We start from the raw sequence: 72,089 nt of genomic DNA on the forward strand, positions 1-72,089 counted from the left end.
AGCGGGGGGACTGTGAGCGAGTAAATAACAAGCAGCGGGACTGTGAGCGTGTAAATAACAAGCAGCGGTACTGTGAGCGTGTAAATAAAAAGCAGGGGGACTGAGCATGTAAATAACAAGCAGCGGTACGGTGGGTGTGTAAATAAAAAGCAGCGGTACTGTGGGTTTAAATAACAAGCAGCGGTACCGTGGGTGTGTAAATAACAAGCAGCGGTGCTGTGGGTGTGTAAATAACAAGCAGCGGGACTGTGCGAGTGTAAATAACAAGCAGCGGGACTGTGAGCGTGTAAATAAAAAGCAGCGGGACTGTGCGAGTGTAAATAACATGCAGCGGGACTGTGCGAGTGTAAATAACAAGCAGCGGTACGGTGGGTGTGTAAATAAAAAGCAGCGGTACTGTGGGTTTAAATAACAAGCAGCGGTACCGTGGGTGTGTAAATAACAAGCAGCGGTGCTGTGGGTGTGTAAATAACAAGCAGCGGGACTGTGCGAGTGTAAATAACAAGCAGCGGGACTGTGAGCGTGTAAATAAAAAGCAGCGGTACGGTGGGTGTGTAAATAAAAAGCAGCGGGGGTGTGAGCGTGTAAATAACAAGCAGCGGTACTGTGGGCGTGTTAATAACAAACAGCGGTACTGTGGGTGTGTTAATAACAAGCAGCGGTACTGTGAGCGTGTAAATAAAAAGCAGGGGGACTGAGCATGTAAATAACAAGCAGCGGTACGGTGGGTGTGTAAATAAAAAGCAGCGGGGGTGTGAGTGTGTAAATAAAAAGCAGCGGGACTGTGCGAGTGTAAATAACAAGCAGCGGTACAGTGGGTGGAAATAACAAGCAGCGGGACTGTGGGTGTGTAAATAACAAGCAGCGGTGCTGTGGGTGTGTAAATAACAAGCAGCGGTACTGTGGGCGTGTAAATAACAAGCAGCGGGACTGTGAGCGTGTAAATAACAAGCAGTGGTGCTGTGAGCGTGCAAATAACAAGCAGCGGTACCGTGGGTGTGTAAATAACAAGCAGCGGTACCGTGGGTGTGTAAATAACAAGCCGCGGTACTGTGGGTGTGTAAATAACAAGCCGCAGTACTGTGGGCGTATAAATAACAAGCCGCAGTACTGTGGGCGTGTAAATAACAAGCCGCAGTACTGTGGGCGTGTAAATAACAAGCCGCGGTACTGTGGGCGTGTAAATAATAAGACGCGGTACGGTGGGTGTGTAAATATAAAGATGTGGTACTGTGAGCGTGTATATAACAAGCAGCAGTACTGTGTGTGTAAATATAAAGATGTAGTACTGTGAGCGTGTAAATAACAAGCAGAGGAACTGTGGGTGTGTAAATAACAAGCTGCGGTACTGTGGGTGTGTAAATAATAAGACGCGGTACGGTGGGAGTGTAAATAAAATCAGCGGGACTGTGCGTGTGTAAATATAAAGATGTAGTACTGTGAGCGTGTAAATAACAAGCAGAGGAACTGTGGGTGTGTAAATAACAAGCTGCGGTACTGTGGGTGTGTAAATAATAAGACGCGGTACGGTGGGAGTGTAAATAAAATCAGCGGGACTGTGCGTGTGTAAATATAAAGATGTGGTACTGTGAGCGTGTAAATAACAAGCAGCGGTACCGTGGGTGTGTAATTATAATGATGTGGTACTTGGGGGTACTTCCCACGTCACTATGGGGGTCTCACTAGCGCAGAGGGGTCTGAGCGTGCCGGCCTGCGGTTCCCTGATGTCGCTGTACAGATCACCCCGCATTATTCGCACCATCATCTGAAGCGACAGAAATAACCGCGCTTCTCCCGCGTGACGCTGAGCGCGGACCCCTCCCCCCTCCCCCTCTTACACGTCACGCGCGCCCAGGGGGCGACAATCACACCAACATGTATGTCACTTTATTTATACCGCGCCCAACAGCGCTTACATAAAAGATAAGGAAATATATATATATATACATACACAGACACACACACACATACACACACACACACACACACACACACACACACACACACACACACACACACAGCGGCGAGATCATATTTCAAACCTAAAATGTTATTAGATCTTAATCTAACGCCTAATATCAGATAAAGATAACCTGATCCAAGAAACGACACACAAACATGATACTTTTCCACATTTATTTTTCCACCAACGATTCAGCATTCAGTGTCCACGTGTGAGTCCGCGTGTGACCGTTTAGATCCAGTAGCTGGTGGCGCCACCTCGCGCAGCAATGACTTCAACTGCGCTTGTCCTGGAACCGCCGTCGGGTTTGAGGGAATTTGGGCCCATTCCTCCTTACAGAACTGCTTCAGCTCAGTGACATGTGAGGGCTTCCTTGCAGGGACACCTCGCTTCAGGTCCTGCCACAACATTTCCATGGGGTTTAGGTCCGGGCTGTGACTAGGACATTATAAAACGTGGAATGTCTTCTTCTGCCGCCACTCTTGTGTATCTCTGCTTGTATGTTTAGGATCGCTGTCCTGTTGCATGACCCACTTTCCCTTCAGCTCACGGACGGCTGGCCTGACATTCTCCTCTAGAGTCTTCTAATACAGCCCAGAATTCATGGTTGTGTCAATGATGGCAAGGCGTCCAGGTCCTGAGGCAGCAAAGCAGCCCCAAACCCTCACACTCCCACCGCCATGCTCGTCGGTTGGGAACGAGGTTCTTCTGTTCGAACTGAGTTTTGGTTTTGGACAAACTTAACGTTTCTCATTGATGCTAAAAAGTTCTACCTCATCTGTCCAGAGAACATTGTTCCAGAAGTCTTGTGGATCATCGGCGTGCTCTTTGGCGATCTTCCGACGGCAGCAACGTTCTTTTTAGAGAGCAGTGGTCTCCTCCTGGCTATCCTTCCATGAACACCATTCCTGTTCAGTCTTTTTTTGATGGTTGAGTCATGAACACTCACATTAGCCGAGGCGAGAGTGGCCTTCAGATCCGTGGATGTTACTCTGGAGTTCTTTGAGACTTCACGGATGATTTGCCGGTTTGTTCTTGGAGAGATTGTGGTAGGACGACCGCTCCTGGGCAGCGTGACCGAGGTCAAGAATTTTAAGAAGATTGAAGTTGAAAGCGCAGGGAAAAAAAACCTGGAGGAATCGTCAAGAAAAAAAAGAAAAAAAAGGATAAGAAAATATCAAGAAAACTAAATTAAAAACAATTAATGAGGAGACAACAAAACATGAAGCAATCCCAAAATCCCAAGACACAGGGATAAGAACTGAATATGCTGAGCTGCGTGAGACGATCCGGAAACGTATAACTGAAGATGGAAGAGTGTAACTGTGATACGGGGAGGTAGTCCTACTGAAGAAGAGGAAGCAGCGACTTACGGTTGGGAAGAAGCCAATCTTTGCACCCTAACAAGACGATGAATCAACCCTGTACAGACCGTGCACTTATCATAGAGAGAGTTTCGAGGACTCCTACATGAAATTGTCCGGGAGCACATAACACCGGGCATAATCCAGCAGAGGTAGAGCGAGAAGAAGCCATCAAACCATGTGTCCATCCAGAAGCAATAAATCCATGAAGAGTGGGAAGGCTCCCGGGGGAAGATGGAATTACAACTGAAGTCTGGATAGAAGCCAGGGGAAGAAGTAGAGGAAATCCTCGTAAAACTCTTTCCACGCGGCTGGAAGGACAGGATAGGTCCATGGAGAAATGCCGTGGTTATCCTCATTCACAAGGAAGGAGACGCAGAAGATGAAGAACCACAGACCAACTAGACTACTTCCAATTACTTACGAAGATACTCGCTAATCGGATGCAACGGAACCTGGACTTTGCCCGGCCCAGGGAATTCACAGGTTATACCACACAATGGACCCCATCCAACTCGTACAAGAAGTGATTTCCCGAAGTAACGAAGATGATCCACCACTCAGCTTAGGATTCGCAGCTTACGAATTCGATTCGGCGGTTTTGGAGGCGCCAAGAAGACAAAGCGTTGAAGGAGCGTACGTGGATATGGTAAGGAACATATAAACGAGAACGTCACGTCAACCGTTAGCGTACACGAAGATCGAAGCAAAATACGGATCGGCAAGGGAGTGCGGCAGGGAGACACCGTGTCCCCCAAACTTCTCACAGCCCCACTTGGAAAAATTCTTCTTGACATTGAATAGGGGAGGAAGGGGGGGGGGGGGAAGGAATTGAAATCCACAGTGAATACTTGAGACACCTACGATTTGCGGAGGACATGGTTAGTTTTGGTAGAAGAACCTCTAGCAACATATCGGAGAACTCGTCGAAGGAAGTAAGAACGTGGGAACCTCGGCGAGACCAAAGTGATGTCCAACACATGTGTCAAGTCTGCGAAGGCTGAAAGAAATGGAGTGGGAACGAGACGTCGAAGACCTCACCCACTTCAATGGGCAGCGGCATTACCACCACGCTACATCTTCAAAGGTGCTGGACGTCACTTGGAAAAGACAATCAGAAAGTACTGTGGAATGGAGTGGTAATGAGTATTAAAAAGGTGGAGTGCTTCCGTGGTAACCCAATGCTTGGGGGCGTTCCCACGATCTCGACCTAATCTCTGTTGTGATAAGACTGTTTGTAAGCAGTTGTGTGTGCAGGGATAGCGTTAATTCAAGGTGTGCTTTCGTCACACTTCGCTCGCCAAAGAGGTCAAGTTAACCCTCGGCATACACTTAAATGGTCCCCCTCACCTGCAGCGGCCGGACCCCCGACACCCCAGGCGGTAACCAGGGAAACGGGGCGTCTGGGGCGGGCGTTAATTGAGGCGGAAATGTGTGTTTACATGGGAGAGTCACGGTAGTGTTAATGTGACATGGCGTGACGTCATCGTCCGTGTTCAGGGCCTTGTGGGAGGGCGAATGGGGGGAGGCTCAGACGGACCCCGGGAAATCTGTGAGGGCCTTCAAGGTCCAGGGTGTGTGTGTGTATCAGTGGGTGTGTGTGTATCAGTATGTGTGTGTGTCAGTATGTGTATATCAGTAAGTGTGAGTCAGCGTGCTGTGTATGTGAGTCAGTCTGATCTGTGTATCAGTGTGTGTGTGTGTGTGTGTGTGTGTGTATGTGTATCAGTATGTGTGTATCAGTGTGTGTATGTGTATCAGTATGTGTGTATCAGGGTGTGTATGTGTATCAGTATGTGTGTGTGTATCAGTATGTGTGTATCATCATCATGTGTGTGTGTGTGTGTGTGTGTGTGTGTGTATCAGTATGTGTGTACTAGTATATGTGTGTATCAGTATGTGTGTGTATCAGTATGTGTCTCAGTATGTGTGTATGTGTTTGTATCAGTGTGTGTGTATCAGTATGTGTATCAGTGTGTGTGTGCATCAGTATGTGTGTGTGTATATCAGTATGTGTGTCAGTCTGCTGTGTGTGTGTGTGTGTGTGTGTGTATCAGTATGTGTGTATCAGCATGTGTGTGTGTGTATCAGCATGTGTGTGTGTGTATCAGTATGCGTGTGTGTATCAGTATGTGTGTATCAGCATGTGTGTGTGTATCAGTATGTGTGTATCAGTATATGTGTGTATCGGTATGTGTGTGTGTGTATTAGTATGTGTGTGTGTATCAGTATGTTTGAGTCAGCGTGCTGTGTATGTGAGTCAGTCTGCTCTGTGTATCAGTGTGTGTGTTGGTATCAGTGTATGTATGGGTATCAGTGTGTGTGTGTGTATGTATGAGTGAGTCTCCTCTGTGTGTATCAGAGTATATATGTGTGTGTGTATCAGTATGTGTGTGTGTGTATCAGTATGTGTGAGTCAGCGTGCTGTGTATGTGAGTCAGTCTGCTCTGTGTATCAGTGTGTGTGTGTTGGTATCAGTGTGTGTGTGTGTGTGTATATGAGTGAGTCTCCCCTGTGTGTATCAGTGTGTGTGTGTGTGTATCTGAGTCAGGCTGCTCTGTGTGTATCTGTGTATGTTTGTGGATTAGTGTGTGCGTGTGTGTGTGTATCTGAGTCAGTCCGCTGTGTGTGTGTGTGTGTATCTGAGTCAGTCTGCTACGTGTGTATCACAGAGGGGGGAGAGAGACACAAAAATACAGTGTACAGTGTACACAACCATATATATATACACACACTGCAGTGCTGCTTTCACAAGGGATTACACACACACCAATATCACTGGCGCTATCCCCAAGGGGAATCTGCGAACAGTCATTTGAATTCAGGTGACAGCCTGCACACCCCCCGCTCCTATCCTCCCTCACCCCCCCCCATCCTGTCCCCCTCCCACCACATCCCATCCCCCCAACCCCCCCCCCCCCACCACATCCCATCATCCCTCACATCCCCCCCATCCTGTCCCCCCCACCACATCCCATCCCCCCACCCCTCCCACCCCCATCCTCACATCCCCCCATCCTGTCCCCCCACCACCACATCCCATCATCCCTCACATCCCCCCCCATCCTGTCCCCCCACCACCACATCCCCCATCACCCCAACGGGTCCCTAGTGTGTCCGTGGCCAGCTGATGTCACAGGCCAGGATCTCCGGTGTCCCCAGCGTCACCGCGCCGGTGTGACATCACTCACCACTTTCTGTTCCTTAAACTACTGCAATTGTTTTTTTTTTAACCCTTGCATCGCTGGAAACAAGGGGGGACGACCCCGCCAAGCAGAGGGGGTGCAAACATGTCACAGAATCCCCCCCCCCCCCACCTTGTTCGCCAAAAATAGGTCACGTGACCGTGGTCGAAAATGTGACAAACCGCCGAAATGTCACCGAAATCTACCCACGTGGGCCAAATTGCCACCAAAAAAAAAAATCAGTTTCCGTGGAAGTCCGAACGCAAGTCGCGAGAATTTTCTTTTTTTAGCCACGAATCCCGAAATGTGGCGAATTTGGTGTCATCATCTTCTTATTCTCCCCCCCCCCCCCCACACGTGACATTGGCGAGGCGGAACGCGTCGGCGCGCTTCAACCGCGGCGGATCAATGAACCGATTTATACCAAACTTTCGGATATTAACCCGGTCACGACCAGCTAGGCCTGCAACCGCCCTAGGCCGGGTTACAGGGGGAAACAAAATGGCGGCCGGTGACGTGTGGCCAGGAAACAGTGGGGCAAAGAAAATCCTTGGCTTCCGGAGCTTGCAGTCTCAGACGAGGTGGAAGTGCACATAGCGTGAGGGGCCCTTTTTGACTAAACGGCGCTGTTCAATAACATCTTCCAATCCGTCCACTACCATCCAGTCAAGGGAACGGCTCGAATGGGCGACAAGGCGCCTGGCTGCATGGCACCACTTAGCAAGCATGGGCCGTAACCTTTTAGGAACCGCCCAAACTACTTCGCACAACAAGGAGCAAGCCATCTGCGGTTTTCGAAGACTGGCAAACAGTCTTATCAGCCGAAAAAAGCTCATAGCTCCCCCCACCACCATTTAGCGCCGACAGTGAATTTGTAGGCACCTGAACCCAGGAGCTTACGATCTAATGTTGCTTCACAGGATAGATAAGGTCCTAAGAGGAGCCCACCGCTGGTGGGGGTGGGGGTGGGGGGGGGGGGTTCTGCCCTTTAAAAAGGAGACGGGTGGTCCTGGCAGGCAGTGTGACATGTGCACGGTCGCAGGGAGGGTGAGGAGCTGGAGCAGTGACCTTGCCACTTCCTCCGGTGACCTTGAGCTGTTAATGGAGCTGACACAAGAGTCTGCAGCATTTCCAAACCCAGCTGAGGTCAGCAGACTGCAGAGGGCTGCAGGTCTCCGGCTGGATGAATTGCGGCTCAGCTGCTGTCCCCGCGTGGAAGGGGGGGAGTGTGTGCGAGTGTATTCACATAGACCTATATGCATACGTGTGTGTGTACTCACACACACAAATATCTATCTATACACTTTGCCCATTTAGGATTGAAAGGCAACCCCCCCCCCCCCCCCTCCAATATACACGGCAAACGTAGAGAATATACAATATTGCAATGTATAGGTGCTTATCCTATATTCGCCGTATACTTCTATAGGGTCACCCTCTTACACACACCACCTGCCCCCATACACTTCTATAGGGTCACCCTTATACACGCCATCTGCCCCCATTTACTTCTATGGGTTCACCCTCTCCCACACACACAAACCTACCCAGTATACTTCTATAGGGTCACTCTCTTACACACGCCACCTGCCCCCATACACTTCAATAGGATCACACACACACACACACACACACACACACACACACACACACACACACACACACACACACACACACACACACACACACACACACACACACACAAAGATACACACACACACACACACACACACACACACACTTCTATAGGACTATGGGATCATCCTCTTCTTACACACACACTTCTATAGGACTATGGGATCACCCACTTACACACACACACACACACACACACACACACTTCTATAGGATCACCCTCTTACACACACCACCTGCCCCCTATATTTCAATTCTTTAAAAGGATCCCCCCCTCCCCTCTTGCTCACCTACAGGATCAGGTTAAAAAAAAACAAATCTCCCTCACTTTGGGGTATGGGGGAGTTTTTGCCACGCGTCACCCAGCCCAGGCCTGCAGTCTGCGTGCGTACAAAAACTCCCGCAGCCCTCCTGCCGTAAATAATTAACCGCGTTCCCTAATAATGCAGGACAGCACTTTGTCCCCCTATATCGGAGTGCCCGGAGGCGCTTAACTGCCTCCCAATATGTGAGCATATATGATATACACAACTCCAATAATATAACTGAATGTGGATCAGCAGAGAGCGTGCTGGATACACACACACACACACACACACACACACACACACACACACACACACACACACACACACACACACACACACACACACGTATTTAAATAGCTTCTAATATTGTTACATTCCTGCTGTTTTATTATTAGTGCGGCGGCGGCGGCACTGAAGAAGTTTTGGTCACTCTCCCTGCCGTAGTCCTCCGTTGGATGGTAACACAACCTCCTGCAGGTCCGAGACGTGACTCGTATCACGGACACCGCATGACGGATATCGCTGCACCTTTTCGAAATAATCCCAAAGCAGCGGGGCGCAGAGAATGTCAGCCTGGGGCGCCAGGCTAGGCAACAGAGTTTGCCACCTGGGACAAAGAGGGGAGATATGGCGGGCAGTGCCCTGCTGCCCTGCCACTGAGGATCCACATTAACTAATAAACTAATTAGACACATCACATCCCTTAAAAGATCGGAGCCTAATGCTACCATCCCAGTTCCTACAGGCAGCTGTAGGATTGGAAGAGGGTTAGTGTTGGGGTGAGAGGGCAGGGTATGTTTGGGGGTGTGATGGTAAGGGCGGGGGTTAGGATTGGGTTGGCGATAAGCAGGTGGGTTGGGAGGGCATAGGTTTTGGGTGTCAGCCATCTTACCATGGCGTAGGGGGTAAGATCTTATGGGTGGGGGGCACCATTGGGTTGGAGAAGAGAATTAGGAATGGGGTGAAGGGGTATGTTTGGGGTGTCACCCATCATACCTTGAGCTGGAGGGGTGAGAGTAGGGGTCTGGGGTAGGATTGGGATGGTGATGAGCAGTAGGAATGGGGTGGGGGTACGTCGTATGTTTAGGGTGTCAGTCATCTTACCATGAGGTCGTAGTAAGATAGTATGGTGTGGGCATACGATGGTGTGGGTTGGTGAGTAGGAATGGTTTGGGGTGTCACCAATATTACCATGGGGTGGGGGTAAGATGGTACGGGTTGGGGGTAGGATTGGGTTGACAAAGAGGAGTAGGGATGGGTTTGGGTATCACCAATATTACCATGGGGTGGGGGTAAGATGGTATGGGTTGGGGTAGGATTGGGTTGACAAAGAGGAGTAGGGATGGGTTTGGGTATCACCCATCTTACCATGGGGTGGGGGTAAGATGGTACGGGTTGGGGGTAGGATTGGGTTGACAAAGAGGAGTAGGGATGGGTTTGGGTATCACCCATCTTACCATGGGGTGGGGGTAAGATGGTACGGGTTGGGGTAGGATTGGGTTGACAAAGAGGAGTAGGGATGGGTTGGGGTATCACCCATCTTACCATGGGGTGGGGGTAAGATGTTATGAGTTGGGGGTAACAGGGTGGGTGATGGGCAGAAGGTAGGGATTAGTAGGGGGTGTATATATATGGTTTTACCTTCATGATGCTGGTGGTGGTTCTGAGACTGGTTCTCCCCTGGTTCCTCTCCCCTGAGTGGTCCCTGCCGCTGCCCCCAGAGAGGGGACTGTCCACTGAGCATCCATTAACCACCAGCTCCTCTGCCCCCCAGTCAGAGCCCTGCACCCCAAAAAATCCCGCTGCAGAATCCTGACCATCAGCCATCCTGAGTGCACTCACCCCCCTAACACTTAGTCTGGCATGGTGCTAAGCGATCAGCTGTCACTATACACAGTATGCAGCACACACATGCCATGTATATGTCCAGTAGGGGGGTAATCCGTGCAGACACACACCACATGTAGGAAACGGACTGGGGTCCGGAGATCCTGGCTCACATTCCTGTCTCCGTCCTCTTCATTTCCTTAGGATTTCCTGCCCACTGTAGGGTCTCTGCCTGCTGTAGGATCTTGGCTTTGCTGTGGGATCTTTGCTGCACTGTAGGGTCTGTGCTGTGGGATCTTTGCTGCACTGTAGGGTCTGTGCTGTGGGATCTTTGCTGCACTGTAGGGTCTCTTCTGTGGGATCTTTGCTGCACTGTAGGGTCTCTTCTGTGGGATCTTTGCAGCACTGTAGGATCTCTTCTGTGGGATCTTTGCTGCACTGTAGGATCTCTTCTGTGGGATCTTTGCTGCACTGTAGGGTCTTTTCTGTGGGATCTTTGCTGCACTGTAGGGTCTGTGCTGTGGGATCTTTGCTGCACTGTAGGGTCTGTGCTGTGGGATCTGTGCTGCACTGTAGGGTCTGTGCTGTGGGATCTTTGCTGCACTGTAGGGTCTCTTCTGTGGGATCTTTGCTGCACTGTAGGGTCTGTGCTGTGGGATCTTTGCTGCACTGTAGGGTCTCTTCTGTGGGATCTTTGCTGCACTGTAGGGTCTGTGCTGTGGGATCTTTGCTGCACTGTAGGGTCTGTGCTGTAGGATCTGTGCTGTGGGGTATTTGCTGTAGGATCTGTGCTGTGGGGTATTTGCTGTGCTGTGGGGTATTTGCTGTAGGATCTGTGCTGTGGGGTATTTGCTGTGCTGTGGGGTATTTGCTGTAGGATCTGTGCTGTGGGGTATTTGCTGTGCTGTGGGGTATTTGCTGTAGGATCTGTGCTGTGGGGTATTTGCTGTGCTGTAGGGTATTTGCTGTAGGATCTGTGCTGTGGGGTATTTGCTGTGCTGTAGGGTATTTGCTGTAGGATCTGTGCTGTGGGGTATTTGCTGTGCTGTGGGGTATTTGCTGTAGGATCTGTGCGGTATTTACATACAGCCTCTCTGTATCTCTCCCTCCTGTGCCTCTCAGGGGATGTGATTGCTTCTCCCCTCCCCCTGTGTGTGTGTGTGTGTCTCTGTGTCTGTGTGATGGGACTTTCTCACTCATCACACCGCACACTGACTCACATCTCTCACACACACATACATCTTACATATACACACACACACACACCGCACACTGACTCACATCTCTCACACACACATACATCTTACATATACACACACACACCGCACACTGACTCACATCTCTCACACACATACATCTCACATATACATACATATACACACACACACGGACTCACATCTCTCACACACATATACATCTCACAAATACATACATATACACACACACACACTGACATCTCTCACACACATATACATACACACACACACACACACACACACTGACTCACATCTCACACACATATACATACATACATACACACACACACACACACACACACACACACACACACACACACACACACACACACACACACACACACACACACACCGCACACTGACTCACATCTCTCTCTCACACACACACCGCACACTGACTCACATCTCTCACACACATACATCTCACATATACATACACACACCGCACATCTCTCACACACATACATCTCACATATACACACACACCGCACACTGACTCACATCTCTCACACACATACATCTCACATATACATACATATACACACACACTGACTCACATCTCTCACACACATATACATCTCACATATACATACATACACACCGCACACTGACTCACATCTCTCACACACATATACATCTCACATATACATAGATACACACCGCACACTGACTCACATACATCACTCATATACATACATATACACACACACACTGACTCACATCTCTCACACACATATACTTCTCACATATACAGTACATACACACATGCACACACACTGACTCACATACATCTCACATATACACACAAAAAAACAGATTTTAAGTGCGCAAAGAAACCCTCTATTGCAATAAAGGAATATAACCCATATACACCTAAGTGATATAAATATAACACAACCTTGGAAGGTATAGGGTCTGCAGCTGTGCATATAGGAGTGAGAAATCCCTCCTAGAACGGAAGCAAAAGAAAACAAGCGCAGACGCAAATGGTGAAGTAAGTTCAAATCAATTAATATATATTAAAAGGTGTGATATCTGCGTACATCAGTGAAGACAAAAGTAGGCATATCGTGCACTTAGGTTAACATGTTACCCGGCACCACCAGACGCACAGGAACCGCAGAACCGCAGCAACCGCCGTGTCACCAAGATGGGTGAGGTAACGCTGATCGTCCGTCGTTTTAGGCCGTCACTGGCTGGCTTAGTCTGGCTCTACGAAGTCTGCAAGAGCGTCTCTGCACCGTGCCCGCTTGGACCGCCGTCAGGCTCGTCTCTCCGGAAAGTCCACGTAGTTTTGCGGCCGATTCGCGACTTGCCGTAAGGCAATCCTTGCCGCAAAGTTGATTGGTGACGTCACAGGAAAGTTCGGAGCAAGTCTCTCTACACCTCAGCAAGGGTATATGGCAGAGATATAACCGTAGGGGCTAGATACTAAATATACCCAACGCACGTTTCATAGCATAAGCTACTTCATCAGGGATAGGTATCCCTGACTTAATCAGGGATAGGTATCCCTGACTTCATCAGGGATAGGTATCCCTGACTTCATCAGGGATAGGTATCCCTGACTTCATCAGGGATAGGTATCCCTGACTTCATCAGGGATAGGTATCCCTGAGGTGTAGAGAGACTTGCTCCGAACTTTCCTGTGACGTCACCAATCCACTTTGCGGCAAGGATTGCCTTACGGCAAGTCGCGAATCGGCCGCAAAACTACGTGGCCTTTCCGGAGAGACGAGCCTGACGGCGGTCCAAGCGGGCACGGTGCAGAGACGCTCTTGCAGACTTCGTAGGGCCAGACTAAGCCAGCCAGTGACGGCCTAAAACGACGGACGATCAGCGTTACCTCACCCATCTTGGTGACACGGCGGTTGCTGCGGTTCTGCGGTTCCTGTGCGTCTGGTGGTGCCGGGTAACATGTTAACCTAAGTGCACGATATGCCTACTTTTGTCTTCACTGATGTACGCAGATATCACACCTTTTAATATATATTAATAGATTTGAACTTACTTCACCATTTGCGTCTGCGCTTGTTTTCTTTTGTTTCACATATACACACACCTCTCACATACACACACACTGACTCACATCTCTCACACACACATACATCTCACACACACACACACAAATATATATATATATATTTATTCACACAAACACACACACACACACACACTGACTCACATACATCTCACATATACATACATATATACACACACTGACTCACATCTCTCCCACACATACATCTCACATATATATACATACATACACACACCTCTCACACACCTCTCACACACACACACTGACTCATCTCTCACACACTTACATCTCACATATACATACATATACACAACTCTCACATAGAGACACACACACTGACTCACATCTCTCACACATACATCTCACATATACATACACATACACACACTGACTCACATCTCTCACACACATATACTTCTCACATATACAGTACATACACACATGCACACACACTGACTCACATACATCTCACATATACACACAAAAAAACAGATTTTAAGTGCGCAAAGAAACCCTCTATTGCAATAAAGGAATATAACCCATATACACCTAAGTGATATAAATATAACACAACCTTGGAAGGTATAGGGTCTGCAGCTGTGCATATAGGAGTGAGAAATCCCTCCTAGAACGGAAGCAAAAGAAAACAAGCGCAGACGCAAATGGTGAAGTAAGTTCAAATCAATTAATATATATTAAAAGGTGTGATATCTGCGTACATCAGTGAAGACAAAAGTAGGCATATCGTGCACTTAGGTTAACATGTTACCCGGCACCACCAGACGCACAGGAACCGCAGAACCGCAGCAACCGCCGTGTCACCAAGATGGGTGAGGTAACGCTGATCGTCCGTCGTTTTAGGCCGTCACTGGCTGGCTTAGTCTGGCTCTACGAAGTCTGCAAGAGCGTCTCTGCACCGTGCCCGCTTGGACCGCCGTCAGGCTCGTCTCTCCGGAAAGTCCACGTAGTTTTGCGGCCGATTCGCGACTTGCCGTAAGGCAATCCTTGCCGCAAAGTTGATTGGTGACGTCACAGGAAAGTTCGGAGCAAGTCTCTCTACACCTCAGCAAGGGTATATGGCAGAGATATAACCGTAGGGGCTAGATACTAAATATACCCAACGCACGTTTCATAGCATAAGCTACTTCATCAGGGATAGGTATCCCTGACTTAATCAGGGATAGGTATCCCTGACTTCATCAGGGATAGGTATCCCTGACTTCATCAGGGATAGGTATCCCTGACTTCATCAGGGATAGGTATCCCTGACTTCATCAGGGATAGGTATCCCTGAGGTGTAGAGAGACTTGCTCCGAACTTTCCTGTGACGTCACCAATCCACTTTGCGGCAAGGATTGCCTTACGGCAAGTCGCGAATCGGCCGCAAAACTACGTGGCCTTTCCGGAGAGACGAGCCTGACGGCGGTCCAAGCGGGCACGGTGCAGAGACGCTCTTGCAGACTTCGTAGGGCCAGACTAAGCCAGCCAGTGACGGCCTAAAACGACGGACGATCAGCGTTACCTCACCCATCTTGGTGACACGGCGGTTGCTGCGGTTCTGCGGTTCCTGTGCGTCTGGTGGTGCCGGGTAACATGTTAACCTAAGTGCACGATATGCCTACTTTTGTCTTCACTGATGTACGCAGATATCACACCTTTTAATATATATTAATAGATTTGAACTTACTTCACCATTTGCGTCTGCGCTTGTTTTCTTTTGTTTCACATATACACACACCTCTCACATACACACACACTGACTCACATCTCTCACACACACATACATCTCACACACACACACACAAATATATATATATATATTTATTCACACAAACACACACACACACACACACACTGACTCACATACATCTCACATATACATACATATATACACACACTGACTCACATCTCTCCCACACATACATCTCACATATATATACATACATACACACACCTCTCACACACCTCTCACACACACACACTGACTCATCTCTCACACACTTACATCTCACATATACATACATATACACAACTCTCACATAGAGACACACACACTGACTCACATCTCTCACACATACATCTCACATATACATACACATACACACACTGACTCACAGCTCTCACACGCATACATCTCACATATACATACATATACATACATACACACACACACAAACACACACACACACACACACACACACACACACACACACACACACACACACACACACACACACACACACACACACACTGACTGACATCTCACATATACACACCTGTCACATACACACACACACCTCACATATACACACAGCTCTTACACAAACACTGACTGACATCTCACACACATACATCTTACATATACATAGATACACACACACACACTGACTCACTTCTCTCACACACATACATCTCACATACACACTGACATATCTTTCACACACATATCTCACATATACACACACCTCTCAAATATACACACACACTGACTCACATCTCTCACACACATACATCTCACATATACACACACTTGTCAGATATACATACCTATACACACACCTCTCAGACACACACACTGAATAACATCTCTCAGAGACATACATCTCACATATACACACACCACACAGACACACACACACACACACACACACACACACACACACACACACACACACACACACACCGACTCACATCTTTCATATACACATATACATATACACACTTCTCACATATACACACACTGACTCACATCACACACACCTCACACACTCACATCTCACATATACACACACGCACACACACTGCTATGTGCCGGAACTAACTGGTGCTGTGATCACTCAGCTTCCCCCACACAGCAGCACGCCATTAACCCCTTCAGTGCTGTGGGTCACAGCACACCATTAACCCCTTCAGTGCTGGGGGAAAAGCCCATCCTTAACCCCTGCAGTGCTGGGGGGACAGCACATCCTTAACTCCTTCAGTGCTGGGGGAGAGGGCACGGCACATCCTTAACCCCTTCAGTGCTGAGGGGAAGGCAGAGCACATCCTGAACCCCTTCAGTGCTGGGGGGAAGGCAGAGCACATCCTTAACACCTTCAGTGCTGGGGGAGAGGGCACAGCACATCCTTAACACCTTCAGTGCTGGGGGAGAGGGCACAGCACATCCTTAACCCCTTCAGTGCTGGGGGGAAGGCAGAGCACATCCTTAACACCTTCAGTGCTGGGGGGGGGGGTGAGGGTAGAGCACATCCTTAACACCTTCAGTGCTGGGGGGCACAGCACATCCTTAACCCTTTCAGTGCTGGGGGGGGGGGGGGGGCACAGCACATCCTAAACCCCTGCAGTGCTGCTGACCACAGACCTTTTAGGAGGCAGCTAAGACCCTTAACCCTGCGAGTGCTGTGAAACAAGTCCGACCTTTTTAAACCCCTTAAGGATCAGGGGGTTGGGGGCTTCACCACCCCCTTCCAGTGCCGACGTAATCAAGGCGGCGGCCATCTTTAGCGAGCCCCCGGAATTTTTTTGTTTCACGGCGACCTTTTCCCGCCAGGCGAACCGGGGGTTAATTCCCAGCGGTCGCGACAGTTCTGCAAATCTCGAGTAACGGGGATTTTAATCCGCTCGCTCTCTCTCGCTCTTTTCAATAAACAAAAAAGGGTTGTTGGTTTTTTTTAATATATAATACGTCCCCCGCGCTTAATCCCACTTCAATTAAAGCTGACGTGAGCCGTCAGCGGCAACAATAGCGAGCGATAGTAACGGCGCACGTCAGCGCAGCTGCCGCCTGTATGGAGAGATTGGAGGTTTGCACGTGTCGGGTTTATTAGGTGGGAGGTTAAATGGCGCGGGGGGGCAAAAATAGCTTTCCCTTTCCAATAATAAATGAGTTATTATTAAATATATTTTTCATTAACAGTAATAAATGATTATTATATATTGTTTTCAATAATAACAATAATAAAGGATTATTATATATTGTTTTCAATAATAACAGTAATAAAGGATTATTATATATATTTTTCAATAATAACAGTAAAAAATGATTATGATATATATTTTTTCAATATTAAATTTATTATATCTTTTTTTCAATAATAACAGTAATAAATGATTATTATATATATTTTTTCAATAATAAAGGCTTTATTATATATATTTTTCAATAATAACAGTAATACATGATATATTATTATATCTTTTTTTCAATGATAACAGTAATAAATGATATATATATATATATATATATAATATCTCCAATGGAAATATTACTTTGTGCTCATTTGCATGTCTTAGACACAGGTCTGCAACCCCGCCTTTCACCATTATCATCCAGCATACAGCGCTCCCACTGCAGCAAGGGATTCTGGGAAATGACATGCAGCCCTGCCTTTCACCATTATCATCCAGCATACAGCGCTCCCACTGCAGCAAGGGATTCTGGGAAATGACATGCAGCCCTGCCTTTCACCATTATCATCCAGCATACAGCGCTCCCACTTCAGCAAGGGATTCTGGGAAATGACATGCAGACCTGCCTTTCCCCATCATCACCCAGCATACAGTGCTCCCACTGCAGCAAGGGATTCTGGGAGATGACATGCAGCCCTGCCTTTCACCATTATCCCCCAGCATACAGTGCTCCCACTGCAGCAAGGGATTCTGGGAAATGACATGCAACCCTGCCTTTCACCATTATCCCCCAGCATAGTGCTCCCACTGCAGCAAGGGATTCTGGGAAATGACATGCAAATGAGCACACAATGTGTTACCTTTTGCTTCAAAACCATTCAACATGGTTCCATATATATATATATATATATCTCATGTAATAAATGCTTTATTATAGGCCCCGTCTTTGTGTCTTTTTCGGCGCCGAATACAATTTGAACGGAAGGCGAGAAACGGAAGAGATTTCGGGGGTCCCAGAAAAAAATGTTCCTTTTATTTCGGCGCGGGGACGGATGTGGCCGCGCTGAGCCCCGAGGGGAATCGTGCGACCTTCCTTTATACAGAAGGACCACTTTGCTCATCTTCCTACCTGCTGGAACACCTCCGACCCTTTTATGTTCAGTTAGGATAATCTTCGTCCCGACCACCTGTGCTGGGAGGCGGATCCACGAATCCGCAACCCTTTTGGCGAAGAAGTACTTCCTTGCATTTCCATCGAGCCTCTCACGCTCCAGTTTTGGAGGACGGCCTCTTCTCTCTCTGATACATGCTTCCCTCCTGTACTCTGTTAGAACCCTTTATATATGTGACAGTTTCTCTCATATCCCCCTCTCCCTTCTCCCCTCTAAGCTGCACGTATTAACCCTTTATATATGTGACAGTGTCTCTCATATCCCCCTCTCCCTTCTCCCCTCTAAGCTGCACATATTAACCCTTTATATATGTGACAGTGTCTCTCATATCCCCCTCTCCCTTCTCCCCTCTAAGCTGCACATATTAACCCTTTATATATGTGACAGTGTCTCATATCCCCCTCTCCCTTCTAAGCTGCACATATTAACCCTTTATATATATGTGACAGTGTCTCATATCCCCCTCTCCCTTCTCCCCTCTAAGCTACACATATTAACCCTTTATATATGTGACAGTGTCTCATATCCCCCTCTCCCTTCTAAGCTGCACATATTAACCCTTTATATATATGTGACAGTGTCTCATATCCCCCTCTCCCTTCTCCCCTCTAAGCTACACATATTAACCCTTTATATATGTGACAGTGTCTCATATCCCCCTCTCCCTTCTAAGCTGCACATATTAACCCTTTATATATATGTGACAGTGTCTCATATCCCCCTCTCCCTTCTCCCCTCTAAGCTACACATATTAACCCTTTATATATGTGACAGTGTCTCATATCCCCCTCTCCCTTCTAAGCTGCACATATTAACCCTTTATATATGTGACAGTGTCTCTCATATCCCCCTCTCCCTTCTAAGCTGCACATATTAACCCTTTATATATGTGACAGTGTCTCTCATATCCCCCTCTCCCTTCTCCCTCCTAAGCTACACATATTAACCCTTTATATATGTGACAGTGTCTCATATCCCCCTCTCCCTTCTCCCTCCTAAGCGGCACATATTAACCCTTTATATATGTGACAGTTTCTCTCATATCCCCCTCTCCCTTCTCCCCTCTAAGCTACACATATTAACCCTTTATATATGTGACAGTGTCTCATATCCCCCTCTCCCTTCTAAGCTGCACATATTAACCCTTTATATATGTGACAGTGTCTCTCATATCCCCCTCTCCCTTCTAAGCTGCACATATTAACCCTTTATATATGTGACAGTGTCTCTCATATCCCCCTCTCCCTTCTCCCTCCTAAGCTACACATATTAACCCTTTATATATGTGACAGTGTCTCATATCCCCCTCTCCCTTCTAAGCTGCACATATTAACCCTTTATATATGTGACAGTGTCTCTCATATCCCCCTCTCCCTTCTCCCTCCTAAGCTGCACATATTAACCCTTTATATATGTGACAGTGTCTCTCATATCCCCCTCTCCCCTCTAAGCTGTACATATTAACCCTTTATATATGTGACAGTTTCTCCCATATCCCCCTCTCCCTTCTCCCTTCTAAGCTGCACATATTAACCCTTTATATATATGTGACAGTGTCTCTCATATCCCCCTCTCCCCTAAGCTGCACATATTAACCCTTTATATATGTGACAGTGTCTCTCATATCCCCCTCTCCCTTCTCCCCTCTAAGCTGCACATATTAACCCTTTATATATGTGACAGTGTCTCTCATATCCCCCTCTCCCTTCTCCCTTCTAAGCTGCACATATTAACCCTTTATATATGTGACAGTGTCTCTCATATCCCCCTCTCCCTTCTAAGCTGCACATATTAACCCTTTATATATGTGACAGTGTCTCATATCCCCCTCTCCCTTCTAAGCTGCACATATTAACCCTTTATATATGTGACAGTGTCTCTCATATCCCCCTCTCCCCTCTAAGCTGCACATATTAACCCTTTATATATGTGACAGTGTCTCTCATATCCCCCTCTCCCTTCTAAGCTGCACATATTAACCCTTTATATATGTGACAGTGTCTCTCATATCCCCCTCTCCCTTCTCCCTCCTAAGCTACACATATTAACCCTTTATATATGTGACAGTGTCTCATATCCCCCTCTCCCTTCTAAGCTGCACATATTAACCCTTTATATATGTGACAGTGTCTCTCATATCCCCCTCTCCCTTCTCCCTCCTAAGCTGCACATATTAACCCTTTATATATGTGACAGTGTCTCTCATATCCCCCTCTCCCCTCTCCCCTCTAAGCTGTACATATTAACCCTTTATATATGTGACAGTTTCTCCCATATCCCCCTCTCCCTTCTAAGCTGCACATATTAACCCTTTATATATATGTGACAGTGTCTCTCATATCCCCCTCTCCCTTCTCCCTTCTCAGCTGCACATATTAACCCTTTATATATGTGACAGTGTCTCTCATATCCCCCTCTCCCTTCTCCCCTCTAAGCTGCACATATTAACCCTTTATATATGTGACAGTGTCTCTCATATCCCTCTCTCCCTTCTCCCCTCTAAGCTGCACATATTAACCCTTTATATATGTGACAGTTTCTCTCATATCCCCCTCTCCCTTCTCCCCTCTAAGCTGCACATATTAACCCTTTATATATGTGACAGTTTCTCTCATATCCCCCCTCTCCCTTCTCCCCTCTAAGCTGCACATATTAACCCTTTATATATGTGGCAGTGTCTCTCATATCCCCCTCTCCCTTCTCCCCTCCAAGCTGCACATATTAACCCTTTATATATGTGACAGTTTCTCTCATATCCCCCTCTCCCTTCTCCCCTCTAAGCTGCACATATTAACCCTTTATATATGTGACAGTTTCTCTCATATCCCCCTCTCCCTTCTCCCCTCTAAGCTGCACATATTAACCCTTTATATATGTGACAGTGTCTCTCATATCCCCCTCTCCCTTCTAAGCTGCACATATTAACCCTTTATATATGTGACAGTGTCTCTCATATCCCCCTCTCCCTTCTCCCCTCTAAGCTGCGCATATTAACCCTTTATATGTGTGACAGTGTCTCTCATATCCCCCTCTCCCTTCTAAGCTGCACATATTAACCCTTTATATATGTGAGTGTCTCTCATATCCCCCTCTCCCTTCTCCCCTCTAAGCTGCACATATTAACCCTTTATATATGTGACAGTGTCTCTCATATCCCCCTCTCCCCTCTGAGCTGCACATATTAACCCTTTATATATGTGACAGCTTCTCTCATATCCCCCTCTCCCCTCTAAGCTGCACATATTAACCCTTTATATATGTGACAGTGTCTCTCATATCCCCCTCTCCCTTCTGAGCTGCACATATTAACCCTTTATATGTGACAGCTTCTCTCATATCCCCCTCCCCTCTGAGCTGCACATATTAACCCTTTATATATGTGACAGCTTCTCTCATATCCCCCTCTCCCCTCTAAGCTGCACATATTAACCCTTTATATATGTGACAGTGTCTTTCATATCCCCCTCTCCCCTCTGAGCTACACATATTAACCCTTTATATATGTGACAGTGTCTTTCATATCCCCCTCTCCCCTCTGAGCTACACATATTAACCCTTTATATATGTGACAGTGTCTTTCATATCCCCCTCTCCCCTCTAAGCTGCACATATTAACCCTTTATATATGTGATAGTTTCTCTCATATCCCCTCTCCCTTCTCTCCTAAGCTGCACATATTAACCCTTTATATATGTGACAGTGTCTCTCATATCCCCCTCTCCCTTCTCCCCTCTAAGCTGCACATATTAACCCTTTATATATGTGACAGTGTCTCTCATATCCCCCTCTCCCTTCTCCCCTCTAAGCTGCACATATTAACCCTTTATATATGTGACAGTGTCTCTCATATCCCCCTCTCCCTTCTCCCTTCTAAGCTGCACATATTAACCCTTTATATATGTGTTTCTCACATCAGTTACACAATATCGCTCTGTGGGGCGTTATGTCGCTTTGTGTGTTTCACGACTGCGTGTTGTTACATTGCTCTGCGTGTTGTCACACCGTCCTGCGTGTTTCACGGCTCTGCGTGTTGTGTCACCGCTCTGCAGCGTGCTACAGGTCTCTGTGAGGTTGCGTGACCAAAAAGGGAACGCACGTAAAACGTAAGCGACGTGTGAGGAGTCCGCGACGTCCGCTGCATTCTGATTAACCCCTTCCTGCCAGACTACGAGGCACAGTATATACCGGCATATACACGTGTGCGTCTGAGTATATGTGCGCATGTGAGTGTGTAAATATCAGTGTTAGTGTCCGCGCGTGTCACAGTCCGTGTCTGTGTGTGTATCAGTGTGTTCATGTGTGCGTATCTGCGTGCACGACGTCTGTGTGTATACCATGTCCCGTGACAGTATCAGTGTGTCTGCAAGTGTGCCAGCGCCTGTGTGTATATCAATCTGTGTGTATCACGCGTGTGCATGACTGTATCAGCACGTGTGCATGTGTCAGCGCGTGTGTGTATCAGCGCGTGTGTGTATATCAGTCTGTGTATCAAACATGTGTGCGTGACTGTATCAGCACGTGTGTCAGCGCCTGTGTTTATCAGTCTGTGTATCACGCGTGTGCGCATGTGCGTTTGTGTATCTGTGTGTGTGTGTATCAGCATGTGTGTGTATCAGCATGTGTGTGTATCAGCGTGTGTGTGTGTATCTGCGTGTGTGTGTGTATCTGCGTGTGTGTATCAGCGTGTGTGTGTATCTACGTGTGTGTGTATCAGCGTGTGTGTGTATCTGCGTGTGTGTGTGTATCAGCGTGTGTGTGTGTATCTGCGTGTGTGTATCAGCGTGTGTGTATCAGTGTGTGTGTGTATCAGCGTGTGTGTGTATCAGCGTGTGTGTGTGTGTCAGGGACATGTTTAACGCGAGTAACGGGACAGTCCCACGCTGCAGCTAAGTGCCGTGTGTGTGTATCAGCGTGTGTGTGTGTCAGGGTGTGTGTGTGTCAGGGACATGTTTAACACGGGTAACGGGACCGTCCCACGCTGCAGCTAAGTGCCGTGTTTGAGAAGTTGATACGAGGCGATTTATTTGTGAGTTGCGATACTCTGGCAGTGAAGGGGTTAGCAGTCCTGTGCATAGGGTGACAGCAGTATATAGGGTGTATATATAGGGGGGGGGCTCAGGAAAAGACCTGTCTCTGTATACTCTCAACCAGCTCCCTGTATCTCAGGGTCCGGGGGGGCGGGGTACAGTCCAGGGGGGCCCCGGAGAGAGAGGCCGCCAGTTCCCGGAGCCGCCGGAAGGATTCGGGCCGCACCAGGTGAACACGGACCGGTCCGATACTGCCTTTGAATCGGAAGGATTTGTACATCGAGAAATGTTCCTGCAGGCTGTGATCCAACTGTGGGGAGAGAAGTGGGGGGGGGGGGGGGAGAGAGGAAGGAGGGATAGGTAGAAGGGAGGTGGAGAGGAGAGGTGGAAGTGGGGGAGGGAAAGATGGAATGGAGGGAGGGAAAGGTGGAATGGAGGGGGGATAGGATGGGGAGGTAGAACGTGGGTAGGGGGGGTGAGAGGTGGAGGCAGAGAGGGGTAAAAAGTGGGAGATGTAGGGATAGGTGAGAGGTAGGGGGGGGGGAGAAGTAGAAGGGTGGGAAGGAGGGAGAGGTAGAAGGGACAGAGGGGTGGAGAGGTGAGGGAGAGGTAGAAGGGGGGAGAGGGGTGGAGAGGTGAGGGAGAGATAGAAAGGGAAAAGGAGAGAGAAGGGTGGGTAGCGATAGAGGGGAGAGGAGATACGGGGGGGGGGGGGGGGGGAGAGAGACATGTCAGACCCCGATTACGTCCGTGCTCCTCTGCGAGTTTCCTGCTGCAATAACTCTGTTGAAACGGCCGCCGCGCTGCTAATAACCGCCCTGCGGGCGTCTCCAAGCTCGCGGGACCCCGCTAACCGCGTGACACGGACCCGGAACGTGTCACACCTGCCTAATAAAATCCCAAACCCGCCCTCTCCCTGACCCTACAGGAGCCGTGCAGGACCCTCCGAGGCGGGGGCCGAGGAACTTGGCGGACGCGCCCGGGCGTTATATGGGAATAAAGATTATTATAGGCCCCGGGAGGAGCATTTAGGTGACTCAGGCCCCGCCTCTCCCTTAACCCCTCCCTTCCCAGCTAAAGGGTCAGTCCTTTCTACAGGTCAACGTGAAATAATGACCGGGGGCTCCGGTGGCTTCATTAACCGATTAAACGCCATTAAAAAAAAAAGGGGGGTTTATTCCAACTAACTAAGTTCTTACGCCCCCATAGCAAGATTAAAAATGGTACCGATCCGCGGACAATAGAAAGGGGACTCGTTTTCGTTACTACGAGTACCGGTCCGGTTAGGCCTCGCTTGCGTGGGGGGAAGGGATGGGGGACTGGCCCTTTAAATGCGCCTGGCCCTTTAAACGCGCCTGGCCCCAGGGAGTCTCCAGCCGGCAGGTGTCCCGTAACAGGCGGCTCGTTAAGACTAATTTAATTGGCGGCTGGGAGCCGGGGTGATTCGATAAAGACGAGACCTTTTTTACGCTTGTAATCTAGTAATTAGATAAGGACTCGTTGACTAATTAACTTAACTCGTGTGCCTCTGGCGGAACGGGCAAACCACTTAACTCAAGCGGATTTATTTTTTTTAGTCGCCAGGAGAGCTAACCCTCTATTTAGTTGCTGTGTCTGAGGTTTCCCACTTCAAAGATAGCGCTTCGATGAGCAAGAACCCTCCTTATCCAGAATGCGGTCAGTGGTATATAACCAGCTAACTAGTTGTTCACTCGTTAATTAGCGATAACGAGTCCAGCTAACAACTGCAGGTGACTTTCAGTTAACGAGTTACCAACTCCTGTTACTCGCAACTAGTTAGTCATCTGCTCCCCGCTACTTACATGCAACTAGTTACTGGTACTCAGCCATGGCTTATTTATAACTAGTGACAATTACTAGTTCTCCTGTTACTATCCATGTAACTTAGTTGGCTACCAACTCGGGTTGACTCATGTAACTAGTTAACTACCAACGCTAGTTGATTTTCTCAGGTAACTTTTTAGTTACAAACTCTGGTTACTTCCCATGTAACTAGTTAGTTACCCACTCTGGTTGATTTTCATGTAACTAGTTAGTTACCCACTCTGGTTACTTCCCATGTAGCTAGTTAGTTACCAGCTCTGCTTACTTCCCATGTTACTAGTTAGTTACCAGCTCTTGTTACTTCCAATGTAACTAGTTAATTACCCACTGGTTGAATCTCATGTAACTAGTTACCAGCACTTGTTACTTCCAATGTAACTAGTTAGTTACCCACTGGTTGACTTATGTAACTAGTTACCAGCTCTTGTCAAAGGCAATGTATTTATTAAACCAATATTTATAGCTAGCAGAAGCATTGGACCGGAAATGCGGAAGCAGTTACAGAAAGCGGCTCCATACCTCCCATATCTCGACATACTTCTCTCCATACCTCCCACATCTCAAACTTCTTCTCTCCATACCTCCCACACCTCAAACTACTTCTCTCCATACCCCCCACATCTCAAACTACTTCTCTCCATACCTCCCACACCTCAAACTACTTCTCTCCATACCCCCCACATCTCAAACTACTTCTCTCCATACCTCCCATATCTCAAACTACTTCTCTCCATACCTCCCACATCTCAAACTACTTCTCTCCATACCTCCCATATCTCAAACTACTTCTCTCCATACCTCCCACACCTCAAACTACTTCTCTCCATACCTCCCACACCTCAAACTACTTCTCTCCATACCTCCCACATCTCAAACTACTTCTCTCCATACCTCCCACATCTCAAACTACTTCTCTCCATACCTCCCACATCTCAAACTACTTCTCTCCATACCTCCCACATCTCAAACTACTTCTCTCCATACCTCCCACATCTCAAATTACTTCTCTCCATACCTCCCACATCTCAAACTACTTCTCTCCATACCTCCCATATCTCGACATACTTCTCTCCATACCTCCCACATCTCAAACTACTTCTCTCCATACCTCCCACATCTCAAACTACTTCTCTCCATACCTCCCATATCTCAAACTACTTCTCTCCATACCTCCCACATCTCAAACTACTTCTCTCCATACCTCCCACATCTCAAACTACTTCTCTCCATACCTCCCACATCTCAAACTACTTCTCTCCATACCTCCCACACCTCAAACTACTTCTCTCCATACCTCCCACACCTCAAACTTCTTCTCTCCATACCTCCCACATCTCAAACTACTTCTCTCCATACCTCCCACATCTCAAACTACTTCTCTCCATACCTCCCACATCTCAAACTACTTCTCTCCATACCTCCCACATCTCAAACTACTTCTCTCCATACCTCCCACATCTCAAACTACTTCTCTCCATACCTCCCACATCTCAAACGACTTCTCTCCATACCTCCCACATCTCAAACGACTTCTCTCCATACCTCCCACATCTCAAACGACTTCTCTCCATACCTCCCACATCTCAAACGACTTCTCTCCATACCTCCCACATCTCAAACTACTTCTCTCCATACCTCCCACATCTCAAACTACTTCTCTCCATACCTCCCACATCTCAAACTACTTCTCTCCATACCTCCCACATCTCAAACTACTTCTCTCCATACCTCCAACATCTCAAAATACTTCTCTCCATACCTCCCACATCTCAAACTACTTCTCTCCATACCTCCCACATCTCAAACTACTTCTCTCCATACCTCCCACATCTCAAACTACTTCTCTCCATACCTCCCACACCTCGAACTACTTCTCTCCATACCTCCCACACCTCGAACTACTTCTCTCCATACCTCCCACATCTCAAACTACTTCTCTCCATACCTCCCACATCTCAAACTACTTCTCTCCATACCTCCCACATCTCAAACTACTTCTCTCCATACCTCCCACATCTCAAACTACTTCTCTCCATACCTCCCACATCTCAAACTACTTCTCTCCATACCTCCGACATCTCAAACTACTTCTCTCCATACCTTCCACATCTCAAACTACTTCTCTCCATACCTCCCACATCTCAAACTACTTCTCTCCATACCTCCCACATCTCAAACTACTTCTCTCCATACCTCCCACATCTCAAAATACTTCTCTCCATACCTCCCACACCTCAAACTACTTCTCTCCATACCTCCCACATGTCAAACTATTTCTCTCCATACCTCCCACATCTCAAACTACTTCTCTCCATACCTCCCACATCTCAAACTACTTCTCTCCATACCTCCCACATCTCAAACTACTTCTCTCCATACCTCCCACATCTCAAACTACTTCTCTCCATACCTCCCACATCTCAAACTACTTCTGTCCCTACCTCCCACATCTCAAACTACTTCTCTCCATACCTCCCATATCTCAAACTACTTCTGTCCATACCTCCCACATCTCAAACTACTTCTCTCCATACCTCCCATATCTCAAACTACTTCTGTCCATACCTCCCACATCTCAAACTACTTCTCTCCATACCTCCCACATCTCAAACTACTTCTCTCCATACCTCCCACATCTCAAACTACTTCTCTCCATACCTCCCATATCTCAAACTACTTCTCTCCATACCTCCCACATCTCAAATTACTTCTCTCCATACCTCCCACATCTCAAACTACTTCTCTCCATACCACCCACATCTCAAAATACTTCTCTCCATACCTCCCACATCTCAAACTACTTCTCTCCATACCTCCCACATCTCAAACTACTTCTCTCCATACCTCCCACACCTCAAACTACTTCTCTCCATACCTCCCACATCTCAAACGACTTCTCTCCCGCGCCGTGACACATGCATGACGCAAACAATTTGGATGGCTGACAAACAGTCTGATCGCCAAAAGAAGATGCGATAAAGACCGCAAAAAAATCCTGCTTCTGCTTCCTACGTGAAGATACACTTGCGTGTCCAAGTGGTAGTTTTTTTTTTAAAGCGATTACTGTGCGACGGTTAACACTGGAACGCCACAGCTTCGCGGTTGGGGTGGACGGGACCGACCCCTTTAAGGGGACAAAATACCGTTGTTCGTAACGAGCCAATCAGAGTTCAGATTCGTCCGAGAGACGCAAAAGCTATTCCCGCACTTTGTGGGCCGGGGGCGGAAATGGGGATTTTCGGCGACTTTTGCCCGGACTCACAAACCCGCCGGGCGGCATTAGAACCGAACGGTGAATTTTGCTGCGTTCGAGGGGAAATAACGAGGTGAATTCCTCGCTTGCGATATTTGTTCTTACACATTTATTTTCTCTGTTGCCCGGGGCACTTCTGTTCTGCCCGGCAACTCACCCACCGCACGTACACTGCGCCTAAATATTAACCCCGTTAGGCGTTGCGTACCTGTCACGCGGCCCGTGGTATTGGCTAGATCAGCGGGGCGCTCAACTCCAGTCCTCAAGCCCCCCAAATAGGTCAGGTTTTGAGGATATCCCTGCTTCAGCACAGGCGGCTCAATCAGAGACTCAGTCGAAGACCCGAAGCAGGGACCGATGGAGCCACCTGTGCTGAAGCAGGGACCTATGGAGCCACCTGTGCTGAAGCAGGGACTGTGAGCCACCTGCGCTGAAGCAGGGATAACCATAAAACCTGGCCTGTTGCCGGCCCTTGAGGACTGAAGTTCGAGGCCCCGCCCCTTTGCGTAATTCTGACGCCGCGGACAGGACAGGAATCCAGCGTTGCAACGGGACAAGCAGCCAAACGCAACGCCCAGCGCGGGCTCATCTGCATGTCGATACCCAGAGTCCCTGGAAGCCGTGCATGCCAAGAGATAACAGGGAAGGGCAGGGTGGCAGACCTGGCAATGAACGTGTGAATGCGCGCACACCGTGGGGGGGAGGGGTTATTTGCTGTACGGTGAAGGTGTGTGCGTGTGTACACACACACGGTGCTGAACACGCAGAAGCTGCAGTGCCACCTGGTGGTACAAAGGTGGAACTGCGGTGCGGCGCACTGCAACGCCGCGCTCTGCCAATGTGTCCCGGGGGGGGGGGGGGGGGGGGGCTCCCCCCGCGCCTGGCAGTGACAGGGTTAAGGGGAAGCGGGGTGGGGTTAACCCCTTGGGTGCCGCCCCGCACGCTCACCTTGTATCGCTGATCTTCGGACAGGTCTCTGACTCCCTTCAGGGCCACAAACACCTCGTAGTGGGGGTCCGAGCCCCCCGAAAAGCGTCCTGCAAGGAGAAGGGACCCCCAACCCCCCAATAAAGCTTCATGGAGCACTGCGGGGTCAATTCAATCAGGGCTGAAGAGGCACAGACACACACACACACACATACATATAAATCACACACACATACATATAAATCACACACACATACATGTCTCACACACAGTGAAAAAACATGTGTGTGTATGTATATATTTATGTGTGTATGTATATATAGGTAGAGATCTATTTATAGATATATATGGATCAGAGTTGCTATAAATATTAGATGAGTATTTCACCCAAGTAGAATTTAACAAAAGGTTACACTCACGGGACCGCACACACACACACACACACACACACACACACACACACACACACACACACACACACACACACACACACACACACACACTCTCATGGGACCACACACACTCTCACACACTCTCTCACACACACACACTCTCTCACACACACACACACTCTCTCACACACACACTCTCTCACACACACTATCTGGGGAGAGGAAGAAGAGACAAAGAGAGAGCGATAGAAAGATAGAACAGGAAGGGGAGAGAGAGGAGAGGGAAAAGAGTGAGAAGAGAGAGGGGTGGGAGAGAGAAAAGGAGAGAGAGAGGGGAGAGAGAGGGGAGAGAGAGGGAGGGAGAGAGGGAGGGAGAGAGCGCGAGAGAGAGAGATTATATTATAAAATGATGCCCCATGCTTCTCTGCTTCTGGATTCCAAGAGAGAAGATGAGCAGAGGCTGGCGGGCACCTACCCAGAATCCCACTCTCCGCGCAGCAGTAGTTCAGCAGCACCGCGCCCGGCCACTGCCTGGTGGCGTAACGAAGCGTCTTGTAGAAGCCGTCCTCCGAAATCCGCTCCCCGCGGACACTCAGAGTCTGACTCTTCCTGCAAACCGGGGGAGCGGTTATTATGGCGTGTTCAGTATACCAGGGAGAGCGATACAGCGACATACAACAGCGCGCGGGGCGATATATACAACAGCGCGCGGGGCGATATATACAACACCGCGCGGGGCGATATATACAACACCGCGCGGGGCGATATATACAACAGCGCGCGGGGCGATATATACAACACCGCGCGGGGCGATATATACAACAGCGCGCGGGGCGATATATACAACACCGCGCGGGGCGATATATACAACACCGCGCGGGGCGATATATACAACAGCGCGCGGGGCGATATATACAACACCGCGCGGGGCGATATATACAACAGCGCGCGGGGCGATATATACAACACCGCGCGGGGCGATATATACAACACCGCGCGGGGCGATATATACAACAGCGCGCGGGGCGATATATACAACACCGCGCGGGGCGATATATACAACACCGCGCGGGGCGATATATACAACACCGCGCGGGGCGATATATACAACACCGCGCGGGGCGATATATACAACACCGCGCGGGGCGATATATACAACACCGCGCGGGGCGATATATACAACACCGCGCGGGGCGATATATATAACAAAGCGTAGATGTGGTGAGGTGCTGGGTGTGAGGGGCTGAGTGTGAAGGGGTGAGGTGCTGGGTCGGTGTGAGGGGCTGAGTGTGAGGGGATGAGGTGCTGGGTGTGAGGGGCTGAGTGTGAGGGGGTGAGGTGCTGGGTCGGTGTGAGGGGCTGAGTGTGAGGGGATGAGGTGCTGGGTGTGAGGGGCTGAGTGTGAGGGGGTGAGGTGCTGGGTCGGTGTGAGGGGCTGAGTGTGAGGGGATGAGGTGCTGGGTGTGAGGGGCTGAGTGTGAGGGGCTGAGTGTGAGGGGGTGAGGTGCTGGGTCGGTGTGAGGGGCTGAGTGTGAGGGGGGTGAGGTGCTGGGTGTGAGGGGCTGAGTGTGAGGGGGTGAGGTGCTGGGTGTGTGTGAGGGGCTGAGGTGCTGGGTGTGAGGGGCTGAGGTGCTGGGTTGGTGTGAGGGGCTGAGTGTGAGGGGGTGAGGTGCTGGGTGTGAGGTGCTGGGTGTGGGGCTGGGTCGGTGTGAGGGGCTGAGGTGCTGGGTGTGAGGGGCTGGGTCGGTGTGAGGGGCTGAGTGTGAGGGGGTGAGGTGCTGGGTCGGTGTGAGGGGCTGAGTGTGAGGGGCTGAGTGTGAGGGGGTGAGGTGCTGGGTGTGAGGGGCTGGGTCGGTGTGAGGGGCTGAGTGTGAAAAGGGTGAGGTGCTGGGTGTGAGGGGCTGAGTGTGAGGGGGTGAGGTGCTGGATGTGAGGGGTGAGGTGCTGGGTGTGAGGGGCTGAGTGTGAGGGGGTGAGGTGCTGGGTGTGAGGGGCTGAGTGTGAGGGGGTGAGGTGCTGGGTGTGAGGGGCTGGGTCGGTGTGAGGGGCTGAGTGTGAGGGGGTGAGGTGCTGGGTGTGAGGGGCTGGGTCGGTGTGAGGGGCTGGGTGTGTGGGGGTGAGGTGCTGGGTGTGAGGGGTGAGGTGCTGGGTGTGAGGGGCTGAGTGTGAGGGGGTGAGGTGCTGGGTGTGAGGGGGTGAGGTGCTGAGTGTGAGGGCGTGAGGTGCTGGGTGTGAGGGGCTGAGTGTGAGGGGGTGAGGTGCTGGGTGTGAGGGGGTGAGGTGCTGGGTGTGAGGGGCTGGGTCGGTGTGAGGGGCTGAGTGTGAGGGGGTGAGGTGCTGGGTGTGAGGGGCTGGGTCGGTGTGAGGGGCTGAGTGTGAGGGGGTGAGGTGCTGGGTGTGAGGGGCTGGGTCGGTGTGAGGGGCTGAGTGTGAGGGGGTGAGGTGCTGGGTGTGAGGGGCTGGGTCGGTGTGAGGGGCTGAGTGTGAGGGGGTGAGGTGCTGGGTGTGAGGGGCTGGGTCGGTGTGAGGGGCTGAGGTGCTGGGTCGGTGGTGAGGGGCTGAGTGTGAGGGGGTGAGGTGCTGGTTGTGAGGGGCTGGGTCGGTGTGAGGGGCTGAGGTGCTGGGTCGGTGTGAGGGGGTGAGGTGCTGGGTGTGAGGGGCTGAGTGTGAGGGCGTGAGGTGCTGGGTGTGAGGGGCTGGGTCGGTGTGAGGGGCTGAGTGTGAGGGGTTGAGGTGCTTGGTGTGAGGGGCTGGGTCGGTGTGAGGGGCTGAGTGTGAGGGGGTGAGGTGCTGGGTGTGAGGGGCTGGGTCGGTGTGAGGGGCTGAGTGTGAGGGGGTGAGGTGCTGGGTGTGAGGAGCTGGGTCGGTGTGAGGGGCTGGGTGTGTGGGGGTGAGGTGCTGGGTGTGAGGGGTGAGGTGCTGGGTGTGAGGGGCTGAGTGTGAGGGGGTGAGGTGCTGGGTGTGAGGGGGTGAGGTGCTGAGTGTGAGGGCGTGAGGTGCTGGGTGTGAAGGCCTGAGTGTGAGGGGGTGAGGTGCTGGGTGTGAGGGGCTGGGTCGGTGTGAGGGGCTGAGTGTGAGGGGGTGAGGTGCTGGGTGTGAGGGGCTGGGTCGGTGTGAGGGGCTGAGTGTGAGGGGGTGAGGTGCTGGGTGTGAGGGGCTGGGTCGGTGTGAGGGGCTGAGGGGCTGAGTGTGAGGGGGTGAGGTGCTGGGTGTGAGGGGCTGGGTCGGTGTGAGGGGGTGAGGTGCTGGATGTGAGGGGTGAGGTGCTGGGTGTGAGGGGCTGAGTGTGAGGGGGTGAGGGGCTGGGTCGGTGTGAGGGGCTGAGTGTGAGGGGGTGAGGTGCTGGGTGTGAGGGGCTGGGTCGGTGTGAGGGGCTGAGTGTGAGGGGGTGAGGTGCTGGGTGTGAGGGGCTGGGTCGGTGTGAGGGGCTGAGTGTGAGGGGGTGAGGTGCTGGATGTGAGGGGCTGGGTCGGTGTGAGGGGCTGAGTGTGAGGGGGTGAGGTGCTGGGTGTGAGGGGCTGGGTCGATGTGAGGGGCTGAGTGTGAGGGCGTGAGGTGCTGGGTGTGAGGGGCTGGGTCGGTGTGAGGGGCTGAGTGTGAGGGGGTGAGGTGCTGGGTGTGAGGGGCTGGGTCGGTGTTATGGGGTGAGGTGCTGGGTGTGAGGGGCTGGGTCGGTGTGAGGGGGTGAGGTGCTGGGTGTGAGGGGCTGGGTCGGTGTGAGGGGTTGAGGTGCTGGGTGTGAGGGGATGGGTCGGTGTGAGGGGCTGAGTGTGAGGGGGTGAGGTGCTGGGTGTGAGGGGCTGGGTCGGTGTTAGGGGCTGAGGTGCTGGGTGTGAGGTGCTGGGTGTGAGGGGCTGAGTGTGAGGGGGTGAGGTGCTGGGTCGGTGTGAGGGGCTGAGGTGCTGGGTGTGAGGTGCTGGGTGTGAGGGCCTGAGTGTGAGGGAGTGAGGTGCTGGGTGTGAGGGGCTGGGTCGGTGTGAGGGGCTGAGTGTGAGGGGGGTGAGGTGCTGGGTGTGAGGGGCTGGGTCGGTGTGAGGGGCTGAGGTGCTGGGTCGGTGTGAGGGGCTGAGTGTGAGGGGGTGAGGTGCTGGGTGTGAGGGGCTGAGTGTGAGGGTTTGAAGTGCTGGGTGTGAGGGGCTGGGTCGGTGTGAGGGGCTGAGTGTGAGGGGGTGAGGTGCTGGGTGTGAGGGGCTGAGTGTGAGGGCGTGAGGTGCTGGGTGTGAGGGACTGGGTCGGTGTGAGGGGGTGAGGTGCTGGGTGTGAGGGGCTGGGTCGATGTGAGGGGCTGAGTGTGAGGGGGTGAGGTGATGGGTGTGAGGGGCTGAGTGTGAGGGGCTGAGGTGCTGGGTGTGAGGGGCTGAGTGTGAGGGGGTGAGGTGCTGGGTGTGAGGGGCTGAGTGTGAGGGGGTAGGTGCTGGGTGTGAGGTGCTGAGGGTGAGGGGGTGAGGTGCTGGGTGTGAGGGGCTGGGTCGGTGTGAGGGGGTGAGGTGCTGGGTGTGAGGGGGTGAGGTGCTGGGTGTGAGGGGCTGGGTCGGTGTGAGGGGCTGAGTGTGAGGGGGTGAGGTGCTGGGTGTGAGGGGCTGGGTCGGTGTTAGGGGCTGAGGTGCTGGGTGTGAGGTGCTGGGTGTGAGGGGCTGAGTGTGAGGGGGTGAGGTGCTGGGTCGGTGTGAGGGGCTGAGGTGCTGGGTGTGAGGTGCTGGGTGTGAGGGCCTGAGTGTGAGGGAGTGAGGTGCTGGGTGTGAGGGGCTGGGTCGGTGTGAGGGGCTGAGTGTGAGGGGGTGAGGTGCTGGGTGTGAGGGGCTGGGTCGGTGTGAGGGGCTGAGGTGCTGGGTCGGTGTGAGGGGCTGAGTGTGAGGCGGTGAGGTGCTGGGTGTGAGGGGCTGAGTGTGAGGGTTTGAAGTGCTGGGTGTGAGGGGCTGGGTCGGTGTGAGGGGCTGAGTGTGAGGGGGTGAGGTGCTGGGTGTGAGGGGCTGAGTGTGAGGGCGTGAGGTGCTGGGTGTGAGGGACTGGGTCGGTGTGAGGGGGTGAGGTGCTGGGTGTGAGGGGCTGGGTCGATGTGAGGGGCTGAGTGTGAGGGGGTGAGGTGATGGGTGTGAGGGGCTGAGTGTGAGGGGCTGAGGTGCTGGGTGTGAGGGGCTGAGTGTGAGGGGGTGAGGTGCTGGGTGTGAGGGGCTGAGTGTGAGGGGGTAGGTGCTGGGTGTGAGGTGCTGAGGGTGAGGGGGTGAGGTGCTGGGTGTGAGGGGCTGGGTCGGTGTGAGGGGGTGAGGTGCTGGGTGTGAGGGGGTGAGGTGCTGGGTGTGAGGGGCTGGGTTGGTGTGAGGGGCTGAGTGTGAGGGGGTGAGGTGCTGGGTGTGAGGGGCTTTGTGTGAGGGGGTGAGGTGCTGGGTCGGTGTGAGGGGCTTTGTGTGAGGGGGTGAGGTGCTGGGTCGGTGTGAGGGGCTGAGTGTGAGGGGGGTGAGGTGCTGGGTGTGAGGGGCTGGGTCGATGTGAGGGGCTGAGTGTGAGGGCGTGAGGTGCTGAGTGTGAGGGGGTGAGGTGCTGGGTGTGAGGGGCTGGGTCGGTGTGAGGGGGTGAGGTGCTGGGTGTGAGGGGCTGGGTCGGTGTGAGGGGCTGAGTGTGAGGGGGTGAGGTGCTGGGTGTGAGGGGGTGAGGTGCTGAGTGTGAGGGTGTGAGGGGGTGAGGTGCTGGTTGTGAGGGGCTGAGTGTGAGGGGGTGAGGTGCTGGGTGTGAGGGGCTGGGTCGGTGTGAGGGGCTGAGTGTGAGGGGGTGAGGTGCTGGGTGTGAGGGGCTGAGGTGCTGGGTGTGAGGGGCTGAGTGTGAGGGGGTGAGGTGCTGGGTGTGAGGGGCTGGGTTGGTGTGAGGGGGTGAGGTGCTGGGTGTTAGGGCCTGAGTGTGAGGGGGTGAGGTGCTGGGTGTGAGGGGCTGGGTTGGTGTGAGGGGCTGAGTGTGAGGGCGTGAGGTGCTGGGTGTGAGGGGCTGAGTGTGAGGGGGTGAGGTGCTGGGTGTGAGGGGCTGGGTCGGTGTGAGGGGCTGAGTGTGAGGGGGTGAGGTGCTGGGTGTGAGGGGCTGGGTCGGAGTGAGGGGGTGAGGTGCTGGGTGTGAGGGGCTGGGTCGGTGTGAGGGGCTGAGTGTGAGGGGGTGAGGTGCTGGGTGTGAGGGGGTGAGGTGCTGGGTGTGAGGGGCTGGGTCGGTGTGAGGGGCTGAGTGTGAGGGGGTGAGGTGCTGGGTGTGAGGGGCTGAGGTGCTGGGTGTGAGGGGCTGAGTGTGAGGGGGTGAGGTGCTGGGTGTGAGGGGCTGGGTTGGTGTGAGGGGGTGAGGTGCTGGGTGTGAGGGCCTGAGTGTGAGGGGGTGAGGTGCTGGGTGTGAGGGGCTGTGTTGGTGTGAGGGGGTGAGGTGCTGGGTGTGAGGGCCTGAGTGTGAGGGGGTGAGGTGCTGGGTGTGAGGGGCTGGGTTGGTGTGAGGGGCTGAGTGTGAGGGGGTGAGGTGCTGGATGTGAGGGGCTGGGTCGGTGTGAGGAGCTGGGTGTGAGGGGCTGGGTGTGAGGGGGTGAGGTGCTGGGTGTGAGGGGCTGAGTGTGAGGGGGTGAGGGTCTGGGTCGGTGTGAGGGGCTGAGTGTGAGGAGGTGAGGTGCTGGGTGTGAGGGTCTGAGTGTGAGGGGGTGAGGTGCTGGGTGTGAGGGGCTGAGTGTGAGGGAGTGAGGTGCTGGGTGTGAGGGGCTGGGTCGGTGTGAGGGGCTGAGTGTGAGGGGGTGAGGTGCTCGGTGTGAGGGGCTGGGTTGGTGTGAGGGGCTGAGTGTGAGGGGGTGAGGTGCTGGGTGTGAGGGGCTGAGTGTGAGGGGGTGAGGTGCTGGGTGTGAGGGGCTGGGTCGGTGTGAGGGGCTGAGTGTGAGGGGGTGAGGTGCTGGGTGTGAGAGGCTGAGTGTGAGGGGGTGAGGTGCTGGGTGTGAGGGGCTGGGTTGGTGTGAGGGGCTGAGTGTGAGGGGGTGAGGTGCTGGGTGTGAGGGGCTGAGTGTGAGGGGGTGAGGTGCTGGGTGTGAGGGGCTGGGTTGGTGTGAGGGGCTCAGTGTGAGGGGGTGAGGTGCTGGGTGTGAGGGGCTGGGTTGGTGTGAGGGGCTGAGTGTGAGGGGGTGAGGTGCTGGGTGTGAGGGGCTGAGTGTGAGGGGGTGAGGTGCTGGGTGTGAGGGGCTGGGTTGGTGTGAGGGGCTCAGTGTGAGGTGCTGGGTGTGAGGGGCTGAGTGTGAGGGGGTGAGGTGCTGGGTGTGAGGGGCTGGGTTGGTGTGAGGGGCTCAGTGTGAGGGGGTGAGGTGCTGGGTGTGAGGGTCTGGGTTGGTGTGAGGGGCTGAGTGTGAGGGGGTGAGGTGCTGGGTGTGAGGGGCTGGGTTGGTGTGAGTGGCTGAGTGTGAGGGGGTGAGGTGCTGGGTGTGAGGGGCTGGGTTGGTGTGAGGGGCTGAGTGTGAGGGGGTGAGGTGCTGGGTGTGAGGGGCTGGGTCGGTGTGAGGGGGTGGATGGGTGAGGGAGCGATCGGGCACCGGGACGTCCCGTACCTGTGTAGGAATTCCAGTAGGGGACTCTGGTTGTGGAAGCCCGTTATCCTCACCACGTCCCCCAGACGGTACCTGGAACATGGGGAATTACCTTAATCCTCTGCGCATACTACTGCCCCCTCATGTCTATCCCCCCCTCCCCCTCAATGTGTCCCTCATCTCCCCCTCACTGCGAGTGTCCCCTCACATCCCCCTCACTGTGTCCCCTCCTCTCACCTCCCCCTCACTGTGTCCCCTCCTCTCACCTCCCCCTCACTGTGTCCCCTCACCTCCCCCTCACTGTGAGTGTCCCCTCACCTCCCCCTCACTGTGTCCCCTCACCTCCCCCTCACTGTGTCCTCTCACCTCCCCCTCACTGTGTCCTCTCACCTCCCCCTCACTGTGTCCTCTCTCACCTCCCCCTCACTGTGTCCTCTCTCACCTCCCCCTCACTGTGTCCTCTCTCACCTCCCCCTCACTGTGTCCTCTCTCACCTCCACCTCACTGTGTCCTCTCTCACCTCCCCCTCACTGTCCTCTCTCACCTCCCCCTCACTGTGTCCTCTCTCACCTCCCCCTCACTGTGTCCTCTCTCACCTCCCCCTCACTGTGTCCTCTCTCACCTCCCCCTCACTGTGTCCTCTCACACCTCCCCCTCACTGTGAGTGTCCCCTCACCTCCCCCTCACTGAGAATCCCCTCACCTCCCCCTCACTGAGAATCCCCTCACCTCCCCCTCACTGAGAATCCCCTCTCACCTCCCCCTCACTGTGTCCTCTCTCACCTCCCCCTCACTGTGTCCTCTCTCACCTCCCCCTCACTGTGTCCTCTCTCACCTCCCCCTCACTGTGTCCTCTCTCACCTCCCCCTCACTGTGAGTGTCCCCTCACCTCCCACTCACTGAGAATCCCCTCACCTCCCCCTCACTGAGAATCCCTCACCTCCCCCTCACTGAGAATCCCCTCTTACCTCCCCCTCACTGAGAATCCCCTCACCTCCCCCTCACTGCGAGTGTCCCCTCCACTCACCTCCCCCTCACTGTGAGTGTGCACTCTTTAACCTTCAGACTGCGAGTCCTTCCTCCCCCCATGCAAACAATGTGAGTGCCCACTCACCGGTACAGTCCAGCTCTGTTGCTTATAACCAGCTCGTACATCTCCCCCTCCCTCACGTCCTGCACACAGAGAGTCCCGGGCTGCTCCTCCTCACTCACCCCCAGCGGGATAAACTCAAAGAACGCAGAGCGCGGGCAGAGCACGTAACGGGGGGGGAAACGTGTCCTGGCCACAGATTCACCCCTATCACCCCTGCAAAGAAAGGACTTCATGTGAGATAGAAAGGGGGGTGGAGGGTGAGAGAAAGGAGGGGAGCGGTGGGGTGAGAGAGAAAGGAGGGAGAGACGGGGAGGAGAGAGAGAAAGGAGGGAGAAGTGAGGGTGAGAGAGAGAGAAAGGAGGGAGAAGTGAGGGTGAGAGAGAGAGAAGGGAGGGGAAGTGAGGGTGAGAGAGAGAGAAAGGAGGGAGAAGTGAGGGTGAGAGAGAAAGGAGGGAGGCGGGGAGGAGAGAAAGAAAGGAGGGAGAAGTGAGGGCGAGAGAGAGAGAAGGGAGGGGGAAGTGAGGGTGAGAGAGAGAGAAAGGAGGGAGAAGTGAGGGTGAGAGAGAGAGAAAGGAGGGAGAAGTGAGGGTGAGAGAGAGAGAAAGGAGGGAGAGGGGGGTGAGAGAGAAAGGAGGGAGAAGGGGGTGAGAGAGAAAGGAGGGAGAAGGGGGTGAGAGAGAAAGGAGGGAGGGGGGAGAGAAAGGAGGGAGGGGGGAGAAAAAGGAGGGCGAGGCGGGGTGAGAGAGAAAGGAGGGAGGGGGGAGAGAGAAAGGAGGGAGAAGTGGATGGCAGAGGCAGGCAAAAGAGAAAGGAGGGGGAGGTGGGGGTTAGAGAAAGTAGGGAGAGGTGAGTGAGAGAGAAAGGAGGGAGACGTGAGAGAGAAAGGAGGGAGAGGGGGGAGGAGAGAAAGGAGGGAGGAGAGAAAGGGGTGAGAGAGAAAGGAGGGTTAGGGGATGAGAGAAAGAAAGGAGGGAGAGGTGAGTGAGAGAGAAAGGAGGGAGAAGAGGCAAGGAGAGAAAGGAGGGAGACGAGAGAAAGGAGGGAGAAACGGGGTGAGAGAGGGTGAGAAAGGAGGGAGAGACGGGGTGAGAGAGGGTGAGAAAGGAGGGAGACGGGGAGGAGGGAGAGGGGGCTGAGAGAGAAAGGAGGAAGAGGGGGGGTGAGAGAAAGAAAGGAGGGAGAGGCGGGGTGCGAGTGGAGAGAGGGGCTGCGATAAAGCAGGGAGAGGGGGAAGTGAGGGACGGAGATCACACTGACGGTATAGAGGTAAGACCGCCGTATGGGATCTATTCACAGTCCAAGCTCTGCACCTTCTGCTGCCCCGTACACGGGAGAGTACAGCGGGACCCCGCGGCACGCCGTGTCCCTCAGGATCTGGGCGTCCAGCTCGCTGCCCCCGGACGCCACGGCCATCACCAGCTGCAGCCCCGGCCACACCCTCTTGGCAATCCCTTCGAAGCCGGTCTCAAACTGGGCGCGGAGGTCGTTGGCCCGCCGGGGGTCCGGCACCAGCAGGTCTTCTATCTGCCTCCTGGTGCCCTGGGGCAGCTCCAGCGCGCGGCTGACCCGCCCCAGTTGGATATCTCTGGCCAGAGACTCCCAGTGAGCCTCCAGGATGGAGAAGACCTCCCGAAGCAGCCAGGAGAAGTTGGCTTCTATGGCGCCCAAGGCGGGGTCCTTCAGAGCGAAGAGGAGCTGGATGTAGCGCACCTGGTGGTGGGACGTGATGCCGTGGACGGGTGGCGGGGAGGAGTAGAGGTGCCTCAGGAACTCGGAGGAGGAGGCAGGAGGGGACGGGCCGGTGGGTATCCCTGCCTCGGAGAGGAGAGGAGTTGGGGAGGAGGAGGAGGAGAACTTGACCATGTCTTGAAGGGCCCTCGGGAAGCAGCGGTGCACGACTTCCATACACACAGCCGTCCCCTGGGGGGAGAAGGAAGAGAACGGAGCTTCAGCCAGAGAGAGAACCATGCGAGAGGGTCAACTGCAACTCCTCCTATTACCCCTCCCTATAACTCCTCCTATTACCCCTCCCTATAACTCCTCCTATTACCTCATATAACCCCTCCCTATAACTCCTCCTATTACCCCATATAACCCCTCCCTATAACTCCTCCTATTACCCATATAACCCCTCCCTATAACTCCTCCTATTACCCCATATACCCCCTCCCTATAACTCCTCCTATTACCCCATATAACCCCTCCCTATAACTCCTCCTATTACCCCATATACCCCCTCCCTATAACTCCTCCTATTACCCCATATACCCCCTCCCTATAACTCCTCCTATTACCCCATATAACCCCTCCCTATAACTCCTCCTATTACCCCATATAACCCCTCCCTATAACTCCTCCTATTACCCCATATAACCTGCTCCCTATAACTCCTCCTATTACCCCATATAACCCCTCCCTATAACTCCTCCTATTACCCCATATAACCCCTCCCTATAACTCCTCCTATTACCCATATAACCCCTCCCTATAACTCCTCCTATTACCCATATAACCCCTCCCTATAACTCCTCCTATTACCCCATATACCCCCTCCCTATAACTCCTCCTATTACCCCATATAACCCCTCCCTATAACTCCTCCTATTACCCCATATACCCCCTCCCTATAACTCCTATTACCCCATATACCCCCTCCCTATAATTCCTCCTATTACCCCATATACCCCCTCCCTATAACTCCTCCTATTACCCCATATACCCCCTCCCTATAACTCCTATTACCCCATATACCCCCTCCCTATAACTCCTCCTATTACCCCATATAACCTCTCCCTATAACCCCATATAACCCCTCCCTATAACTCCTCCTATTACCCCATATAACCCCTCCCTATAACTCCTCCTATTACCCCATATAACCCCCCCTATAACTCGTCCTATTACCCATATACCCCCTCCCTATAACTCCTCCTATTACCCCATATAACCCCTCCCTATAACTCCTCCTATTACCCCATATAACCCCTCCCTATAACTCCTCCTATTACCCATATAACCCCTCCCTATAACTCCTATTACCCATATAACTCCTCCTATTACCCCATATAACCCCTCCCTATAACTTCTCCTATTACCCCATATAACCCATCCATATAACTCCTCCTATTACCCATATAACCCCTCCCTATAACTCCTCCTATTACCCATATAACCCCTCCCTATAACTCCTCCTATTACCCATATAACCCCTCCCTATAACTCCTCCTATTACCCCATATACCCCCTCCCTATAACTCCTCCTATTACCCCATATAACCCCTCCCTATAACTCCTCCTATTACCCCATATACCCCCTCCCTATAACTCCTCCTATTACCCCATATACCCCCTCCCTATAACTCCTCCTATTACCCCATATAACCCCTCCCTATAACTCCTCCTATTACCCCATATAACCCCTCCCTATAACTCCTCCTATTACCCCATATAACCTGCTCCCTATAATTCCTCCTATTACCCCATATAACCCCTCCCTATAACTCCTCCTATTACCCCATATAACCCCTCCCTATAACTCCTCCTATTACCCATATAACCCCTCCCTATAACTCCTCCTATTACCCATATAACCCCTCCCTATAACTCCTCCTATTACCCCATATACCCCCTCCCTATAACTCCTCCTATTACCCATATAACCCCTCCCTATAACTCCTCCTATTACCCCATATACCCCCTCCCTATAACTCCTCCAGGATGGGCTGCAGGTGAGCTCCTGCAGGGGAGCCAGGATGGCCTTAGACCCGGGGGTTGGTGGCTGTGAGTTGGAGATGGAAGTAGGCGAGGCCGCTGGCTGCAGCAGTGATGTAGGCCTTGGTGAGGCTGAATGCAAGGTACAGGAGAGTTTGGAGAGAAAGGAAAGAGCAGAACAGAATCTGCTTAAGAAAGAAGAGAAACGAGCTTTATTGAAGAAGTATAACAGGAAGGTAGAAGAATTGGAAATAGAAAATATTAAATTAAAGAGATGTCGTGGTCGTGAGGTAGACACGCGCAAGAAGCAAATAAATCATCTGCATGTTGAATTAACCCGGTTGGAGGATGAGATTGCTAAAATAACAGGGGTTCCAGTCAGACAGAAACGTTCCCTTTTAAAAACTATTGAAATGCTAACCCACAGTGCTGAACAGGGTGCTGAGCAAAGTGCCAAGCAGGGTGCAGAGCAAAATGCTGAGCAGGGTGCAGAGCAAAGTGCAGAACAAGGCGCAGATTCATATTGTGGAAACGGAAGCCAAAACCCCATTAAATGCTCACAAGAAAAGATAAGTTTGGTGACGCCTACAAGAAGTGGGAGAGAAACTAGATCCCAGAACAAGTCTGCAAAGTCTAAAGATAAAACAGAGAACTTATCCCAGTAAAATTCTGATTCAGATCCTGACAGTTTAATTCAACCAACTGCCAAGAAAACCCCAAAGGGTAAAGTTGCAAAAAAAAAAGAAAGCAAAGGACCGGAAGCTAAAGGTTTCCACAGGAGAAGGTAACAGCCCTGTAATAGGGTCCAAAAACTTCAGGGAAGGGGACTCACCTCAGGGTGTATCAGACTGTGAGCAAGGATCTGTTCCAGAGCTTCCAGCATCCCAGGGGTTAATAGCAGAAGCGGCAGAAGATCTGATTAAAAGACCATTGCATGCAAAGAAAGCAGCAGACCCCTGTGATGTTGGGTTATCTCAGACTCCCACGCTGGGAGAAGTTAAAGAAATTACAAAGAAATCTGGAGAGCAGCAAAGCAAGAACCTAGAAACTCTGAGAGGAGATCAGCTGGAAATGGAGTTCGTACCTGAGAGCAGTGAGCCAGAGAACCCATGCTCACCTGGACTTACAGAACCACCCCCCTGCTTATTAGCTGGTCCTGGGATTCAGAACTCTGAGAGAGGAGAACAGCAGGTGGTAATTAGCAGCAATGGCGACTGCATTAACCCTGTAGTGCCTGGGAGTGAAGTTAAGGTTGTCGAGACTAAAAGTGCTGCTCCTATCCAAACAGTTCCTGATAGAGTGGCCCAATCAGAAGATGGGGTAACGCAAAGTAATGGCATCAAGGCAACCCCAGTTCACACAGCCCCCCCTTCAGCCTGGAGTGGGAGATCCTTTGTGAGCGCTGTGACCAGAAATGCACAACCTTTAAAAAGGAGGAACGTGGTAAAATTGAGATATAAGGGTGCAGAGGAGATGAAGCCTGATAGGATTTTTGTAGGAAAACATCTATTGAAAGAATCTTTGGGCTTCAGTGCAGATGACATTTATGCCCTTATCCATGTTCCAGGTTCATGCGAATACGATGTCAGCTTTAAGAGACCTCAGGCTCTGGACTACTTTTGGACAAAATATGAGAGTCTTAAAAATTCAGAATTATGGAAGTCCTTTGCAGCTATTCCTGTGTCCAAACCGGAAACAAAGTCGGTAACAATTCTCTTCAGACACGAATCAGTCCCAATATCAGATATTCTGATATGGCTTGGCAGACAATGCGAAGTACTGGCTCCACCTACAAGAATTATGGACTCGGAAGAAATTTGGGTTGGAGGTTGGAAGGTGCAAGTCAGACTTTGGCGGCATGGCAATGTTACAAAGCATTTGCCCAACTCCTTCTTCATAGGAAGAGAAAAAGGAAATTGTTTTTACTATGGGCAGCCAACCTTGTGCCATAGATGTGGTTCAGCCAGACATTTAAGCATGTCTTGTGATGTTCTAAAATGCAACTTGTGCCAGTCCTTGGGCCACGAGAGGGCAAGTTGTACAAACATCAGATGTAATTTATGCGATAAATTTGGACATTCATACACGAATTGCGCAGAAGCCTGGCATAATATTTCAAAAGTATGGGAGCAGGAAGTGGACTTCGAAGACAATGAAGCACTTTATGACCGGGCCCTGAAAGTTGCAGGCAGAATATGTCTGGATCCGCCTGCAGATGGGGTTGGTCTGGTTCAGCCTAGGGATGGTGCTTGCTTAGATCCTCCTGGGGACAGAGCTTGTCCTGGACCACCTGTGGATGCAGTTTGCCCAGATACACTTACAGAAAAAACAATTATTGTGAGTGTAAACAAGGCCCAGGAAATGTCAGAAGACCTCATAGAAGGAACCTCCTCAAATCTACTCCCAGCTGGGGAACAATCTGGGGAATCAGATGATCCTACTTTGATGGAAACCCAAGTGAGGGGAAATAATAATAAAGAAAAAGAAAGTGAGCAGATTTGGGCACAGGGGAAAAAGAAAAGGAAGAAGAGCATGGTAAAAAAAACTTGGAGGGACTCTTCGACGTCCTGCAGGTCCCGCTGGTAAATTTCCTCAGGTAGCTATGAAAAACCGTTTTTCTGCTCTCAGAAAGGATTGGGGGTCAAGAGCTGAAGACTCCGACGATGTAGAGGAACTTTCCTTATCCGAAGAGGAACATACTATGGATGTTTCCAGAGAGACAGACTCGGACATGATCCCACCTTCAGTGACCGTTAAGAGGTTTGGGTCATTGGGGGATAATGTGGGGAAAATGAAAAAATAATACCGTGTGGTTTTTTTTGGGGGGGGGGGGGGCTTAAAATGTTTTTTCATTAATTAATCCTTTAAAGGTAGCAGCTATTATTGTTATAGTTAAGGCTTTTATTTAGTTTCAATTAAAATGTGTATAAAAGGAATGTGACGTTGCTGTTGAGGAGAAAGGTGGAACAAATGCAGAGTTAATATTGATATAATATAAGTTTGTACATAATGAGCAGTCTTTGTTTGAAATGGTTTTCTATGAAATGTAATGTTGGAAAATTTTTTCAATAAAAAGAGTTCCTCCTATTACCCCATATAACCTCTCCCTATAACTCCTCCTATTACCCCATATAACCCTCCCATAACTCCTCCTATTACCCCGTATAACCTCTCCCTATAACTCCTCCTATTACCCCATATAACTCCTCCTATTACCCCATATACCCCTCCCTATAACTCCTCCTATTACCCCATATACCCCTCCCTACAACGCCTCCTATTACCCCATATAACCGCTCCCTATAACTCCTCCTATTACCCCCCACACCTGCAGGAAGCTTTCCTCGGCGCTGTGGGCGGTGACGGGCACCGCGGCCGGGGAGCCGGATGTCCCCGATGTCGCCAGCAGTGCGAGGGGTCTCCCCGGCAGCAGGACGTTCTCCTCGCCCCGAGATACCCGCAGGATATAGTCTTTGTAGTGGTGGTAGCGGGTTAGAGGATGCAGCCTCTGGAAAGACGAGACGTCTGGATGGGGAGAGAGGATGTGAAATTGGGGGGGAGAGGAGGGAGGGGGTGTCAGTTGCGGGGTGTCTGTATACTGTAAGGGGGGTGAAAGCGCTTCTTTATTAACCCCTTCTATATAGTTATTAACAGCTGTAGAATTTAGGGGGGGGGGAAAGAGGGGGAGGAGGGGAAAGAGGGGGGAGAAGTAGTGGAACCACTCACACTCACCTTGCATATCTCTGAAGTGGGACCACTCACACGCACCCTACATGTCCCTGAAGAGGGACCACTCAGACTCACCTTGCATGTCTCTGAAGTGGAACCCCTCACACTCACCCTACATGTTACTGAAGAGGGACCACTCACACTCACCCTACATGTCCCTGAAGTGGAACCACTCACACTCACCTTGCATGTCTCTGAAGTGGAACCCCTCACACTCACCCTGCATATCCCTGAAGAGGGACCACTCACACGCACCCTACATGTCCCTGAAGAGGGACCACTCACACGCACCCTACATGTCCCTGAAGAGGGACCACTCACACTCACCTTGCATGTCTCTGAAGTGGAACCCCTCACACTCACCCTACATGTTACTGAAGAGGGACCACTCACACTCACCCTACATGTCCCTGAAGTGGAACCACTCACACTCACCTTGCATGTCTCTGAAGTGGAACCCCTCACACTCACCCTCCATGTTACTGAAGAGGGACCACTCACACTCACCCTGCATGTCCCTGAAGAGGGGCCACTCACACTCACCCTACATGTCCCTGAAGTGGAACCACTCACACTCACCTTGCATGTCTCTGAAGAGGGACCACTCACACTCACCCTGCATATCCCTGAAGTGGTGCTTCTGCCCATACTCCGTCTCCCCGTGCTCACGCAGCGTGTGCAGCAGTAACGTCTCTTGCACACGCTTCACGTCCCGCGTGTCGCTCTCCAGTCTCTGCCGCTGCTTCCCCCGGGAGAGACGGCGGAGGCACCGCCAGCGCCCCAGCCAGCGCCTCCACCCCGCCACCTTCCTGCCCAAGCAAAGGGCAACATACAGGAGCCCCCCTCCGCCCAGGAGCAGGACAAAGAACAGGAACATCGTGATGTGACCCTGAGAACAGAGAGAAGGGGGGGGGGGGGGCGTATTATACACGTTATTACATGGGGGGCTCTGCAATGTGTCATTATAAGTCTGTTATTATCTGTTGGGATCTGTTGGGGGATTTGTTATCCCACGTTGGGGAAAATGGGGAACGATGGGAAGATCGTGGGGGACACTGGGGAACGCTGAGATCGTGGGGGACGCTGGGGAAAATGGGGCACGCTGAGAAGATCGTGGGGGACGCTGGGGAAAATGGGGGACGCTGGGAAAATGGGGGATGCTGGGAAAAATGGGGAACGCTGAGAAGATCGTGGGGGACGCTGGGAAAAATGGGGAACGATGGGAAGATCATGGGGACGTGGGGGAAAATGGGGGACGATGGGAAGATCGTGGGGGACGCTGGGGAAAATGGGGCACGCTGAGAAGATTGTGGGGGACGATGGGGAAAATGGGGAACGCTGAGATCGTGGGGACGCTGGGGAAAATGGGGAACGATGGGAAGATCGTGGGGGACACTGGGGAACGCTGAGAAGATCGTGGGGGACGCTGGGGAAAATGGGGCACGCTGAGATCGTGGGGGACGCTGGGGAAAATGGGGGACGCTGGGAAGATCGTGGGGGATGCTGGGAAAAATGGGGAACGATGGGAAGATCATGGGGACGTGGGGGAAATGGGGGAAGATGGGAAGATCGTGGGGGACGCTGGGGAAAATGGGGCACGCTGAGAAGATTGTGGGGGACGATGGGGAACGCTGAGAAGATCGTGGGGGACGCTGGGGAAAATGGGGAACGATGGGAAGATCATGGGGACGTGGGGGAAAATGGGGGACGATGGGAAGATCGTGGGGGACACTGGGGAACGCTGAGAAGATCGTGGGGGACGCTGAGGAAAATGGGGGACGCTGGGAAAATGGGGGACGCTGGGAAGATCGTGGGGGATGCTGGGAAAAATGGGGAACGATGGGAAGATCATGGGGACGTGGGGGAAAATGGGAAGATCGTGGGGGACGCTGGGGAAAATGGGGAACGATGGGAAGATCATGGGGGACGCTGGGGGAAATGGGGGACGATGGGAAGATCATGGGGACGCTGGGGAAATGGGGGACGATGGGAAGATCATGGGGACGCTGGGGAAATGGGGGACGATGGGAAGATCATGGGGGACGCTGGGGAACGATGGGAAGATCATGGGGGACGCTGGGAAGATCGTGGGGGACGCTGGGAAGATCGTGGGGACGCTGGGGAAAATGGGGAACGATGGGAAGATCATGGGGGACGCTGGGGAAAATGGGGGACGCTGGGAAGATCGTGGGGGATGCTGGGGAAAATGGGGAACGATGGGAAGTTCATGGGGGGCGCTGGGGAAAATGGGGAACTATGGGAAGATCATGGGGGAAAATGGGGAACGATGGGAAGATCATGGGGGAAAATGGGGAACGATGGGAAGATCATGGGGGAAAATGGGGAACGATGGGAAGATCATGGGGACGCTGGGGAAATGGGGGACGATGGGAAGATCATGGGGGACGCTGGGGAAAATGGGGAACGATGGGCAGATCATGGAGGACGATGGGGAAAATGGGGGACGCTGGGAAGATCATGGGGGACGCTGGGGAAAATGGGGAACGATGGGAAGATCATGGGGGACGCTGGGGGAAATGGGGAACGATGGGAAGATCATGGGGGACGCTGGGGGAAATGGGGGACGATGGGAAGATCATGGGGACGCTGGGGAAATGGGGGACGATGGGAAGATTATGGGGGACGCTGGGGAAAATGGGGAACGATGGGAAGATCATGGGGGACGCTGGGGAAAATGGGGAACGATGGGAAGATCATGGGGGACGCTGGGGAAAATGGGGGACGATGGGAAGATCATGGGGGACGCTGGGGAAAATGGGGAACGATGGGAAGATCATGGGGGACGCTGGGGGAAATGGGGGACGATGGGAAGATCATGGGGACGCTGGGGAAATGGGGGACGATGGGAAGATCATGGGGGACGCTGGGGAACGATGGGAAGATCATGGGGGACGCTGGGAAGATCGTGGGGGACGCTGGGAAGATCGTGGGGACGCTGGGGAAAATGGGGAACGATGGGAAGATCATGGGGGACGCTGGGGAAAATGGGGGACGCTGGGAAGATCGTGGGGGATGCTGGGGAAAATGGGGAACGATGGGAAGTTCATGGGGGGCGCTGGGGAAAATGGGGAACTATGGGAAGATCATGGGGGAAAATGGGGAACGATGGGAAGATCATGGGGGAAAATGGGGAACGATGGGAAGATCATGGGGGAAAATGGGGAACGATGGGAAGATCATGGGGACGCTGGGGAAATGGGGGACGATGGGAAGATCATGGGGGACGCTGGGGAAAATGGGGAACGATGGGCAGATCATGGAGGACGATGGGGAAAATGGGGGACGCTGGGAAGATCATGGGGGACGCTGGGGAAAATGGGGAACGATGGGAAGATCATGGGGGACGCTGGGGGAAATGGGGAACGATGGGAAGATCATGGGGGACGCTGGGGGAAATGGGGGACGATGGGAAGATCATGGGGACGCTGGGGAAATGGGGGACGATGGGAAGATCATGGGGGACGCTGGGGAAAATGGGGAACGATGGGAAGATCATGGGGGACGCTGGGGAAAATGGGGAACGATGGGAAGATCATGGGGGACGCTGGGGAAAATGGGGAACGATGGGAAGATCATGGGGGACGCTGGGGAAAATGGGGGACGATGGGAAGATCATGGAGGATGCTGGGGAAAATGGGGACGATGGGAAGATCGTGGGGGACGCTGGGGAAAATGGGGCACGCTGAGAAGATCGTGGGGGACGATGGGGAAAATGTGGAACAATGGGAAGATCATGGGGGACGCTGGGGAACGATGGGAAGATCATGGGGGACGCTGGGAAGATCGTGGGGGACGCTGGGAAGATCGTGGGGACGCTGGGGAAAATGTGGAACAATGGGAAGATCATGGGGGACGCTGGGGAACGATGGGAAGATCATGGGGGACGCTGGGAAGATCGTGGGGGACGCTGGGAAGATCGTGGGGACGCTGGGGAAAATGGGGAACGATGGGAAGATCATGGGGGACGCTGGGGAAAATGGGGGACGCTGGGAAGATCGTGGGGGATGCTGGGGAAAATGGGGAACGATGGGAAGTTCATGGGGGGCGCTGGGGAAAATGGGGAACTATGGGAAGATCATGGGGGAAAATGGGGAACGATGGGAAGATCATGGGGGAAAATGGGGAACGATGGGAAGATCATGGGGGAAAATGGGGAACGATGGGAAGATCATGGGGACGCTGGGGAAATGGGGGACGATGGGAAGATCATGGGGGACGCTGGGGAAAATGGGGAACGATGGGCAGATCATGGAGGACGATGGGGAAAATGGGGGACGCTGGGAAGATCATGGGGGACGCTGGGGAAAATGGGGAACGATGGGAAGATCATGGGGGACGCTGGGGGAAATGGGGAACGATGGGAAGATCATGGGGGACGCTGGGGGAAATGGGGGACGATGGGAAGATCATGGGGACGCTGGGGAAATGGGGGACGATGGGAAGATTATGGGGGACGCTGGGGAAAATGGGGAACGATGGGAAGATCATGGGGGACGCTGGGGAAAATGGGGAACGATGGGAAGATCATGGGGGACGCTGGGGAAAATGGGGGACGATGGGAAGATCATGGGGGACGCTGGGGAAAATGGGGAACGATGGGAAGATCATGGGGGACGCTGGGGGAAATGGGGGACGATGGGAAGATCATGGGGACGCTGGGGAAATGGGGGACGATGGGAAGATCATGGGGGACGCTGGGGAACGATGGGAAGATCATGGGGGACGCTGGGAAGATCGTGGGGGACGCTGGGAAGATCGTGGGGACGCTGGGGAAAATGGGGAACGATGGGAAGATCATGGGGGACGCTGGGGAAAATGGGGGACGCTGGGAAGATCGTGGGGGATGCTGGGGAAAATGGGGAACGATGGGAAGTTCATGGGGGGCGCTGGGGAAAATGGGGAACTATGGGAAGATCATGGGGGAAAATGGGGAACGATGGGAAGATCATGGGGGAAAATGGGGAACGATGGGAAGATCATGGGGGAAAATGGGGAACGATGGGAAGATCATGGGGACGCTGGGGAAATGGGGGACGATGGGAAGATCATGGGGGACGCTGGGGAAAATGGGGAACGATGGGCAGATCATGGAGGACGATGGGGAAAATGGGGGACGCTGGGAAGATCATGGGGGACGCTGGGGAAAATGGGGAACGATGGGAAGATCATGGGGGACGCTGGGGGAAATGGGGAACGATGGGAAGATCATGGGGGACGCTGGGGGAAATGGGGGACGATGGGAAGATCATGGGGACGCTGGGGAAATGGGGGACGATGGGAAGATTATGGGGGACGCTGGGGAAAATGGGGAACGATGGGAAGATCATGGGGGACGCTGGGGAAAATGGGGAACGATGGGAAGATCATGGGGGACGCTGGGGAAAATGGGGGACGATGGGAAGATCATGGGGACGCTGGGGGAAATGGGGACGATGGGAAGATCATGGGGGACGCTGGGGAAAATGGGCAACGATGGGAAGATCATGGGGAGGGTGACCAGGCGTCCCGGTTTCGCCGGGAGTACCCTTATTTTCTGTGGTGTTCTGGCTGCCGGTCCGTCCCGGTTTTTCTCCCTGGTCCCGTTTTGCACTGTAGATGCGGTGGGAGGTGCGCGGTGGGCGGTACGCGGTGCGAGGTGGTGGTGGGCGGTACGCGGTGCGAGGTGGGCGGTACGCGGTGGCGGTACGCGGTGCGAGGTGGGCGGTACGCGGTGGCGGTGCGAGGTGGGCGGTGCGCGGTGGGAGGTGCGAGGTGGGAGGTGTGCGGTGCGAGGTGGGCGGTGCGCGGTGGGAGGTGCGCGGTGGGAGGTGCGCGGTGCGATGTGGGCGGTGCGCGGTGCGATGTGGGCGGTGCGCGGTGGGAGGTGCGCGGTGCGAGGTGGGAGGTGCGAGGTGGGAGGTGCGAGGTGGGCGGTGCGAGGTGGGCGGTGCGAGGTGGGCGGTGGCCGTGGGCGGTGGGAGGTGGCGGTGCGCGGTGCGCGGTGCGAGGTGCGAGGTGGGAGGTGCGAGGTGGGCGGTGTGAGGTGGGCGGTGCGAGGTGGGCGGTGGCCGTGCGCGGTGGGAGGTGCGAGGTGGGCGGTGGGAGGTGGCGGTGCGCGGTGGGAGGTGCGCGGTGGGAGGTGCGAGGTGGGAGGTGCGCGGTGGCGGTGCGAGGTGGGCGGTGCGAGGTGGGAGGTGGCGGTGCGCGGTGGGAGGTGCGCGGTGGGAGGTGCGCGGTGGCGGTGGGAGGTGCGAGGTGGCGGTGCGAGGTGCGCGGTGGGAGGTGCGCGGTGCGAGGTGGGCGGTGCGCGGTGGGAGGTGCGCGGTGGGAGGTGCGCGGTGGCGGTGCGAGGTGCGCGGTGGGAGGTGCGCGGTGGGAGGTGCGCGGTGCGCGGTGGGAGGTGCGCGGTGGCGGCGAGGTGGGCGGTGCGCGGTGGCGGTGAGGTGGGCGGTGCGCGGTGGCGGTGGCAGTGCGCGGTGGGAGGTGCGCGGTGGGAGGTGGCGGTGGGAGGTGCGCGGTGGGAGGTGCGCGGTGGGAGGTGCGCGGTGGCGGCGAGGTGGGCGGTGCGCGGTGGCGGCGAGGTGGGCGGTGCGCGGTGGCAGTGCGCGGTGGGAGGTGCGCGGTGGGAGGTGCGCGGTGGGAGGTGGCAGTGGGAGGTGCGCGGTGGGAGGTGCGCGGTGGGAGGTGCGCGGTGGGAGGTGGCAGCCCGGCCGGTGAGTATATTTTTTTGAATTTCAGGGGGTTGGGCTTCTAATATGCCGGGCTGCAGGTGATTGGCTGGAGGATGCCGGGCTGCAGGTGATTGGCTGGAGGATGCCGGGGGCGGGGCTTTCTCCGCGTCCTCCCCCGATCCGCGCGGGCAGGGAGGTGGGAGCGGGGACAGCCGTTGGCCGTTTGGCGCTTCCCCCCCCTCCCCCCCTCTGCCTGCTGCTCGGGCGAGAGGTAGGCGCGGGGGGGAGCAGGGTTGGCGGGAGCGCGGATAGCTGAGGTGGGAGCAGGGTTGGCGGGAGCGCGGATGGCTGAGGTAGGCGCGGGGGGGGAGCAGGGTTGGCGGGAGCGCGGATGGCTGGAGGCGTGCGCACTTTCCCTCCCTCGCGGGCGCACTTTCCCTCCCTCGCGCGCGCACTTTCCCTCTCTCGCGCGCGCACTTTCCCTCCCTCGCGCGCGCATGGGGACAGTGCGCGGTTGCTGTTGGAGAACTCCCTGCTTCTGCGGCCTTACCCCGGATAGGTGGGAGAGAGCGGAGCCAGGTCTGGCGGGTTCTCCCCCCGTCCGGTCCACGGGCTCCGCGAGCAATGACAGGGGCTGGCGGGGTGTGTCAGTGTGTCAGTGTGTCAGTGTGTCAGTGTGTCAGTGTGTCAGTGTGTGTGTGTGTGTGTGTGGGTGTCAGTGGGTGTGTGTGTCAGTGTGTGTGTGTCAGTGTCAGTGTGTGGGTGTGTGTGTCAGTGTGTCAGTGTGTCAGTGTGTGTGTGTATCAGTTTGTGGATGTGTGTCTGTCGGTATGTGTGTCGGTGTGTTTGTCGGTGTGTGTGTGTGTGTGTATCAGTGGGTGAGTGTGTGTGTCTGTGGGTGTGTGTGTGTATGGGGGTGTGTGTGTATGGGTGTGTGTGTGTGTATGGGGGTGTGTGTGTATGGGTGTGTGTGTGTGTGTGTATGTGGGGGGTGTGTGTGTATCGGGGTGTGTGTGTGTGTGTGTATCGGAGTGTGTGTGTGTGTATCGGAGTGTGTGTGTATCAGTGTATCAGTGGGTGTGTCTCCTTCACCCTCTCTGTCTTCCTCACCCTCTCTGTCTCCCTCTCCCTCACCCTCTCTGTCTTCCTCACCCTCTCTGTCTTCCTCACCCTCTCTGTCTCCCTCACCCTCTGTCTCCCTCACCCTCTCTGTCTCCCTCACCCTCTCTGTCTCCCTCACCCTCTGTATCCCTCACCCTCTCTGTATCCCTCACCCTCTCTGTCTCCCTCACCCTCTGTATCCCTCACCCTCTCTGTCTCCCTCACCCTCTGTCTCCCTCACCCTCTGTCTCCCTCACCCTCTCTGTCTCCCTCACCCTCTCTGTCTCCCTCACCCTCTCTGTCTCCCTCACCCTCTGTATCCCTCACCCTCTGTCTCCCTCACCCTCTCTGTCTCCCTCACCCTCTCTGTCTCCCTCACCCTCTCTGTCTCCCTCACCCTCTGTATCCCTCACCCTCTGTATCCCTCACCCTCTCTGTCTCCCTCACCCTCTCTGTCTCCCTCACCCTCTCTGTCTCCCTCACCCTCTCTGTCTCCCTCACCCTCTGTATCCCTCACCCTCTCTGTATCCCTCACCCACTGTATCCCTCACCCTCTCTGTCTCCCTCACCCTCTGTATCCCTCACCCTCTCTGTATCCCTCACCCTCTGTATCCCTCACCCTCTGTATCCCTCACCCTCTGTCTCCCTCACCCTCTGTCTCCCTCACCCTCTGTATCCCTCACCCTCTGTATCCCTCACCCTCTGTCTCCCTCACCCTCTCTGTCTCCCTCACCCTCTCTGTCTCCCTCACCCTCACCCTCTCTGTCTCCCTCTCCCTCACCCTCTCCCTCACCCTCTCTGTCTCCCTCTCCCTCTCTGTCTCCCTCTCCTTCACCCTCTCTGTCTCCCTCACCCTCTCCCTCCCTGTCTCCCTCACCCTCACCCTCCCTCTCACCCTCTCCCTCCCTGTCTCCCTCACCCTCTCCCTCCCTGTCTCCCTCACCCTCTCCCTCCCCACAACTGCAATGTGTTATTATATGGCTCTGCATTGTGTTATTATATGGCTCTGCAATGTGTTATGATATGGCTCTGCAATGTGTTATTATATTGCTGTGCAATGTGTTGTTATATGGCTCTGCAATGTGTTATTATATCGCTCTGCTATGTGTTATTATATGGCTCTGCAATGTGTTATTTTATGGCTCTGCAATGTGTTGTTATATGGCTCTGCAATGTGTTGTTATATAGCGCTGCAATGTGTTATTATATCGCTCTGCAATGTGTTATGATATCGCTCTGCAATGTGTTATGATATCGCTCTGCAATGTGTTATGATATCGCTCTGCAATGTGTTATGATATCGCTCTGCAATGTGTTATTATATGGCTCTGCAATGTGTTATTATATGGCTCTGCAATGTGTTATTATATGGCTCTGCAATGTGTTATTATATGGCTCTGCAATGTGTTATTATATGGCTCTGCAATGTGTTGTTATATCGCTCTGCAATGTGTTATTATATGGCTCTGCAATGTGTTGTTATATGGCTCTGCAATGTGTTATTATATGTCTGTTATGATATCGCTCTGCATTGTGTTATTATATCGCTCTGCAATGTGTTATGATATCGCTCTGCAATGTGTTATTATATGGCTCTGCATTGTGTTATGATATGGCTCTGCAATGTGTTATTATATCGCTCTGCAATGTGTTATGTCTGTTATTATATCGCTCTGCAAGGTGTTATGTCTTCGTGTTATTATATGGCTCTGCAAGGTGTTATGTCTTCATGTTATTATATGGCTCTGCAATGTGTTATTATATCGCTCTGCAATGTGTTATTATATCGCTCTGCAATGTGTTATGTCTGTTATTATATGGCTCTGTAGTGTTGATATCGCTCTGCAATGTTATTATATGGCTCTGCAATGTGTTATTATATCGCTCTGCAATGTGTTATTATATCGCTCTGCAATGTGTTATGATATCGCTCTGCAATGTGTTATTATATCGCTCTGCAATGTGTTATTATATCGCTCTGCAATGTGTTATTATATCGCTCTGCAATGTGTTATGTCTGTTATATGGCTCTGCAATGTGTTATATCTCTCTGCAATGTGTTATGTCTGTTATATCGCTCTGCAATGTTGTTATATCGCTCTGCAATGTACTTATATGGCTCTGCAATGTGTTATGATATCGCTCTGCAATGTGTCATTATATGGCTCTGCAATGTGTTATTCTATGGCTCTGCAATGTTTTATTATATCGCTCTGCAATGTGTTATTATCGCTCTGCAGTGTTATGATATTGCTCTGCAATGTTATGATATCGCTCTGCAATGTGTTATTATATCGCTCTGCAATGTGTTATATCGCTCTGCAGTGTTATGATATCGCTCTGCAATGTTATTATATCGCTCTGCAATGTTATGATATCGCTCTGCAATGTTATGATATCGCTCTGCAATGTGTTATTATATCGCTCTGCAATGTGTTATTATATCGCTCTGCAGTGTTATATCGCTCTGCAATGTTATGATATCGCTCTGCAATGTGTAATTCTATGGCTCTGCAATGTGTTATTCTATGGCTCTGCAATGTGTTATTATATCGTTCTGCAATGTTATGTCGCTCTACAATGTGTTATTATATCGCTCTGCAATGTGTTATTATATCGCTCTGCAATGTGTTATTCTATGGCTCTGCAATGTGTTATTATATGGCTGTGTTATTATATGGCTCTGCAATGTGTTATTATATGGCTGTGTTATTATATGGCTCTACAATGTGTTATTATATGGCTGTGTTATATGGCTCTGCAATGTGTTATTATATCGCTCTGCAATGTGTTATTATATGGCTGTGTTATTATATGGCTCTGCAATGTGTTATTATATGGCTGTGTTATTATATGGCTCTGCAATGTGTTATTATATGGCTGTGTTATTATATGGCTCTGCAATGTGTTATTATATCGCTCTGCAATGTGTTATTATATCGCTCTGCAGTGTTATGATATCGCTCTGCAATGTGTTATTATATCGCTCTGCAATGTATTATGTCTGTTATATGGCTCTGCAATGTGTTATATCGCTCTGCAATGTGTTATGTCTGTTATATGGCTCTGCAATGTGTTATATCGCTCTGCAATGTTATTATAGGCTCTGCAATGTGTTATTATATCACTCTGCAATGTTATGATATCGCTCTGCAATGTTATGATATCGCTCTGCAATGTTATGATATCGCTCTGCAATTTGTCATTATATGGCTCTGCAATGTGTTATTCTATGGCTCTGCAATGTTTTATTATATCGCTCTGCAGTGTTATGATATCGCTCTGCAATGTTATGATATTGCTCTGCAATATGTTATATCGCTCTGCAATGTGTTATTATATCGCTCTGCAATGTGTTATGTCTGTTATTATATAGCTCTGCAATGTGTTATATCGCTCTGCAGTGTTATGATATCGCTCTGCAATGTTATTATATCGCTCTGCAATGTTATGATATCGCTCTGCAATGTTACGATATCGCTCTGCAATGTGTTATTATATCGCTCTGCAATGTGTTATTATATCGCTCTGCAGTGTTATATCGCTCTGCAATGTTATGATATCGCTCTGCAATGTTTAATTCTATGGCTCTGCAATGTGTTATTCTATGGCTCTGCAATGTGTTATTATATCGTTCTGCAATGTTATGTCGCTCTACAATGTGTTATTATATCGCTCTGCAATGTGTTATTATATCGCTCTGCAATGTGTTATTATATGGCTCTGCAATGTGTTATTATATGGCTGTGTTATTATATGGCTCTGCAATGTGTTATTATATGGCTGTGTTATTATATGGCTCTGCAATCTGTTATTCTATGGCGCTGCAATGCGTTATTCTATGGCTCTGCAATGTGTTATTATATGGCTGTGTTATTATATGGCTCTGCAATGTGTTATTATATGGCTGTGTTATTATATGGCTCTACAATGTGTTATTATATCGCTCTGCAATGTGTTATTATATGGCTGTGTTATTATATGGCTCTGCAATGTGTTATTATATGGCTGTGTTATTATATGGCTGCAATGTGTTATTATATCGCTCTGCAATGTGTTATTATATGGCTGTGTTATTATATGGCTCTGCAATGTGTTATTATATGACTGTGTTATTATATGGCTCTGCAATCTGTTATTATATGGCTGTGTTATTATATGGCTCTGCAATGTGTTATTATATCGCTCTGCAATGTGTTATTATATCGCTCTGCAGTGTTATGATATCGCTCTGCAATGTATTATGTCTGTTATATGGCTCTGCAATGTGTTATATCGCTCTGCAATGTGTTATGTCTGTTATATGGCTCTGCAATGTGTTATATCGCTCTGCAATGTTATTATATGGCTCTGCAATGTGTTATTATATCACTCTGCAATGTTATGATATCGCTCTGCAATGTTATGATATCGCTCTGCAATGTTATGATATCGCTCTGCAATTTGTCATTATATGGCTCTGCAATGTTTTATTATATCGCTCTGCAGTGTTATGATATCGCTCTGCAATGTTATGATATTGCTCTGCAATATGTTATATCGCTCTGCAATGTGTTATTATATCGCTCTGCAATGTGTTATTATATCGCTCTGCAATGTGTTATGATATCGCTCTGCAATGTGTTATGATATCGCTCTGCAATGTGTTATTATATCGCTCTGCAATGTGTTATGTCTGTTATTATATAGCTCTGCAATGTGTTATATCGCTCTGCAGTGTTATGATATCGCTCTGCAATGTTATTATATGGCTCTGCAATGTGTTATTATATCGCTCTGCAATGTTATGATATCGCTCTGCAATGTTATGATATCACTCTTCAATGTGTTATTATATCGTTCTGCAATGTTATGTCGCTCTACAATGTGTTATTATATCGCTCTGCAATGTGTTATTCTATGGCTCTGCAATGTGTTATTATATCGTTCTGCAATGTTATGTCGCTCTACAATGTGTTATTATATCGCTCTGCAATGTGTTATTCTATGGCTCTGCAATGTGTTATTATATCGCTCTGCAATGTGTTATTCTATGGCTCTGCAATGTGTTATTATATCGTTCTGCAATGTTATGTCGCTCTACAATGTGTTATTATATCGCTCTGCAATGTGTTATTATATGGCTCTGCAATGTGTTATTATATGGCTGTGTTATTATATGGCTCTGTAATGTGTTATTATATGGCTGTGTTATTATATGGCTCTGCAATGTGTTATTATATCGCTCTGCAATGTGTTATTATATCGCTCTGCAATGTGTTATTATATCGCTCTGCAGTGTTATGATATCGCTCTGCAATGTGTTATTATATCGCTCTGCAATGGTATGTCTCTGCAATGTGTTATATGGCTCTGCAATGTGTTGTTGTTATATGGCTCTGCAATGTGTTATATGGCTCTGCATTTTTATGATATGGCTCTGCAATGTGTTATTATATGGCTCTGCAATGTGTTATGATATGGCTCTGCAATGTGTTGTTATTATATGGCTCTGCAATGTGTTGTTATATGGCTCTGCAATGTGTTTTTATATGGCTCTGCAATGTGTTGTATGGCTCTGCATTTTTATGATATGGCTCTGCAATGTGTTATGATATGGTTTGCAATGTGTTATATGGCTCTGCAATGTGTTATATGGCTCTGCAATGTGCTGCAGATCCCTCAGCCAGTGGAGTGGGATCACTTACACGCACGTTACACTTTAACCCCTAGTGATCTAGATCTCTCATTGAGTCCAAATACACACGGTGTCCTGTAACAGTTACTGAAACACATATCTGCACCCTTCTGCAGAGCACAAATGACAGCACCCCCTACTCCTGCACCTCCCAACCCCCCCTGCTGGTGTGTGTCCCTCCTCTGCATAGGGATACTGCTTACCTTCACTTCCCTGCTCTCAGCCACGTGACCTACCCCACTCCCCAGCAGTGAGGTCACCAGACACGCCTCCCTGCTATGGGAGGTGAAGTACTCCCAGGCATCTTTGCTGCTGGCAAGTCCCTCCTATGGGAAGCATTGAGCGGCCATATTTGACTCTGGCAGCATTGGCTTTTGGGGAAGAATGTACATAGAAGTCTGCATATAAACATTATATAATATAGTCCCTCCCCAGAGAGGGGGAGAGAGGGTGATAAAGAGGAGAGGGAGAAAAAAAGAGGAGAGAGGGGGAGATGGGGGGGAAAAAGAGGAGAGTGGGAGCGAGAAAAAGAGGAGCGAGAGGAGAGTGGGAGCGAGAAAAAGAGAGTGGGGCGAGAAAAAGAGGAGAGTGGGAGCGAGAAAAAGAGGAGAGTGGGAGCGAGAAAAAGAGGAGAGTGGGAGCGAGAAAAAGAGGAGAGTGGGAGCGAGAAAAAGAGGAGAGTGGGAGCGAGAAAAAGAGGAGAGTGGGAGAAAAAAAAAGAGGAGAGGGAGAGAGAGACCTCCGCCGTATAGCATATAGCAAATAAAAAGATCACTTGTGAGCACATTCACATGTCGTAGACAGGTCTGCAACCCCGTGCTTTTCACCGTTACCACCTAGCATGCAGTGCTTCCACTGCCGCAAGGGATTCTGGGAAATGACATGCAAATGAGCACACAAATGTGTCACCTTTTGCCCCAAAACACAGCTGTGCTTAAAAGCCGTGTGAACAGCTTCAGCTGGATAAGGCCCCGTTCACACAGCGCACTTCGCGAAGTCTCTGTCCATTGAAGTTGGATGATTGTATTCTGTCTGTATGTGTGTTAGGCCGAGTCCCCGCTGGCGCTGAGCGCGCTCATGCTTGGAGAGCGCTCCAAGCATGAGCGCTGGGTGTCCTCCGATTTACACAAGCGCGCTCGGGGGGGGGGGGGAGGGGAGGATGAACGGCATTGCGGGCCAGCTGAGCGCGCGGGGACGTCAGATTTATTTGTTTTGGTAAGCGCCGAGCACGGGTCAGCATGTGTGCCCGCGCGCCGCATGAGCAGGAACTCACATATTTATATATATGTAAGTTAACGCGGAAAGTGCCGCCCGCTCAGCGCTGGCGTGGACGCAGCCTTAGCTAGCACATTCATTCAGTATCAAACAGTCCTGTAGAATTTATTTCCTCAACCATTATTCTTAGTTTCTCTCAGCGTTATCATTTATTAATAAAACTTTTTATTCATTTTGTTTTTTTTATTCATTAATTAATATTTAATATTGTTACATTTTTATTTGTGTATTTCATATTTGTTCCCTTTGCTTACGTTTTAGTATTTATATTTTTTTTAAAGCATCCATTCAGTATGTTGCTATTTTAGCAACTCCCAGTATTTGTTGTCTGATCTGGGGCTAATTTGGCCACCTGTTTCATTCGCCAATTAAGTTCTCTGCTCTACCTATGAAATGTAAGTGATCGAGACATTTCAACCTCCCTTAAGAAAGTCAGCCAACGCTGACGAAACGCGTCGGGTGACGTCATACTGCAAGGTGCAGTCTGTGTACCGAGGGAATCTGCTTTACAACTGCTGGAGGCTGTCACAGTTGTTTCTGGACGGCTACGGGAGCCGATAGCGGGCGGGTGCACGCTTCCTTCATTTTCTGTTTTGGGGCCTGTTCTGTTGGAGCCAGTATCGGATGATATTTACATACATATGGCAACTACATCCACCAGGCAGAAGGCTTGACAAGCGGTCCCACGCTACCCTACAGGCAGTCTGGCAGCCTCATTAGTGGTATTGTACTACCAGGAGAAAAGAAACCTTTGTGAATGTACACCTTTGTCTTTTTGTAAGTTGGCATTATGTAAGAAACAGCTGTGTATATATATGTATGTATAGTGTATATATATATATATATATATATATATATATATATCGCAGTATGTATGGACATGGCCTTTAGCACTCATGGGAAGAGAGTTCTCTCTCGTCAGTAATGACTCATGAAGCTGCGGTCTCGGTTTAGGCCACCGCTAAGTGTCCCGAACAGTTGCATAAATTTGTATTCATGCCACCGTCCCTCTTTCGGTGTTCTGCGATTACCTTTGAGTATGGCCACCTTCAGATCGTTCATCTTGTGGCCAGAGTAAGAGAAATGTTCGCCGACAGGATTGTCCCTTGTTCCGCGTGTGATGCTGTGGCGATGCAGATTAATTCTCTTGTTAAGCCCCTGTCCTGTCTATCTTGGCATATATGTTTGCAGAGTTTGCAGCATTTGTTGCACGGTTTTGTGCCATTATCAGTGTCTTTAAGTTCGTTGTGAAGTTTTCTGTTGACTAATTTCTGTTTGAGGTTTGGTGGTTGCCGGAACGCCAGAATGGGGGGTTTGGAAAAGATTTATTTTAATGTCACATCCTCTGCCAGCATGGGTTGCAGATCTTTGATTATATTTTGTATACCCTCTAGGGTAGGGTTGTATGTGGCCACTAGTGGTATGCGTGTGGTAGGTTTTCTGTCTGTAGGACAGCCAGATCACAACCATGGAACACTCAATGTTAAAGGATCATACAGCTGCACATCCAGGAATGTGGTGTATATGATTCAGTGCCACAAATGTGACCAAGGATGCTACATTGGGGAAACCAGCCCAAAACTACAAGGCAGAATGAATATGCACAGACACTCCATGCTCCATCACGAAGAAGGAAGATACTGCTCACCTGTGGGGCATCACTTCTCACAACCAGATCATTCCATAAATGATGTAAAAATCAAAATCCTCAATGGGATGTTTAAACGCACCCAAGAACGGAAAACATTTGAGCTCAGAATGATAAGACTCTTTGACACCAAAACAAGAGGAATTAATGTGGACATGGGTTTTCTCACACCCCATCAGAATTGTTTGTAATTATCCTGCCTACCCCTCTTATCCACACCTTCTCTCCCCCACCCCCTCCCCTGCTGTTCCTTGTCACCCTTCCATGGCTTCAAACACTATCACCCTCACCCCTGCTAACTACTTACAATATATGTGTAGTCGGCATACATCAATTGGTATCTTTAGGGACTGGTACTGTTGTGTCCTCTGATCTCTCCTTCGGATATGATGTACTTCTACCAGTGCAGGGATCTCGTTATCGCTGATGGAACCTCCTGCTTCTGGTCTCCGCTTCCTATCTGCTGTACTTTGTGCTCCCTTCTCCCTTTTATTAGTAATCTTTGCCGGCCGGCAAAGGGAGAAGCAGCACAGAGTACAGCAGATAGGAAGAGAGGAGAACTCTCGAAAGCTTGTCTCCGCTGACATAAAATGGTTAGTCCAAATAAAATAAGTATCACCGAACACTGAAGAACTTATTTATTCTGCACTAGCGCAAACACACACACACACACACACACACACACAAAAAATACGGCATTTTCTAATGGAAAATACATTTTATTTCCAAAATAAAAGTCACGGCTGCACAAAAAAAAAAAAAAAAACACGCATGGTCGAAGCGGCTAAACTATCATTAAGCAACAAGAAAACAAAACCACAAGAAAAAAAAATAAAATAATTAAAAGTACATTAAAAAGGTGCGGGACCTGCGGATTAAACCGAACGTACGTTCTAAAAATCGGGGAAAGCCAAAGGGAACGGCGAGGAGGTCCAAGGCAGAGGAAAAATACCAAATATTAATAATAATACAGTACAAACTTGAAAAGGAAAAAAAAATTAAACGGTTTTAAAGACAATAACAGGAAACGACGGCAGTAAAGACGCAAATAAAAACAATATTTGTGCTCCCCCTTACGGATAAGCCACTTGGATAATTTAACGATGACCTGGGGGATTTCATTAGGATACGAAAGCCGTAGGGTGTGTGTGTGTGTGTATGTGTGTGTGTGTCTCAAAAGCAGCAATGCCCGATTAAAACCGAAAGTGCCCCCTTCCCCCACCCGATTTGGCTTGTTGGGCGGCGCGGTGGCCATTTTAAAATCCCGCAAAGCTAAATATAAACGCTGCAACACTTTTGCTGCACACAGATATGTTGATGGGGAGGGGGGAGAGCAGGAGAATTCCTGTTTTAGTAAGGCATTTCGGCAACAGTGGCAGCCCGTTTGAGTTGAAAGGTTCGTTAAGGTTAGCACTGTTAATTAGTTGTGTGTGTGTGTGTGTGTGTGTGTGTGTTCTAACATTTCCTCCATCTGTCGTCACACCTCAGATTAAAAAAAAAAATCCTACATTCAAAAAACAATTTTGTATCATATACCGATAGTTGTATTTAAAAAGATATATCTATCTATGTACATATTTCTATATCCTGAGTGCTGGGTTTTTTTTTAAAATTTATTTCATAACTACTGTTTATTTATTTTTTTCTCTTTTACCTTATTTATTTTTTTTTACAATTTTTCTATACAGGAGACAGCAAATAAACTAACAATCCCGCCCCCCCCACAGCGTGAGCCCATTCGCACGTCTCAGTGAGCGTCTGCAAAACAGCGTGAGCCCATGCGCACGTCTCAGGCAGTGTCTGCAACCCCCCCACCCCCCAGCCTGTTATCGCTTAGCATACGGTGCTTCCACTGGGATTCTGGGTAATGACATGCTAATGAGCCCTCGCCTGGAGACACCTTTTTTTTTTTCCATGTCTATACAGGAGAGAGAGAAAAAACCCCAGAGGAGACAGGGTCCGGATAAGGAAGGCGCTGTAACGCAGGGGAGGGGGCGGGGGTATTGGGCCTCCCCCTTATGCTATCCAAACCCAATTTCCGACAAGATACATTCAAGGCAAAGACAAACCAAAGAATATATATAAAAAAAAAATGAATAGCCAAGTACCCTGACCTATACATATATAACACTGACAATATATATATTATATGTATATATATATTTATGTAACAATATTATTGGTGTAAGGTGTTTACAAGTAGACAAAAGTACGGCCCCTCTTGGTGAAAATGAGTTGGTGCGGCCTAAGAATTATACTGGGGTGTTGGACACAAATCGCACACCTGGAAGTATTTTGGTACGTTTTTTTTTTTTTTTTTACTGTTGTTGGCGAACACGGGTTTGGTTTGGTCCGGCCTTTGCTTTGCTATCCTGTGTCGAGAAGGGTCTGAGACAAGGAAGCGGCCCTCTGCTTCTATGTACTGTTACAAAATGACCTTATGAAGGTCATTGGGGGGGACACCTTGTGCTCCAGATAGATTGTCAGCTCTTCTGGGCCAGTATCTACGTGCGCTGTTCTGCACAACCTCACACCTGCAGTAACAGTAGGGGTTTGTCTAGGCCAGCGATTCCCAGCACGGGGTCCCCTTTAAGGTTCAGCCATAAATAAAAATCGGCAATGGCGACTCCCGGGCAGTATATTGTGGGTTCCCGAGTCCGTGTGGGGACTGCGCACTTAGTAAGGCCCCAAACTGCACCTTTAGCGCGGTCACTGACAGCAGGAGCTTCCCACAATGCTGTGCAGCCACAGCAGCAAGGCATTGCAGGGTTTTGACTTTGGAGGCTCCCGCAGTGAGTGACCACTATCCCCTCCACCATGCTTCCTGGACACACTGAGGGGCAGTTTGGGGGATTATTAAGCGTGTGTTCCCCCCTCCCACGAGCTCAGGACACTATATACTGCCTGGGATCGGTCACACAGTTTGGTTAGCGAAAGTCTGAGGAGTCTACAATAAGATTTATTCATATAGGGCTCATGGGACAAATAGTTTTTAGCAGGGGGGCAGCACAATGTAAAAAAGGCTGGTGACCGCTGCGTTAGATTGTTAGTTCACACATCTGCATTGCGGTCTATAGAACCGGCATCACTGAACCTCCCCCCCCTCCCTTTAATTTCCGCACCCAACACATTTGTGAACGTTCAGCTCAACCCCCTTATAACGCTGTGCTTGGGGTCCAAATAATCACACCGCGTTATCAGCGGATCGCGTTAGAAATAATGCACCATTGTGTGCATTGTACAACAAAGTATTTAAGACACCAATAACCGTGTTGTAAAGTATTCATACATACGATAAATTGGGAGCCACGCTTGCACCGCGATATAAGCGGATCGCGTTATAACGGGGTTGGGCTGTACTAAATAAGTATGCCATATAGCTCCCTATACGGCCAAGTTTTGACAGCGCAGGTCATGCAGGTGTTTAAATATGGCACGCAAGGTGGCGCAGGGCTGACCGCTTCCGTTTGGAAGAGACGCAGAGGCCGTGTTGTCTTTTGGGGGGGGGGGGGGGGGTATCGATCTCGCATGAAAACGCCCAAACAGTCGGAGGCTTGACAATTGGGGGGGACGGGAAGGACAGCAGTGCAGACGCGTGGGATAGTCTGCAGAACCGTAAGCACGAGGGGGTTTGGGTCGGGGATCTCCTTCCTACTCTCAGCTTGGCTTCACTTCTATAGGCGGACGCACGATTAAGGTGGGAACCTTCTGCATTCTCGCGGCCGTGGAACCCGATGGAAACGCTCGGGTAATTCCGCGCGATGACTCGATATTTCTGCGCGTAACCTTGGTGACTGTTACCCACAAACCCTCCCTCCCACCTTATGCTGGGATGCGGTATATGTGAGCGCCATACGAACAGACTCACGGACGTTGCATCCTACAAGGGGGATATTTTGCGCTGGGCCACACGGATTTATTGCTGCAAACATTTAATAAAATCGAATAGGCCGACGCCTAATGCAGGGAGGAAGGCCAACCCCCAGTCATCAAGGGCCACCACCAGGCCAGGTTTTATGGATATCCCCGCTTCAGCACAGGAATTCAGTCATAATGATTGAGTCATCTGTGGTTGAAGCAGGGGTATCCTTAAAACCTGGCTTGTTGGTGGCCCTTGAGGACTGGGGTTGGCCACCCTGTGCCAAATGGGTTTTGTCTTCTCCGTATCAAAATCTCCCTCGGAAAGGGACAAGCACCGGATATCGATGGGGTGAACCAAACATCGACAACGAAACGAGCCAGCCACGAGATACTTACTGACGAATGTTTCCTGGTTTGTAAAGGGGATTTAAATGGCCGTCCAATAGGAAGCCACCAGCCACGATGTTGCAGCTTCCTATTGGCTCGGAGACCCCGGTAAGTTCATCATTAAGTATCTCTGGAAGAGAGGGTCGCCCCGATACGAGAGTAGTGCCGTTAAGACTCACGGGGGGTGGGGGGGGACCCACTCGGTGGCGTCTATGGGAGTTGTGGGGGAACCTGCTCCGTCAAAAGGCAACGGCTCCATACGGAACTGCGCCGTGAAGACGTCGGGACCCTTACGACAAAAAAAAAGGGGCGGTGGGGAGGAGTTTGCAAGAAGAGGGGGGGGGGGGTTAAAAAAAACATGTACCGAAAAAACGTAAAATAAAATAGAAACACTTGTATTTTTCACCATGCACAAAATACCGAATGAATCCGCGTTAAAAACAATTTCACATTTTGAGCAGCGCTCTCCGAGCGGGGGGCGCGGGGTTGGCAGCATCAGGACTGCGCGTGCGGTATCCACTGGCTGTTGTCCATGGGCCTCCGCAGCAGCTCCTCCACGTGTCGGGCCACGTCCATGCTGTCGTCCAGGTCGAAATCGCCGTCGGGGTCCAGGACCGAGTCGGCGCTGCGGGGGGGGGGGGGGGGGGGAGCGGTCAGCAGGAGACTATCACTATCTATATCATCCCCCCGTACTTCCTCATCCTCTTAATCTATCCCCCTCCCCGATCCACCCCCCGCTCTCTCCCTCCCCGATCCACCCCCCGCTCTCTCCCTCCCCGATCCACCCCCCGCTCTCTCCCTCCCCGATCCACCCCCCGCTCTCTCCCTCCCCGATCCACCCCCCGCTCTCTCCCTCCCCTATCTATCCCCCGCTCCCTCCCTCCCCGATCCACCCCCCGCTCTCTCCCTCCCCGATCCATCCCCCGCTCTCCCCCTCCCCTATCTATCCCCCGCTCCCTCCCTCCCCGATCCACCCCCCGCTCTCTCCCTCCCCGATCCATCCCCGCTCTCTCCCTCCCCGATCCATCCCCCGCTCTCTCCCTCCCCGATCCATCCCCCGCTCTCCCCCTCCCCGATCCATCCCCCGCTCCCCCCCTCCCCGATCCACCCCCGCTCTCTCCCTCCCCGATCCATCCCCCGCTCTCCCCCTCCCCGATCCATCCCCCGCTCCCCGCTCTCTCTCCCCGATCCACCCCCGCTCTCTCCCTCCCCGATCCACCCCCGCTCTCTCCCTCCCTGATCCATTCCCCGCTCTCTCCCTCCCCGATCCATCCCCGCTCTCTCCCTCCCGATCCATCCCCCGCTCCACGCTCTCCCTCCCCGATCCAACCCCCGCTCTCTCCCTACCCGATCCATTCCCCGCTCTCTCCCTCCCCGATCCGCTCCCCGCTCTCTCCCTCCCCGATCCACCCCCGCTCTCTCCCTCCCCGATCCACCCCCGCTCTCTCCCTCCCCGATCCACCCCCGCTCTCTCCCTCCCCGATCCACCCCCCGCGCTCTCCCTCCCCGATCCACCCCCCGCGCTCTCCCTCCCCGATCCATCCCCGCTCTCTCCCTCCCCGATCCATCCCCCGCTCTCTCCCTCCCCGATCCATCCCCCGCTCTCTCCCTCCCCGATCCATCCCCCGCTCTCTCCCTCCCGATCCATCCCCCGCTCCACGCTCTCTCCCTCCCCGATCCAACCCCCGCTCTCTCCCTACCCGATCCATTCCCCGCTCTCTCCCTCCCCGATCCATCCCCCGCTCTCTCCCTCCCCGATCCATGCCCGCGTTCTCCCTCCTCATCCATTCCCTCGCCCCCATCCATCCTCCCGTATTTCTCTCTAGACACACACAGATACACACACACACACACACACTGGGCTTCACTGCTTGGAATAGTCAGCATAGTCAGGCTTCCTCCCACTTCAAAGACCAGCATCAGCCTACCTCCCGACCGACGGTAAGCTCTGCAGAGCACAAGGGATCCCCAGCGTGAAGATGCAGGGCTACATACAAGCAAACCGTGTGCAGTATGGACTCACCTCTGCTGGTACAAGTTATAGTGGGACTGAGTACACACGGCGGGGGAGGCCGCCTGGTCCATGTAGCTGCTGGCCGGGATGACGTCCGATGTGTTGAACCTTAAAATTAATAATAAATAAAATATATAATATATATGTATACACACATCCCTTTCATTTTCCATGTGCTGCATGATATATAGCAGCAGTGGCCAACTCCAGTCCTCAAGGTCCCATCGCGGGCGCCAGTTGAAGAGTCGATGCAGTAGAGCAGGGGATGGCCAACTCCAGTCCTCAAGGTCCCATCGCGGGCGCCAGTTGAAGAGTCGATGCAGTAGAGCAGGGGATGGCCAACTCCAGTCCTCATGGTCCCATCGCAGGCGCCAGTTGAAGAGTCGATGCAGTAGAGCAGGGGATGGCCAACGCCAGTCTTCTAGGTCCCCAAACTGGTTCAGGTTTTCAGGATATTCCTGCTTCAGCACGGGTGATTCTGATGAGTCACCTGTGCTGAAGCAGGGGTATCCCCAATACCTGGCATGTTGGTGGCCCTTGAGGACTGGAGTTGGCCACTCCGGGAACATATGCTTAATATACAGGCCTGCAGTCATAGCATGACAATATCAACTTACTCTGGGACCACTTGTTTGATCTGCGGCTTCACGTAGCCGTCTGCTTTAGCTGCGGGCAGCAGGGAGAGAAGAAACAGATGTTGTTACTCCGGACGCACACATGCGTTAAGAAGACAAAGTGTTGAAGAAGCGTACAGCACGTTGATGATATTAATTAGATTCACGAGGATATCACATCAACCATGAGATTACATGCAGATACACGCGAGATAAGGGTCAGCAAATATATATATAGTGTATATATGTGTGTATATACAGTGTATATGTGTGTGTGTGACACCTGAACTTTAAGGATTCTGGGTAATAAGAGAGACTGTATTTGTCTGAAACTGGGCCAGTGTGAACCAGCAAGGAATGGGTTAATAGCCCCAGGGTACGGAGAGGCGGCAACAATGACACAGATCCTACTGCGCGGTTATAGCGGTTATCTTCCCAGCGTCCTCACCCCAGAGGAGACTGGCAGTCTGAAGCAAATGCTAACACAGGGCAAGTTACAGAAGTATTAGAGAAGAGAAGACGGTGGGACCGGGGCATGCGCAGAACGATTCGCGCGTCGTGAACGGGGGGGGGGGGGGCGCGCTCGGCTGTTTTGGCCTGTGCACAAAGGAGGGAACTGGGAGAGAGAGGGAGCGAGAGGGAGAGAAGATAGATAGAGGAGAAGAGAGAGGAAGGAAGGGAGAGAGAGGAAGAGAGGCACACACACACACACTGCAGCGCAGTGTTGCTGCCCCCCGGTCAGAGTGCACGGTAGCAGGGCAGACTCACAGGGGTTACACAGGACCGGGGTGTAATATTGGAGAACACTTCGTCTTTTGGCCGTCGGGAAACACGTAGATGAGGTAATTCAGGTCCCGAGCCGGTCCGCCAGCGAGCGCACGGAGAAGTCCCGCGTCGTGAACGGCATCAGGTTCCACAGGGCCCGGTCCGCTGTGGGGAGAGCACCCAGGGGTCACCCTCGTATACACACACCCCACATCGCCCCTCAAATCTCATGGCTCCGAGACACGGGGCCACCCTTCACACACCCTCGCCCTCACACACACCCCACCCACATCTCACTCTCAAATCTCACATCTCCAAGACACGTAGAGCAGCCAGAGTTGCACTCACACACTCACCTCACCCTCAAATCCCACTTCTGACACCTTCTCATCTCCAAGACCCGGAGAGCAGCCAGAGTCACACTCTCACACCCACCTCACCCTCAAATCCCACTTCTGACACCTTCTCATCTCCAAGACCAGGAGAGCAGCCAGAGTCACACTCACACACCCACCTCACCCTCAAATCCCACTTCTGCCACCTTCACATCTCCAAGACCCGGAGAGCAGCCAGAGTCACACTCACACACCTCACCCTCAAATCCCACTGCTGCCACCTTCACATCTCCAAGACCCGGAGAGCAGCCAGGATCACACTCACACACCCACCTCACCCTCAAATCCCACTGCTGCCACCTTCACATCTCCAAGACCCGGAGAGCAGCCAGGATCACACTCACACACCTCACCCTCAAATCCCACTTCTGCCACCTTCACATCTCCAAGACCCGGAGAGCAGCCAGGATCACACTCACACACCCACCTCACCCTCAAATCCCACTGCTGCCACCTTCACATCTCCAAGACCCGGAGAGCAGCCAGGATCACACTCACACACCTCACCCTCAAATCCCACTGCTGCCACCTTCACATCTCCAAGACCCAGAGAGCAGCCAGGATCACACTCACACACCTCACCCTCAAATCCCACTGCTGCCACCTTCACATCTCCAAGACCCGGAGAGCAGCCAGGATCACACTCACACACCCACCTCACCCTCAAATCCCACTTCTGCCACCTTCACATCTCCAAGACCCGGAGAGCAGCCAGTGAGAATGCTACTCCCACATCACCCCCATTTTTTGGACTTTCCCACACTGCTTAATTGATTAAAATTACAATTCCACATTTATTTCTCGTTAAAGATTGCGTTTCAGACAAGCCTCTTCCATCTCGGCTCCTTCTGCTTATCCGTCTTGACGTCTAACAACTAACCTGCGGCTGAGAGGACTGCCAAACAGTCTTATCCTCGGCAGACATTTGCATTAGATTGTAAAAGCTCTCCAAAGCTTGGGGTTTATCATCAAAATACTAAAACAGTATTTCGATAATTTAACCTAAGCCTGGGGGAGCTTTCCACCCTCTTTAGCTCATGCCTTCTGACGGTAAGACTGTTTGGCAGTCCGCTTTGAAGATTTTCATCGCTGCATGGAACACCTTAACCACGTCACCGCCCCCGAGTGGCCTTTTGTCCTGCAAGGGACGGACCCTTTAACAACGAGCCGGCTCTTCCATAAACGCCGAAACCTTGCTATAAAAGTCCGAAAGGATCTTTCCTCAAGGCCGCGCTTCTAGTCCTTGCTGCCGCGCCGGCGCCGCGATCGCTGAAAACGCAAATGCCAATCGACTTCCGGCGATCGCGACCAAGCCGTCGCTCCGTCGCGTCGCTCCTACTAGAAGCGCACGCGACGGACTCAACACATTTGTTTTGACGCGACGTCGCGTCGCTGGGACTAGCAGCGCGGCCTAAGTCGGGGGGACGGCCAACTCCAGTCCTCAAGGGCCACCAACAGGCCGGGTACTAGCGATATCCCTGCTTCAGCACAGGTGGCTCAGCCATAACTGACCCCCCTCTTTT

At 51.6% G+C, this 72,089-nt stretch overlaps 2 protein-coding genes and 1 long non-coding RNA gene across 3 annotated transcripts in view; all 3 read right to left on the reverse strand.

The window, feature by feature from the left end:
• Positions 1–11,408, reverse strand: part of LOC142473211 (inactive phospholipase C-like protein 2) — a 37,617-nt gene extending 26,209 nt beyond the window's left edge. Inside the window, exon 1 of the mRNA XM_075580413.1 lies at positions 10,097–11,408. Within this exon, the coding sequence (XP_075436528.1) occupies positions 10,097–10,282 (186 nt within the window). The 5' untranslated portion in view covers positions 10,283–11,408. The remainder of the gene's footprint in view (positions 1–10,096) is intronic.
• Positions 11,409–23,656: 12,248 nt separating this feature from the next.
• On the reverse strand, positions 23,657–59,843 carry GHDC (GH3 domain containing). Its single transcript, XM_075580210.1, is given in 10 exon segments — positions 23,657–23,997; positions 29,734–29,822; positions 30,580–30,713; positions 37,648–37,719; positions 38,740–38,903; positions 38,906–38,931; positions 40,029–40,638; positions 45,758–45,954; positions 46,774–47,047; positions 59,811–59,843. Coding segments are annotated over 9 exon segments (1,776 nt in total). The 5' UTR covers positions 47,036–47,047; positions 59,811–59,843; the 3' UTR covers positions 23,657–23,775.
• Positions 59,844–64,813: 4,970 nt separating this feature from the next.
• LOC142473055 (uncharacterized) overlaps positions 64,814–72,089 on the reverse strand; it is a 7,591-nt gene continuing 315 nt past the window's right edge. The window contains exons 2-5 of the long non-coding RNA XR_012789973.1: positions 70,175–70,336; positions 69,410–69,458; positions 68,802–68,900; positions 64,814–67,403 (exon numbers count right to left, since the gene is read on the reverse strand). This is a non-coding gene — a long non-coding RNA (uncharacterized LOC142473055). The remainder of the gene's footprint in view (positions 67,404–68,801; positions 68,901–69,409; positions 69,459–70,174; positions 70,337–72,089) is intronic.

This window comes from Ascaphus truei, chromosome 23 (assembly GCF_040206685.1).
Source record: "Ascaphus truei isolate aAscTru1 chromosome 23, aAscTru1.hap1, whole genome shotgun sequence".
Taxonomy (NCBI): domain Eukaryota; kingdom Metazoa; phylum Chordata; class Amphibia; order Anura; family Ascaphidae; genus Ascaphus; species Ascaphus truei.